Source organism: Oncorhynchus mykiss, chromosome 10 (assembly GCF_057628025.1).
Source record: "Oncorhynchus mykiss isolate SJ-2025 chromosome 10, ASM5762802v1, whole genome shotgun sequence".
In the NCBI taxonomy this organism is placed as follows: Eukaryota; Metazoa; Chordata; class Actinopteri; order Salmoniformes; family Salmonidae; genus Oncorhynchus; species Oncorhynchus mykiss.
The window spans coordinates 47237438-47309526 of record NC_143031.1 but is presented as its reverse complement, the minus strand read 5'-3'; the positions used below and the strand labels follow the sequence as shown (position 1 = coordinate 47309526).

Genomic DNA, 72089 nt, shown 5'->3' with positions numbered 1-72089 from the left:
CCTGGAGTGCGACCTCAATTACAGAGACAGGCAGATTAGGGGCCAGAATTAATACCACTGTTAATCTGTGCACACACTCGTCTCGCTCTCCAGCTCCCTCTATCTCCCCCTCCTCTATCGCAACTTCATTGTGAGCATGTCGATCCAGTCAGTAAACAGGAGATAGCTTGACCGCTCAATGCACTCTCCCCCCTCCTCCCCTCTATCTCGCCCCACTTCCTCTATCATGTATCTGTCTATCACACACACACACACACACACACACACACACACACACACACACACACACACACACATACACACACACACACACACACACACACACACACACACTCTCTCCACCCCCCTCCTCTCCTCTGCAGTTTTAGATTTTCCATCGAAACTGTCTCTCCTCCACGCCTGAGAAAACTGTCTCTCCTCCACACCTGAGGAAACTGTCTCTCCTCCACACCTGAGAAAGTGCCCAATCTTCCACATACAGTACACTTCTCCTCCAACCCCCTCACTCAGCACATCTCCCTCATGTTGCAGAATAGAGAATACACACTCAGATATTGATACACCCCCCCCCCCCCACACACACACACAGTCTAAGACATAGACATTATACAGTACAGTAATAATGTTCTCTTTCAATCTTCCTCAAACACTCTCACACTCATTTTCTCTCACACCTGTACAGACAAAGGTCTGTACATACCACACACACACACACACACACACACACACACACACACACACACACACACACACACACACACACACACACACACACACACACACACACACACACACACACACACACACACACACACACACACACACACACACACACACACACACACACAAACTCACACACAAACTCACACTCTTCCCTGGTGTTGCCTCTGAAACAGGCCAGTGTTGTGTGCCTTGGGCACCCAGGCAGCATGAGAATTTAGAGTAGAGGCAAGCTATTAAAAACATGACACCATACATCAGAGAGGAACTTTGTGTTCCCGACTTATCTCTCTGCTCTCTACGCAAACCGCATCATAATAAAACTACAACAGCACTGGCAACCATGAATGAAGAAGAGAAATGTCACTGCTATGGGGAATTTCAAAGCAGAAAAAAACTCGTCAGGCCCAAGCATTTATTGCATGAGGGCAGAAATCAGAGACAAGAGATGATGGAAAATGAAGAGACACAGAAAAATATATAGAGAAAGAGGGACGCCAAGGGATGTTCAGAGGAAAACAAAAACTGAGAAATAATTTTATGTGCCTCCATCTTCACAGGAGAGAAATTGCTTTTGATACCCCCCGCAATACACACACACAAAAGCACATGCTCACCCTGCAACTAGTCACTAGCCGTCTGCCCTCCCCCTACCCATCCCCTTGGGCGGTAATAAAATGTAAGAGCCAGGAGGAGAAGAGGAGGATGAGAGAAGTGGAGGAGAGGAGGATGAGAGAAGTGGAGGAGAGGAGGCGGGGGAGATGGAGAGTGGGAAGCAATGCTCTTAGTAAAATTGTTATTTCCGATTAATGTGCAGAATAGATCAACTGTTGCCTCCCCTTCCCCCCTTTTCCTCCTCAATTTCTTCCTCTCCCACTCACCCATTCTTTTTTTTACTCCCAGTCACCTCTCCCTTCCCCACTATTTCTTAACCCCACCCCCCGACTATCCCTCTTTCTTTTGAGATGAGCGGTATCAATCTGTCCTTTTGCTAATTCAATAACCTCTTGTAACCACTTATCATGTGTAGCTGCCGAGGCTCCCAGGGCCAACCCAAATATTATTACTGACAGAGACGTTCTATACAGATTCACAGGCGAGAGGGCAAGGGTGCAAGGGAGTGTGGGGTGCTTTGTGATGATGTCATGATATATCTGCCCAGAAGGGTGAGAATACACACATGCCGACCCCAGAGGCAGACACACTGGGGGGACGACAGGGTGGAGAGGGGGGTAATGTTGCTTAATGGCGTACAATAAACTGGTGCTGACCCCATCCTCAATGATTATTACCTCTCTTCAGTCTGGACAGGAGCTCGTAACTTAGTTGTTTTTATTCCTTAGCTCCTTTGTCAAACCCGCAGGCCTTCCTCCATCTACTGTGAAATGTACTGCAGCATAAAAATCAGGAAGAACGGAATTCAAATACTCTTTCAATGATATCTGTGGACACATTTGTATGCTGTAAAAAAAACTAATGTTCAATCATAGCATAACACTAGGTATAAAACAGACGAGGTTCTCTATGTCAACAGTGGCCTACTGTCACGGAGCTAATACGTACTCCTCTCAATCTTCATAATTACCTTCCATAGGGGAAATTGCTCATTGACATAACCAGTCCGTGTGAGTAGCTTGTAGATGTGGTACACACACACGCCTTGTTCTCCTCTGTTAGTAGGCTAGGACCAAGTCTTCCCTGCTCTCTGTCCCAAACACCACCGCCCACTCACCTACAGCACGTTCACCGGGATCCCATCTCAAACAACACACATGGATTGTTGTCAGAGGCATGGAGATGATCTCAGGTCTTCCCCTCTCTCCCCTCCTCTCTGTCAAATCAAATCAAATCAAATGTATTTATATAGCCCTTCGTACATCAGCTGATATCTCAAAGTGCTGTACAGAAACCCAGCCTAAAACCCCAAACAGCAAGCAATGCAGGTGTAGAAGCACGGTAGCTAGGAAAAACTCCCTAGAAAGGCCAAAACCTAGGAAGAAACCTAGAGAGGAACCAGGCTATGTGGGGTGGCCAGTCCTCTTCTGGCTTTGCCGGGTGGAAATTATAACAGAACATGGCCAAGATGTTCAAATGTTCATAAATTACCAGCATGGTCGAATAATAATAAGGCAGAACAGTTGAAACTGGAGCAGCAGCACGGTCAGGTGGACTGGGGACAGCAAGGAGTCATCATGTCAGGTAGTCCTGGGGCATGGTCCTAGGGCTCAGGTCCTCCGAGAGAGAGAAAGAAAGAGAGAAGGAGAGAATTAGAGAACGCACACTTAGATTCACACAGGACACCGAATAGGACAGGAGAAGTACTCCAGATATAACAAACTGACCCTAGCCCCCCGACACATAAACTACTGCAGCATAAATACTGGAGGCTGAGACAGGAGGGGTCAGGAGACACTGTGGCCCCATCCGAGGACACCCCAAGGGTCATTTCTTCCATGTTGTTTATGTCAGGGCTATAGGAGATGAAAGGTAATGAGCAACAGCTGTTTCTCGGTGTTATCACTGTTTAATGGTTACTTCATTCGTTTCACACAGAATTCAATTTAAAAAAGCCCTGGGGTGTGGTTTATATTTAATAAAGTTGCATTTGAGAGTGAGTGTCTGTGTGCGTATGCGTTTGTGTGTGTGTGTGTGTTCGAGTTTGTGTGTGTGTTTGAGTTTGTGTGTGTATGTGCTGTCTGGGTAATGGAGTGATCGAACAGGGCAAACCTGGGGCAGGGATTCAATTACTTCAGTCTGGTATCCCTCAAACAAAAGGCCTCCGAGCGCTACCCCGACAGGGACAGGAGAGGATCTCATCTCATCCTCATCTCAGGTGGTACAACCCTTTTGTCTCAATTCAGACAAATGAAACACAACTCATCATATCACTGACGTTGTCAAGTCCCCGATCTTCTCTTACACGGCAGAGTAGAGTGAGTCCGTGGTGCGTGCGTGCGTGCATGCATATAACACTCGACTTTATGGATGTGAGTTGAACAAGATTAAGCCATCAGCAGATGAATGAAAGTGATTCCATAAAGATAAGAGCATTAAATAGAGAGGGACTTAAGAGAGGGAGAAGGACGGTGGCAAGAATCAAAATTGAATGTGAGCTAAAAAGGAATAACAGATTTGAGAAATCCCCCCAGGAATCGATACCTCTCACGAGCGAGCCGGGGCAGAGAAAATAAGGTGTCCATTGAAGAGGCACCATTATTGGTATCATTTTCATTTGTATGGTTTTAACTTCCTTACCACAGGTCTTACAATAAAACGGCCATCGATTCCAGTAATATCCGCGGGAGGCACATTGTTTATGAACATCTTCCCACTCAGAGAAATTAGGCCCCGCAGTCTGTGTTTGGGCATTAGAGCGTCCTTTTACCTGAACTATTATGGTGATAGTGTTCTAGTAGCACCGCGCCGTCGTGTAACATGTCATAGCACATCTGTCTCTACCACAACATCATGAGTCTCCGCCACAACACTTCATGACAGCCGTTAGTCATTCAGCGTCTATGAATATGTATGAACTCTGTAACATTCTACTGTACGAGCATTATGAATGTATGGATTCAAGAAGGTAGAAAATTACCCAAAGCGGCATATTCCCAATCTAACGTGCCAGGTTTTTAAAACAATAATATTTTTCAATTTTTTTATCTTGGGGGCCTTAGTTTTCAGCTGTTTTCAGTGGTTTTATCTAAATGTTTGTCTATTTCTGGCACAAAGGCTATAGCTAATTGCTGGAGATGTACCCTTTTAGTCCAGGAGCACCTGGCCACATCTACAGAAGACCTGGAGACATGCTGGGAGGATCTCAATGAACTACATAATGGACATCAGCTCTCTGGCCAGAGGTCCAGTGTTCTAACCGCTGGTACTAATCGCAGGTCCACTGGGCTGTGTTGTAGCTGGGCACTTCAGATGGACGCTATAGAGTCATCGGACCTCAGATAATGACACCAGCGCCGAGCTCCTCTAACGATAATTGTCTCCACAGGAAAACTCTTTGTGTTCTTTTACCATCAACTCGAGAACATATTTTCTGCTTCTCCTAATCCTTTTTGTGCCCCTCCATGTGAACGTGACCGATGCTTATGGGCAGCGTAACAGTGTAATGTGTGCGTGTGTATGTGTGTATGTACTGTATGTATGTGAGAGAGATACACACACACACACACACACACACACACACACACACACACACACTTCTCGGCAGGAAAGAGGCAGGATTAACGCTCTAAAGCCCCTGGCTCCATCTTTACCGCTGAGATACCCCATCTCCCCTCCTCCTTTCTCTCTCTCTCGCTCTCTCGCTCTCTCTCTCTCTCTCTCTCTCTCTCTCTCTTTCTTGCATGCCTTTATCCCTCTGCGACCCTCTATAATCCCTAACAATGTGGTGCATTCTCTCCATCTCAACAGAGAAGCACTGAGAAGCATCCATTAGGTTGCATAATTTACCTACAAAGCAAAAAAAAAAAAAAAAAAAAAAAGGGCCACTTCCATGGAGTGCATTTCACTGCTGAAAATGTGCATTTGTGCCCCACTCACCCAGCCAGGACGCAGACTTAAAGGTACAGACCTCATACATGAGAGCCAAATCCCCACCCTCCTGCCTCGCCACTGACCCCATCTTCACAGAGCACTTAATGGTCACACACAGGTTAAATCACTTATGGTCCAAGTTTTACACACATTTTCACAGTAGGAAACCATGGAACAAAGTAGCAACATTTCCTCAGAGCAGTTGATGCAACGTGTGTGTGTATGATGGTACTTCTGTATAACAGCGTGCCATCTTTGGGGACAAGATGGAGCAGTCATGCTCGTGAAACGCATTCCAACAGAACCAAGTTCTCAGGCACACGCTGGCGTATTAACCGTACCATAACAGTCCCATCTGTTATCCGCGTGTGTGTGTGTGTGTGTGTGCATGTGTGTGTATATGCTTGTATGTGTGCACGTACAGTACAAGTCAAAGGTTTGGACACACCTACTCATTCCAGGGTTTTCCTTTATTTTGACTATTTTATATATTGTAGAATAATAGTGAAGACATCAAAACTATTAAATAACACATATGGAATCATGTAGTAACCAAAAAAGTGTCAAAATATATATTTTTATTTGAGATTCTTCAAAGTAGCCACCCTTTGCCTTGATGACAGCTTTGCACACTCTTGGCATTCTCTCAACCAGCTTCATGAGGTAGTCATCTGGAATTCATTTCAATTAACAGGTGTGCCTTGGAAGAAGTTAATTTGTGTAATTTCTTTCCTCCTTAATGCGTTTCAGCCAATTGTGACAAGGTAGGGGTGGTGTACAGAAGATAGCCCTATTTGGTAAAAGACCAAGTCCATATTATGGCAAGAACAGCTCAAATAAGCAAAGAGTAACGACAGTCCATCATTACTTTAAGACAAATATTTTTTTCAAGAACTTTGTACATTTCTTCAAGTGCAGTCGCAAAAGAAACTCAAGTTCATTAGAGTTACCAGCCTCAGTGAATCAGGCCTTCATGGTCAAATTGCCGCAAAGAAACCATTACTAAAGGAAACCAATAATAAGAAGAGACTTGCTTGGGCCAAGAAAGATGAGCAATGAACATTCGACCGGTGGAAATCTGTCCTTTGGTCTGATGAGTCCAAATTTGAGATTTTTGGTTCCAACCGCCGTGTCTTTGTGAAATGCAGAGTAGGTGAACAGATGATCTCCGCATGTGTGGTTCTGACCGTGAAGCATGGAGGAGGAGGTGTGATGGTGTGGGGGTGCTTTGATGGTGACGCTCTCAGTGATTTATTTACAATTCAAGGCACACTTAACCAGCATGGCTACAACAGCATTCTGCAGCAATACACCATCCATCCGGTTTGTGCTTAGGGGAACCATGCTGTGTAAGGGCTATTTGACCAAGAAGGACAGTGATGGAGTGCTGCATCAGATGACCTGGCGTCCACAATCACCCAACCTCAACCCAATTGAGATGGTTTGGGATGAATTGGACGGCAGCAAGGAAAAGCAGCCAACAAGTGCTCAGCATATGTGGGAACTCCTTCAAGACTGTTGGAAAATAATTCAAGGTGAAGCTGGTTGAGAGAATGCCAAGAGTTTGCAAAGCTGTCATCAAGGCAAAGGGTGGCTACTTTGAAGAATCTCAAATATAATATTTGTTTACCACTTTTTTGTTACTACATGATTCCAGATGTGTTATTTCATAGTTGTGATGTCTTCACTATTATTCTACAATGTAGAAAATAGTACAAATAAAGGAAAACCCTTGAATGAGTAGGTGTGTCCAAACTTTTGACTGGAACTGTACGTGTTCTGAAAGTTATAAAAGCTACAGAAAGTGCAGCGAATAAAAGAATCAGGAGATGAGGAGATGCGTATTGATTAGCCAGATAGCCAAGGTGGTAGTGAAAAACAAGACACTCCAACAACACTGCTGTCTGTGATAAAAGTAGAGGCCCTGACTCCAACAACACTACTGTCTGTAGTAGAAGGAAGGACAGGGTTGGGAGCCCTGGAAGCAGGGCAGGCACAGAGAAGCCTGCAGCCCAAACACAGCTGCCCACTGAATAAGTTAGGCCACCCAGAGGATGAGAGGAGCCAAAAAAGAAGAGAGGAAGAGAGGGAGTGAGAGAATTCCCACAGACTCTATCAAAGCAACAGCACGAGAGAGAGAGAGAGAGAGAGAGAGAGAGAGAGAGAGAGAGAGAGAGAACGAGTGGGAGGAAAACAAAGATCCTCCCCTCTTTGTTTCTCAGACATATCCTCATCATCAAATAAAGAGCGAGTGAGTGAGAAGAACATTGATGGAAGCAATAAATATTAATAGCAGATTTAAAAATTAGGAAAAATAAGAAAACAGTATATTTATGGTGCTTCTGTTGTTGCAGTACATTGTCACTATATACACAGGTTACCTGAAACCACAGATGTACCTAGTGAAGGACTGGCAGGAAGAGTTAGTGAGACGCGAGAGAGGGAGAGAAGAAGGTGATAGCGTGAGCGGAGTGAGAGACATGAGGTGACAGATGGAGAGAAAGGAACTATGGGGCTGACAGAGAGGTGACCCTCCAGAGAGAGAGAGAGAGAGAGAGAGATAGAGAGTAAAGGAGAGAATAGAAAAAGATGGATGTTGATTCTAAATGATTGAGAAATAGATGTAGACTTATAGAGAGGAGGCCAGGCAGTGAGACAGAGCAGGTGCTTGAGTACCCGGAGAAAAACAGACTCAATCATAAATGCAATTCATTGTTAGAGCAGCTTTGTTTCACCTTATTACAAACATCGGAGGAAGAGAGATTGCATTATTTAAAAAAAACAGAGCTGGAGGAAGGTGAGGAAGATGAAGTATGTTTGTTTTTGCGACAACAGGAGTTATAAACAAGCACATCAGAGATTAAAAGGGGTGAAGAATCCACAATCTCGATAAAATAAAATAAAAATACCTGCCTCGATAAGTGAGTTGTAAAGATGGGGAACAATCTTGCGTCTCCGCCAAAAGCATCTGCAAGTCGACAGCTTGATCAACTCCTGTTCCTCTACAGAGCGACTTGCCTCTACTGTCGTGCAGATAGATTTATGATTCATATATCTAGACACCTAGTGATACAGTTGGTCATGTCGATGTAAGTATTGCGATGATATTATTATAACAAATCTCTGATATACTAGCTGTCGTGGCAGCAAAGTAGTAGTACTGTAATGGATGTAATTGTATGGGTGGTAACCAGAGGAATATATTTATAATAAGGTAGGCTAGTCTTTAAACTAAGAAAGTGACAGGCAGCAATCCCATAGCTATACAGCACATGTAATCAGAAAATAGCTCAAAATGCCATTTGGTAAATGCTGCATGAGCAGAACCTGGCATAGCAGTGATGGGATCCTCTGAGCGGAGGGAACTCAGGTCTGGACACAGATGGGAGGTCATCACCCTCTAATGGAAAAAAATATTATATTCCAACCCAAGTATTCTTTTGGGGGATTTGTATCTTGTCCAGGCAAAGACAGCAATCTGAATGCGCAGAACGTTTCTCCACTTCACTGGGATTTAAAATGTTTAATCTCGCCAGGTTGAATTTACAACACTCCAAAATAGGAATCAATATTTATGGAAGTTGGAAAATAACTGAGTTAGAGGAATAGAGTCCATTCAGTAATACTTCATTTTAAGGGGTCCGTAATTACAGTGTAATTACATGTGTAGTAAATACATTAAAAGTATTTTAACTAATTGTAATAATTCATAGTTACACTGTTTTCACAAGTAAGAGGTGGTAATTGTGATCTGTAATTACAAAGGTGCAACAATGAACGCATGTTACCATGCTTGTTACAAAATGTTCAAGCTTCCGATAGCATCCAATTGCAAAAAATGTTCAGCCTGCACAAACCATGTAATAAGTGTTAGCCAACTGAAAACCAACCACTTCATTGACACAACTCTGCTATAAAAGCCTCTGGAGTCTGATGCCCAGGTCCAGATCAAGATTTCGTTTGAAATGCATGGACACAATTGCCTCAAAGTATGTTTGAAATATTTATTTATTGCACAGAAGAACAAGTTGACCAATAGAATAGGTCAACTTTTGTACTAAGGGGGATAGTAAATTGACATAGGCTAGTGCTTTTGCTGTTTGTTAGGCCTACTCATCTTGTTGGCTGACTAAAAGTAGGCTAAATGTGGACAGTTCTAGCATCTTCAATATGTGTCTGTCTTCATTCAGCTGTCTTGGTAAGCAACTCCAGTGTAGATTTGGCCTTGTGTTTAATGATGTTGTCCTGAAAGGTGTATGAGTCTCCCCGTGTCTGGTGGAAAGCAGAGAGAACAAGGTTTTCCTCTAGGATTTTGCCTGTGTTTAGCTCCATTCAGTTTATTTTTTATCCTGAAAAACTCACAGTCCTTAACGATTACTAGCACTGAAAACTGCTGTTCACAAATGCTCTCCATCCAACCTCACTGAGCTCGAGCTGTTTTGCAAGGAGGAATGGGAAAAAATGTCAGTCTCTCGATGTGCAAAACTGATAGAGACATACCCCAAGCGACTTACAGCTGTAATCGCAGCAAAAGGTGGCGCTACAAAGTATTAACTTAAGGGGGCTGAATAATTTTGCACGCCCAATTTTTCAGTTTTTGATTTGTTAAAAAAGTTTGAAATATCCAATAAATGTCGTTCCACTTCATGATGGTGTCCCACTTGTTGTTGATTCTTCACAAAAAAATACAGTTTTATATCTTTATGTTTGAAGCCTGAAATGTGGCAAAAGGTCGCAAAGTTCAAGGGGGCCGAATACTTTCGCAAGGCACTGTAGGTGGCATACATATGTTTTTATTTTATTTTACCTTTAACTAGGCAAGTCAGTTAAGAACACATTCTTATTATATGTCTTAAAATAAATAAATCAATAGAATTTTGAAAGACTAGCTGTCAAATCATTTTCATACAGGGAATCTGGTCATAATGTCACATTTTAATACCAAATGTAGCACAGGAGGTTGGTGGCACCTTAATTGGGGAGGACAGGCTCATGGTAATGGCTGGAGTGGAATAAATGTAATGGTATCAAATACATCAACACGTGGTTTATATGCATTTGATGCCAGCTCCCCTCAGTAGCCTAGACATATTTTAAAAAATGTGGGCACAATCAGAATGTGGGCAAGATCAGGGCAAAGGACGAATGTTAGCACCAGGTACAGTATAAACAAAGCTATGGTGACAGTGCGCAAAGAACCGGGATCAATAAGATGGTTGTGTGCAATATCCAGCTAGCTAGCCAACTACCTTAATTGTCCAGCAGAATGCCAAAAACTACCTAGCTAGCTAGCAAACGTTAGCTGCCGTTTTTATAGGCCACCAACTAGGATACCTAGCCTGCTAGCTTCGTTTTTGTATTTGAATATATTAGAGATCCCCATTAGCTGCTACCAAGGCAACAGCTTCTCTTCCTGGGCTCCAAACACATTAAAGCACTTACATTACATATAAAACAAAATATAAAACAGTATATCATATAACATTACTACAGCACTACATAGCTACAATACAAAATCTATAATACCAACATGCAACAATATTAAAATGTATGTGTGTGTAGAGTGCATGTGCTCGCGCTTGCATGTGTCTGTACCTTTGTGAGATTCTCCCCATTTTAGCTACTGTAGTATCAATATGTTTGGACAATGACAGTTTACAATCCAGGGTTACTCCAAGCAGTTTAGTCACCTCAACTTGCTCAATTTCCACATTATTAATTACAATATTTAGGTGAGGTTTAGGGTTTAATGAATTATTTGTCCAAAATACAATGCTTTTAGTTTTAGAAATATTTAGGACAAACTTATTCCTTGCCACCCATTCTGAAACTAATTGCAGCTCTTTGTTAAGTGTTGCAGTCATTTCAGTTGCTGTAATAGCTGACGTGTACAGTGTTGAGTCATCCGCATACATAGACACACAGGCTTTACTCAAAGCCAGCTGCATGTCGTTAGTAAAGATTGAAAAAGGTAAGGGGCCTAAACAGCTGCCCTGGGGAATTCCTGATTCTCCCTGGATTATGTTGGAGAGGCTTCCATTAAAGAACACCCTCTGTGTTCTGTTAGACAGGTGTCTCTTTATCCACAACATAGCAGGGGGTGTAATGACATAACACGTACGTTTTTCCAGCAGCAAACAATGATCGCAAATGTCAAAAGCCACAATGAAGTCTAACAAAACAGCCCCACAATCTTTTTATAATCAATGTCTCTAAGCTAAGGTGATTATCAGTCATTTGTGTAAGTGCTGTTATTTTTTGAATGTCCTTCCCTATAAGCATGCTAAAAGTCTGTTGTCAATTTGCTTACTGTAAAACACATTTTTTCCCAAACGTTTACTAAGGGTTGGTAACAGGCTGATTGGTTGGCTTTTTGAGCCAGTAAAGGGGGCTTAACTATTCTTGGGTAGCGGATTTACTTTTGCTTCCCTCCAGGCACACACTTTCTAGTAGGCTTAAATTGAAGATATGGCAAATAGGAGGGGCAATATCGTCTGCTATTATCCTCAGTAATTTTCCATCCAGGTTGTCAGACCCCGGTGGCTTGTCATTGTTGATAGACAACAATAATGTTTTCACCTCTTCCACACTAACTTTACAGAATTCAAAAGCACAACGCTTGTCTTTCATAATTCGGTCAGATATTCTTGGATGTGTATTGTCAGTGAAACGGCATTCAGAGGTGGAAGAAGGATCGGACCAAAGCGCAGCGTGGTAAGTGTTCATGATGTAATCTTTAATAAAACGAACTGAACACTGAAATACAAAACAATAAAGTGAACGAACGAAAACCGAAACAGTACCGTGTGGACCAAACACTCACACGGAAAACAAACACCCACAAACCAACAGTGAAACCCAGGCTACCTAAGTATGATTCTCAATCAGAGACAACTAACGACACTTGCCTCTGATTGAGAAACATACTAGGCCGAACACAAAAACCAACATAGAAAAACAAACATAGACTGCCCACCCCAACTCACACTCTGACCATACTAAAACAAAGAATAAAATAACAGAACTATGGTCAGAACGTGACAGTTATCATTTGTTTCTGGCAAGTCATGTCTAAGTTTGCTAATCTTGCTAATGAAAAAATAATTACAGTAGTTGGGAATATCAGTGGGTTTTGTGATAAATGAGCCATCTGATTCAATGAATGATGGAGCCGAGTTTGCCTTTTTGCCCAAAATTCCATTTAAGGTGTTCCAAAGCTTTTTACCATCATTCTTTATATCATCTATTTTTGTTTCATAGTATAGTTCATTTCATTTTTATAAAGTTTAGTCACATGATTTCTCAATTTGCAGTACGCTTGCCAATCGGTTGTGCTGCCAGACTTATTTGCCATACCTTTTGCCTCAACCCTCTCAACCGTACAATTTTTAAATTCCTCATCAATCCAAGGGGATTTAACAGTTTTTACAGTCATTTTGTTCATGTGTGCATGCTTATTAGTAACTGGAACACCAATTTCATAAATGTGTAAATGTGCAGTGTCTGGTAGTTCCGCATTACACACCAAATATTCTTTACATCATCAAGATAAGAATCACTACAAAAGTCATTGTAGGACCTCTTATACACTATATTAGGCCCAGCCTTTGGAACATTGGTTTTCCTAGATATGACTACTATGTTGTGATCACTACATCTTATGGATTTGGATGCCGCTTTAAAGCTAATTTTTGCAGCATTAGTAAAGATGTGATCAATACATGTTGATGATTTCATTTCTGTGCTGTTTGTAACTACCCTGGTAGGTTGACTGGCACTGGATTAATGTCTACAGGAGTGGTCACCGACGGTCGATCGTATTTATTTTTTTAACCATTTCATGTGTCTTAGGTTAGAACTCCGCTTACCCGGCAGTCCCAGAGAGCAAATCAAGTGCACTTATAAGTCTACAGCTGGCCAACCAGACAGCTCAAATCCCTGTATCTGTACAGTTTCCTCGTACCATAGTCTGTAAAAAAAAGAAGCCTCGAACGCACAGCAAAGTTGATCATGTGAGATTTTTTTAAAAACCATGGCTAGAGAGACAACGAACGCAGCAATGAACTGCTTGTCTTTATGAGTAAGTTCATTTTAAAGTTGTTATTCAGCACTGTCAACACTTTCTCCAACACTTTCATAAACCATAAAATGTGTTCTCCCTACTTCCGCTCATGCTACAACCAACAATGCAGCGGCAATGAATGAGTAGCAAAGTGTTTCGACAAGCTTGCGTTATTGTTAGCGGCTTGTGTCTTTTTTAATATCAAGGAATGTTTCACTTTCTCTGGTCATGGTCAACATGAATCGCATGAGGCAGAAATAATGCAGTGAGACTTAAGTTTCGCCATCAGCTGGAAGAATGTGTCCTCTTTTCTCAGGAGAGAGGACGGAGGAGGATTCGGGTGAGAGGCAACCGCACAGCTGCTCCCTCCCCTCAGACTGGCCATCAGATGCAGGCCATTAGTTCAGTAAAAAAATTCTCATGATTATGCTCTCTCAGCTGTGCCTCACAAGTAATACAACCAATTATCTATTACCAGTGTGATCATATACAGTACCTAACCTAAATATAATTTCAAAATGGTCTGAGAAGAACAGCATTGGCAGGGCAATTCAAGCATAGCCAATATGTAGTGGGAATGTATTGGGCCTATAGCCTACTGCACAAACCTCATTGCTACAGAACTGTTTTTAATTGGTTAATGTTGCATAGACTTACGTTTTTTAAGCTACTTGTGTCAACACACCTCATTTTCAATAGCGGATGTGCATAGCAGAGGTGCACTTACCAAAAATGTCGGTAAGTACGCCGTACCCCCTAAAAAATATAAAAATAAAGTTTGCGGGATTGTACATTGCACTTTATTACTCTTTTTTTGGCAATGATTATTAGCACAGTATACATGATCCTAAATTTGGCTTCAAGACACCCGTAAAATTGAAAAAATTAAAAACTAGATTGTGCTGATTTATTGGCACATATTGGCCATAGTTTATAAACTCAGTGGATAGTGCTAAAACAATGACGTCATACCTGAATCTTTATGCACGTTCGCCAATGAAACACTAGCTAGCTTCTTTGTGCTAGCAAGCAATATTTTTAGTATAATGCTAGCTGGATAACACATCAATTAGGTAGCTAGGCCTAACTATAGGCCTACACCCTAAATGATAGAAATCATGACAGCTAATGAAGATAGAAGAGCTATTGGAAGAAGGTCTCTATGTCGTCTCTGACAATAGCTAGCTAGGCTAATTGTAGCGTGTCTTTGCTAAATTGCCATACATTCTTCTTCTCTACCACAAAGTCCCACAAGATCTCAGACTCCAGGATGGGAAAATGCTTACAAGAAAGAAACAGGTGAAGACACAGATGTTGTCGATTTCCATTGTTACTTGTAATGTGGATTTCCTGTTTTCTCTGAATTGGCTAGCTAGTATTTTCACTTGCTAATGAGTAGTAAGTAAGTATATGTTAATTGCTATATATTTTTGTAACTTACTATGTAGGTACACAATAATCACAAGTACCACTCAATATACACTTCATTCTAAGTAGCTAAATCCTGTGTAACACCTAGTAATTACAGTACATTGTACTTAGGCAGATACTACATGTACTCTGTGTTGTACTAGTGTGTTTATCTTCCAACTTGGATGGCAAGAAGGTTTAAGTTGTCATAACTGGTAACGTACACATTCATTATATATATGCTTTTTAAAAATTATAATCAGGGATCACACCTGTATGACCCCCAGCGATATCGACCTATATTTGAGCTGTTTCTGTAAACACAACCAAGTTAATCAATACGGTACACTTTTTGGTGCCGAGTTGAGTGGAGATTTTGAATGGTGCATTCACGGGTAGGTAATTAGCCCATTGAGCCTCCGACCTTTGCAATCTCGGACACCCACAGCACATCTGTCCACGAGAGACTACCGTTGACCATTGCTGCTGAATTGGATGCAGCTGAGAGGAAACAAAACACTAAGTTCAAATCTCCTAAGCTTTATCACGTAACAGACAGAAGAACTGACCAAGTGACTAATAAACCCATCAAAAACAAAGCTGTGCTCCATTTGGCAGAACACATATAGTGTGTTATTCAGTGTTGTATAGCACAACATAGGAGCCACTCAGCTATCATCAACCAGCACCCAAAGGGTTACACCTCATCCTTCACAACTCCTTATCCAGGCCCGAGGGGGGGCCTTCTGTATTACCCTCAGTCCCCTTTCCCCAGGCTCCTCTCTGAAGTAAGCTGGCCTCTACCAAACTTTTAGATATTCATTCACTTATTTATCTTTTTCTGCTTGCTCCAGCAGGTATATTTAATTTATTTACATTTTACCGATTTTCTTTTCTTCTGAGAGTTTGTAAGGGTTTCGCTTCGGGACTGCGAGGAGAGATAACTCGCAAGCCCTTTTCCGTACACACATGCGAGGGTGCATACACACACACATGCCACACAAACACCCTCCATCGGTGGGAGTCAATCTCTCTCTACCATGTGCAGTTATAAAGACTGCATAAGCCACATTCACATGGTACTACTAAACTTCAGTTAAAGTGGAAGTAATCTTTCACACATTTGCCTCCCAAACAGTTTTGCCTGCTCTCATGAACAACAGTGTACAGAGTACAGAGTACCACACACCCCCGCAGTGAGGGGGGACCCACAAGCTCTGCCCCCCCACCCCCCCAGATAGAATATGAACACATCATAAGCCAATAGCTGTTAAGAGCGTTGGGTCAGTAACTGAAAGGTTGCTGGTTCGAATCCCTGAGCCGACTAGGCGAAAGATCTGTTAATGAGAAAGGCACTTAACCCGAATTGGTCCTCTACGTCACTCTGGATAAGAGTGTCTGCTAAAATGCAATATGTAAAACTGCAGGAAATTAGCTATGAAACGGCACATTTTTCTCTCTGTCCCATGGCAAAATCTGCAGAATTGCATGAAATTTGCTGTTTGTTTTGGGGGGGGGGCTTGTTCGGACATTGCAGGTGGGTCCTGCGAATCTGCGGAATGCCCGTGTGAAAAAGGGCTATGATCACACTGATTTCCTCCTTAAACCCTCTGTACAAATATTCTCATGATTCCAAAGTCTTTGAGTTTGCGGATCCTGAATTAGCTTCAAGAAAAAAATGACTCCTCCATCCACCCGTTTAATCAGGCCAACTTCAACTACAGATGTGCCGCAGGAAGCATGCGTGCCCAGTCCTCTTGTACACACCTGGCTGGCTAGCTGTGTGCCCATTTCCCACCAATCCTAGGACTTTCTTCGCCTCAGGCTGATAGTACAATGTCCCTCAGTCCAGACAGACATACTGTCACAATGTATTACTATGAAGGAGTTATTCACCCAGTCTCTCACAGACATCTTAAAATCCCTACTATTCCCTGCTTTCTGGTTTCTGTTTATGTGTCTGTGTCCTTAGATTGGCCTAGGTCTTTTTAGGCTGCTCTTTATGTGGTCCCTCCCCACACAGTGGCAAGTGGATTCTGATTAGGCTATAGGTTACATGCTGCATGCATTAGAACATTTGCAATATAGGCCCATTTAAAACCCAGAGAATTCAATGCTCTTATTAAGGATATACACTAAATATGCAAAAATATGTGGACACCCCTTCCAATGAGTGGATTTGGCTATTTCGGCTGACAGGTGTATAAAATTGAGCACACCGCCATGCAATCTCCATAGACAAACATTGGTAGTAGAATGGCCTTATTGAAGAGCTCAGTGACTTTCGATGTGGCACCGTCATAGGATGCCACCTTTCCTACAAATCAGTTCATCAAATCTCTGCTCTGCTAGAGCTGCCCCGATTCAACTGCAAGTGCTGTTATTGTGGAAAGTCTTGGAGCAACAACGGTTCAGCCGCGAAGTGATAGGCCACACAAGCTCACAGAACGGGACCGCCGAGTGCTGAAGCGTGTAGTGCGTAAAAATCATCTGTCCTCAATACCGAGTTCCAAACTGCCCCTGGAAGAAATGTCAGCACAAGAACTGTTCGCCGGGAGCTTCATGAAATGGGTTTCCATAGCCGAGTAGCCGCACACAAGCCTAAGATCACCATGTGCAATGCCAAGCGATGGCTGGAGTAGTGTAAAGCTCGCCCCATTCGGGCTAGGCCCCTTAGTTCAAGTGAAGAGAAATCTTAACGCATACAATGACATTGTAGACGATTCTGTGCTTCCAACTTTGTGTCAAAAGTTTGGGGTGGATTGGGAGGAATTGGAACCCTGACTACGAGCCAGGCCTAATCGCCCAACATCAGTGCCGACCTCACAAATGCTCTTGTGGCTGAATGGAAGCAAGTCCCCGCAGCAATGTTCCAACATCTAGTGAAAACCCTTCCCAGAAGAGTGGAGGCTGTTATAGCAGCAAAGGGGGGCCCAACTCCATATAAATGCCTATGATTTTGGAATGAGATGTTCGACGAGCAGGTGTCCACATACTTTTGGTGTGTAACCAAATATGGACCTATAGGCATGTGGCTTTTAGTCTAATAATTATTGCTATTATAATTCTGCTCACAGATGCAGGCAGCTCTGATAGAATGTCGCCCATTACACAAAGCCATTAACAGATTAAAAGCTTTCCGTGGTCGTCTGGTTGCTTCACCTACCTCATCCTTTAGAGCAGTCAAAAGACAAGATGGACTCCCCGGAGAGTTGAGCAAAAAGGGAATCATTAGATATTTCACTGTGCACGCGCCAAAGACTGGTGAGGGCGGAACTGAATCAGCTCAAATAGGACGGGAGACATCCCAGGTGTGGAGGCTCTCCTGTTTAGAAAATTACCATGATAAGTACTTATCAAGCACTTTCGCAGGGTAAATCATTGGGCCCCACCATGGCAGCGATATGGACGTGAGGAGATAAGAGTGCTGAGTAGTTGAATTAAAACAGTTTCTGTGCATTCTGTAGCTCAGGTTTGTGGTTCGGGGTAGACTAGCCTACTGGCAGTCACCGATATGGGACTTGTTTGTTTTCTATGTGGTTGCATTTTGCACAAATGGGCAAAGGTTTTCTAGGTTATTGCAAAGATGATCTATTATATTACCAAGACAGTCGTGTGACCGTTCTAACAATGGAAATGCCTGTCTTCAAACATTTCTAATAACCTTTTTTTTGCTTTGTATTTAAAAAATATATATATGTTATCCATTTTAGAACAAGGCTGTAAAATAACAAAATGTGGAAAAAGTAAAGTGGTCTGAATACTTTCCGAATGCACTGTATATCAGTGCATTTGCAACAGCCTAAACATTACGAAACTTCTATTCGATCAAATAAGCCTCGTGTACAGTAATTCAGCACTCTCATAGACTTTCATACAAAAAAAATCCACACTTAGTCGGACAGTTTTTTGGGGGGGTAATAAATCTGTCCTGATGTCCTTGAGATTTGTCCTCAAAGCTTTTCCAAACAATATCATGCCAACTCGTAGATTTTTGGGGGTTGGCAAGTCAGAAGGGTCCCCGTCTTCTGTCCTTCCTGATTAGTCTACTTTATGCACCTGCAATAACACTGCATCACACAGTCATCGAAAACCATCTATTCTTCTAACCTTTAATATGCTCAGATAAAACTGCGGAACAGTGTTGATCTATGCGCCAGAGAAAGGGGTCGTCGGCACGTTGGTGAAAAGTCAAATCATCCAGATCCCCATCCCGACATGCAAAAAGTTCCACACCGAAAACAATCATTTTTTACATTTTTATTATTGTATGTAGTCTTTTTCACACAGCATTGTAAATTCTCACATTTGATGGAGAACCACACAGTGCTCACACCTGATTGTAAACTCACACCATCAGGCATGAATAGGGCACGGCGGAACTCATGGCCATGAAGGTGGATGGTGTGACACAGGTAGGGATGAGGAGGGCACTGTGTGGCTTAAAGCAGCGGAGATGGCTGGGACATTTTGGCATTGCTGAACTCTGAAGTTCTAGATAACTCATTGTCAAAATAAGGATCGATAATCGCCCCGAATCCAGTGGCTGTTTCATGTTAAACTCAGCCCACTGTAGTGTCCTTCATTCCTTTCTCCAACTGAAGTCTACATAGGCACGTTCAGTGCAATGCGCTTACTATGTTACTTGGGTAGTTTCTAGTCTCTCACTGGCCTCATCCACAAATAACAAGGGTCCATTTTCTAAATGGCGACCATTTTGATACTAATGGACAGAGCCCAAGACTGTTTTAGAGGGCTGGCAGAGAGGCCGGCAACTCCTCAAGTTGAACGTGTTAACCAGCTTGCCAACTGAGGATCACTTTCAAGAAGTGGCCTTACACCATGTCCACAGAGTGTTCATTCAACAACTCTCAGAGGTGGTGTGATTCAGACAGCTAATCCAATTTTACACAACTGTACGGGGCTTGGTGGCATCGGCTTTGTAAATGAGCAGTGTGACTCTAACGCGGAACATGATGATCATCATATACCATACTAAAAATGACCATCAACATGTATATCAAGGTCAACGCAAGCAGGACACCGCAGAACAACAGTGTTTCACTGTTACAAACAGACAGAGAGACTGACAGATGCTTGACCATAACCTGTACATATACACTTACAAGAGGCATACATAAGATCCAACGGGGCAGATCCAGCCCTATATGGCACAGCTCACTCTCAATGATAATTACAACAAGAGAAAAGAAAACACAAAAATATATACACATTTTCTGTTTAAAGCATACCATTAAATAAAGCTTTGTACAAGTAGTTGATGGTACAGTGTTTGTTGATTCAACGTGAAAAAGAAAAGAGGAATGGGTAGAAGATGTAGAGGCATGTTGTCTGTGAGGGGCAGCAGATGATTGTAAAATACACACGGTGGCAGAGAGTGATGGGAATGCATGTACGGGAGAGTAGCGTTCTCGGTCTGTGAGGCCAAACTGAGGTGGAGGCACACAGTTCAGGACGTTAAAGCACAGGAGTAATAGAGTGGAACAGACACTCGCCTCTTAGCCACAGGCATGAAAATAAATCTGAGAGGGCCTGACTACAACAGCAATGCTACTGAAAGCTTTTAAGAGCCCTTGCTTTCTCTCTCTCTCTCTCTCTCTCTCTCTCTGCATCTACGCCTGTCACTCTCCCCATCTTTCCCAAATCCCCCACTGTCGCACCTTTTTCATTCGCTCCCTCTTACCTCTCCCTTTCTCTGTGGATTTATTTATATCAACTCTGCAACTCCAGTAATCGATCACAAGACATATTTTAGTTCTCAGTGATGAATTTCATTTAGTTCCTTTTTTTTCTGTGAGCACATTGCTAAGTTTCTGTAGAAATAGATCATATCAAGCGCAAACTGTGGGATTGTAGTAGGGAGTTGTAGTTTCCAACAGGATAATATTCTACATAGTTTAGCGCAGAAATATGTGGCAATTAACTACAATGACTATATTCCACACGGAGACCTCGATAATGGAGCCGGAGAGAAGAGAGGACGTACGAGATGGATAGAAAGCAGTTGCAGAAAGCAGAAAATACATGATTTAAGTGATTGATAGTTGGCAATCAGAAGTCATAAGTTTGCCTTATTTACTTTGAAGAATGACTAAAATAGTGATTTTGTCAGACAGCATAGGCGGCAGCTCTACAGAGATGAGATGATGACGTGGAATGAAATAATAAAACCATCGAATAAAACAAAATATTGTATTAAAGCAAAGTAATGTGAATAAATGATGGTTAATAAGTGATGAGCAGTAATGGACAGTCACTACCACCATGGGACTTTCACTTTTTTATTCTGTGTTACAGAATTCAACCCACATAGTGCGTGGTGCATTTAATGGGGTAAAAAAAAAGAAGAAGATTTGAAACCGAAATCGAAAACCCTGATTATTTTTTAAATAATCGAATCGAAACCGAACAGACCTCAAGAAGCGCCCTCATGGGTCAGCACTAAACGTCAGCACTAACGTCATTGGATATTATTAAAACCATTTTGGCCATGGGGGAAATATGTGTGAATACAGCTGTACAAACAAAACCAACGTGATACATTTAGAGTTGGCACGCTCGTTCCCTCTTGCTGTTCGCTCGTATGGCTTACGCTCATATTTATTTAGGCTGTTTCAGTGTGTAAATCAAGGCTCGTCGCTCTCACGTCATCTCTTGTGCGGTCACTCACTTTGATGATCACTAGCATAAGGATCCCTTGCCAGGCAGTGAGAGATGACAGTGCCTATTAAAAAAAGAACAGCGGTCGTCATGAACGCCACTGTCCAGATTGGAGATGGTGTTAGACCGTACGGATGCCATCGTGCCTGCTTAATTAATACTCCGAATGAAGTCCCAGCGACTCCCCTCACTGGTGGCCGATGATGTAAAGAGCTGCAGCACAAATATATGCCCTGTAAATATTTCTCTCTTTTTAGCATCATGTATTATCGGTGAGAGCACGAGTCAGGTCTAACATCTCCCTCTAGAACGGAAAGAAGTCGATGAATACAAGTCACGTACACAATTCCACAGTAGAGTGGTTCCCCCCTTTAACCACCACCCACACCCCTTTACCTACTTCCCCTCAGGTGGGAGTTCATTTTGCAAGTTCACAAGAAAATGAGGGATGCAAAGAAAAAAAACGAGAAAAAAAAAAAACATTAACATCAGCAAAAGATTTAGAGGCTCAATTGTGATGCTCAATGATCAGAGCTGCCAGAGGCTCTATAGTGCCCCCTCTCCGCCCTCCCTATCTCCTCCTACTCAAACACAGGCAGGAAAGGTATAGCTAAGTGTGATATTGTCTCTCCAAAACTATAACAACACCTAGGGATAGAAAGCACTTGTGAACTACAGACAGCAGCAAATTGGTTCCTCTCTCCCCTGAGCTCAAATCCAGACGGCCCCAGCACCTGCCCGTAGAGCCATCTGATTTCATGTTTTATTGCTTATGTTGTTTTCCTCTGCCGTTGTCATCATTCAAATTTGGTATAATTATTGTGCCTGTGGTGGGTTTCTCAGATCTCCTCCACAAGGCTGAGAATAAGTGGTGTACAAACTGGAGAGGTCAGTGGCATCTAGTCTGAGGTGGTGAAGAGGGTGCAAACAAGGAGAGCAACATAAGAGACAGGAAGGAAGTGCAACAGAGGTCTCTATGGTTTAGCACAGAGTGGCTTGCCCAACAACCCTCGTATCCAAGGGGATGATGAAAGAAAGGAAGTTAACGAAGGAGAAAGAAAAAAAGCGAGGTGAGGCATGGCACAAAAATCAAAGGAATGAACTGTCATGGTTCCACCAATCACTGGTCATGTTTTCTTGGAGATAGGTGCTGTTACTGGCCTTGGGCGATGAGCTCCTCATGAAGAGGGAGAGTGGAGCTGGATAGCCAATCTTGAGACAGGCACCGGACAGACAGCCATATCGATTCATCCAGACAGACCTTATTAATTCAGCCATCGACTTATTTATCAGCCCAGGTTGTTCAACTACGTCTACTTACGTGAGAGAGGAGCAAAGAGATGGGCAGCTATGACTACTTAAACAGATCGCAAGTAGACAGAGCAGGAGAGGAAAGATAGAGAATACAGAAAAGGACCAGTCGTTGGAAAGTAAGAAAGGAAAACAGAAATACAGCAAGTAATGTATAACAGAAGAAATGTCAATTTCCTCCTTGTGGTCGTTCTTCCCTCAGCCTTAAGTCTCCCCATCAGTCCATTCTATCTCATTGCCATGGTGGAGGTGACCCAGTGAATGTGATACCGTAGCTGAGCGTAAGGGAGGTAGTAGGGGGGGGCTCGTTAACCCTGACACCCCCAGCCCAGCATGGCAGCGGGCAGCAGCAGCAGCAGCAGAGGCAGCATGGGTACTGTTTGGCCTGCCGCTCCTCTATGGCCCCCTCGGGCCCCGGAGCCCACACTAGACTTCTCCTTCTCAGAATATTGAGGGATAACGTTGAATTCCTGACTTTCCTCCTCTTCTTCCTCTTCAGTGTCTTCCACCTGAGAGAGAGAGAGGGAATGTGATCATTCAGAATTCAAACAGAGCCAGGGGCTCACCTTTGGTTTTAGAAGTGGGGGACACACATTTTTTATCTGGTCGGATAAACACTCCAAACAGCCTACCCGACTGCTTGGTAGGCGTCCGCATGGTCCTAATGCACACAATTGCCTCGTTTTGTATCACATTCCAATGATAAAACTGGTGGGGGACAAAAATGCAATTTCAGAATGTGGGGGAGGGGACATGTCCCGCCCGTCGCCTGTGAAAGTTGCACCCCTGAATAGAGAGAATGGAATTTGCAGGTAATTAACCATCACATACAGTCAGTCCATAGTGTATCTGCTTGCTGTAAATATGAAACATCTTGGCAGTAAACAGGGTCGTTAAAACGATCCATTATTTGTGTGGAATAGGTAGGGTATCATGAGCCTCCTGACAGAGAAAAAAGCAACTCAGCGTTAAAAGTTGCTTTTCAATGTAGGGTGTTGAATCCCGATTCGAAAGGTGTCAGCATCTTTGTTATTAGAAAGAAAGGTGAGAGTAGTGGTCACAGAATAAGATCACCAGAGTGAGGGGAAGAAAGTGGAAGAAAATAAGTGTATTACAGAGGAACATCTACAACCTGCACTCAGAGGGAGGGAGGTTTAGAGGTTAGGGGGAAAGAAGAGAGGGAGGGATTGGAACGGTGTAAAGGATTGTAGCGGAGGAGAGGAGGAAGCGAGTGAGAGGGATTAGGATGACAAGAGAAAGGGGGAGAGGAGACAGATGGGTGTGAATACATTAATATCAACACAAGAGGATTGATGCTCCCTCCTGCAAACACCTCTGGCTAATCCTCACACACAGTGAGTGAGAGAGAGATAGGGAAATGGGACAGAAAGATAGGGAGAAATAAAGGGAAGTGAAGGTAAAAAGGGAGGTGCTGGGTCTTGTTCAACGCCACAGTAATGTGTTGACTGTGACCGTGAGCCCTGTGTTGAGTCAGATGTGTTGGGAGTATATATATCAGGTCAGTTCTGTGTGTGAACTTTGACACTCAGGCAGCTCTGTTGGCACTCACGTCACACCGTAGGTCAGCATGCAATTCACAGAACATCCTAGTGAGAACCTACTCTAGAAAAACCCAAGGAACAAGCTTTTTGGCCACCATTGTTTTTAAAGTTACTGTACAGTATTTAAGCAGTCTGGGTTTGGTGAGGCAACGAAGAGTACTTATACTCACACTGTTGCGTTCTGATAAAACGTTGACATTGATCTTGTCCTGAAAGATGCGGGGGGAGGGGGTGGCAGATGCGTGGCGACGAGGTGGCAGAGTAGTGCTCTCCACAGGGCGAGGGGAAGAGCCACCCAAATAACTGATAGCATTACCTGAGACACAACAGCAGACATCATCATTACCACCACCACCCACATTATCATCATCCCCATTATACCCACTGCCGATGAGGCCAAATGTCCTCAGAACATTCCATTATTCATAGCAGCCATGAATGCGTTAATCAACTGGGCATTGCACCCTTAAGGCATGGCAATCGTTCAGTTATTCACCTCAGTTGCAATATGGGAATCAGATACGAATGAAACAGTTTCAATTAACACTGCTGTCCATCAATATTGTAATTAAGTGCTGGGCTACAGTATACCATACAGAACAAGTAGGCAGCTCTCTAGGGCTACCGGGCTACAGAGCGCCTGCTAATCTATTTGTGTGATCTGCTGATTTCAAGTGGGCTCACAGGACCAGGGATATTGCTGGAGCAGCCTCTAGGGGATAGCATTGTAGGCGGTTGAGGGAGTGTTACTCACGCAGACAGACGTTGCTGTCAAACATGTGCAGGACGCGCAGACAGTCCTGCCACTGGTTCCCACTTCCCTCACAGCTGCACCACTGGGACACGTCCATACTGATATTGTTCACGTAGTTGGGGGTCATGATGGTGCCTGGAGGAGGTTGTTGATTAGAGACGTGTCAGCAGGCTTGACTTCTATACGAACTTTGGAACGTTTGATCCAAAGCCAAACAAGGCAATTGGCTATGAAATGAGTGCCTACCTATACCCTGTGGTTAGCAAGAGCTAACAATGATCTGATTATAAGGCCATTGGGGTCAACGCAGAACTCCTTCTCTACCATTGTTTCTTCCTTGTGTTGTTAATCCCTCTTGCAATTCTTTCCCTCTATCTAATTTCTTCCACCCCCTCGATCCTGTTCTCTCTCCAGCTCACCTATGAGTCCTGCGTAGGCCTTAAGGCAGACGGCTCCACTCTCTCTCATGCAGCCAGAGGGAGAATGGGACGAGGGCTGGCAGTTGTGCTGGAAATCAGCCAGCCGAGATCTGACAGACACACACACCAACACACACATTCACACAAACCCGCCCAAACACACACAAAGGGAGACAAACATAATTGTAAACAGGTGCCAATACTGGGTTGGCAACTTGGCGATGTAATTTTCTGAGGGCACCTTTGCAATTATGTTTTTTGGGATTTAGTACCTAGCGAAAGGCAGCACATGAAAGCCGACAGAAAGATAACCTTCCACCTAGGAATCTTAGTGTTAGCACACGCAATGTTTATTTTATAGACATTTTAAAATCATTATCTGAAGCATGATGAGAGGTGCTGCGCCATTATTATGAACCAGTGTTCATTTTGGCACTCTTTTACATTTAGTCTAGTCTTAGTCATTTTGACTAAAGCATAATTTAGTCTTAGTCACATTTGTGTCTGTTGAATAATGATTAGGTCTAGTTATTGTCAAAATGATGAAAACGGTGGGCCATCTTAGTAAACTAAATGTCCTTTCATTTTAGTCACGTTTTAGTCACATCCCATTTGTATTCCCTCAGTAACCTACAATAAACATAAATCACTGACATCCAACATACATATCATTGTCTTACCAACATACAGTATTTTTTTCTGCATAACATCCTATTCTCTTCCCAACAGAATAAATATATCTAAGAATTATTTTGCCATGTAAATTCCTAATTCAGCCTACGTAGATATTACATACAAAACAAACAAGACACACAGGAGTGCAGAGGGAGAAAGAGAGCGAAAAAGAGAGAGAACGAGAGAGAGAGAGTAGCGCAATCACCAGATGGTGATGCAAAGTGGAATGGGTTGCACCTCCATCACTTGGTTGTGTCCTTGCCATTGTTATCGGCATTCCACAGACGCCACAGCCACACTGATGTCCAAAAGTAGAACGGGGGCTAATGACTTTGAACTGGAGTTAATGACTGTTTCACCCAATGATGTAGTTGAGACACTAAACCTCGAGTCCAAATCGAGTCCCAAGTCCCCTGTGCTCGAGTCACGAGTCCCTATGGCTGAAGTCAGAGAGCCAGTGCTCAAGTCGTGATACAAGTGCTCAAGTCTGAGTCACTGGGTCAACATGAACTTAAAATAAAGTTACTCACCCAGTGTGATATAGTGTAGTACCAAGAAGAGTTTATTCAATAAACAATTTGCTCTCCCTTTTCCATTCTTTCTGTGCCACCAAATATTTGCATTGAGGCTACTGGGAATGGTACCAGGGCCAAGTTCAGTTGCAAAGCATTCTCGTACGATGCATATGGAAATTCCATGAATAAGGCCAACGTTATTCCTTATTCAACATGTCAGAGAGACATGTTTGTTCTACATAGCACATTTCTATCTGAAAGTTCCAAAATGTTGAAAAACTAGATGATTACTTCTAGAATTTTTTGGGGCCCCTTTCTGCTTTCTCTATGACATTCAAATCAGCATTGAAAAAAGGCAAAAGTTTAAGTTTGTTCCACCTAAGCGAGTCTGACCACAAGTCAGAGACAACTATAATACCATATGCGTTTGATGGATTGCAGGAAAAGAGCAGAAATAGCCATTTAATGTAGGCTATAGAGGTTGACCTATTGTGATTTTTCAACGCCGATAACAATACCGATTATTAGAGGACCAAAAAAAGCTGCTACCGAATTAATCGGGACGATTTTTGATGACAATGATTTTTAATGACAATTACAACAATACTGAATGAAAACTTTTATTTTAATAAAAATCTATTTAGTCTCAAATAAATAATGAAACATTTGGTTTAAATAATGCAAAAACACAGTGTTGGAGAAGAAAGTAAAAGTGCAATATGTGCCATGTAAAAAAGCTAACGTTTAAGTTCCTTGCTCAGAACAGGTGAAAGCTGGTGGTTCCTTTTAACACGAGTCTTCAATATTCCCAGTTAAGAAGATTTAGGTTGTAGTTATTATAGGAATTATAAAACAATTTCTCTCTATACGATTTGTATTTCATATACCTTTGACTATTGGATGTTCTTATAGGCACGTTAGTATTGCCAGTGTAACAGTATAGCTTCCATCCCTCTCCTCGCCGCTACCTGGGCTCGACCCAGGAACACATCGACAACAGCCACCCTCGAAGCAGCGTTACCCATGCAGAGCAAGGGGAACAACTACTCCAAGTCTCAGAGCAAGTGACGTTTGAAACACTATTAGCGCTCACCCCGCTAACTATCTAGCCATTTCATATCGGTTACACCAGCCTAATCTCGGGAGTTGATAGGCTTCAAGTCATAAACAGCGCAATGCTTGAAGCACAGCGACGAGCTGCTGGCAAAACGCACGAAACTGCTGTTTGAATGAATGCTTACGAGCCTGCTGGTGCCTACCATCGCTCAGTCAGACTGCTCTATCAAATCATATAATTAATTATAACATAATAACACACAGAAATACGAGCCTTAGGTCATTAATATGGTAGAATCCGAAAACTATCATTTCGAAAATAAAACGTTTATTCTTTCAGTGAAATACGGAACAGTTCTGCATTTTATCTAATGTATGGCAACCCTGGGTCTAAATATTCCTGTTACATTGCACAACCTTCAATGTTATGTCATAATTACATAAAATTCTGGCAAATTAGTTCGCAATGAGCCAGGCGGCCCAAACTGTTGCATATACCCTGACTCTGTGTGCAATGAACGCAAGACAAGTGACACAATTTCACAATTTCCTTTTCGCAAATGCGTACCGCATTGATTATATGCAACACAGGACACGCTAGATGAACTAGTAATATCATCAACCATGTGTAGTTAACTAGTGATTATGATTGATTGATTGTTTTTTATAAGATACGTTTAATGCTAGCTAGCAACTTACCTTGGCTTCTTACTGCAATCGCGTAACAGGCAGGCTCCTCGTGAGGCAGGTGGTTAGAGCGTTGGACTAGTTAACCGTAAGGTTGCAAGATTGAATCCCTGAGCTGACAAGGTAAAAATCTGTTATTCAGCTAACTCACTGTTCCTAGGCCGTCATTGAAAATAAGAATGTGTTCTTACCTGACTTGCCTAGTTAAATAAAGGTGTAAAAAAAAAATGGCAAAATCGTTGTCCAAAAATACCGATTTCCGATTGTTATGAAAACTTGAAATCGGCCCCAATTAATCGGCCATTCCGATTAAATCGGTCGACCTCTAGTGAGTATGGCCTAGTACATCACCACGGCCAAGCTTCCTGCCACCCAGGACCTATATAATAGGCAGTGTCAGAGGAAAGCCCATAAATTTGTCAGATTTGATTTGTGTGCAATAATAGTTATTTTCTTCTGGGTTTTTTCTCCCCAATTTCGTGGTATCCAATTGGTAGTTACAGTCTTGTCTCATCGCTTCAACTCCAGTACGGACTCGGGAGAGGCGAAGGTCGAGAGCCGTGCATCCTCCGAAACACAATCCAACCTAGCCGCACTGCTTCTTGACACAATGCCCACTTAACCCGGAAGCCAGCCGCACCAATGTGTCAGAGGAAAAACCGTGCAACTGGCGACCGTGTCAGCGTGCACTGCACCTGGCCCGCCACAGGAGTCTCTAGTGCGCGATGGGACAAAGACAGCCCTGACGGCCAAACCCTCCCCTAACCCGGACGACGATGGGCCAATTGTTCGCCGCCCTATGGGTCTGAATGACTGCCTCATCTAGGAGAGGAAGAAAACCATGAAGCCAATGGTGATTTAAAACAGTTACAGAGCTTAATGGCTGTGATAGGAGAAAACTGATGATGGATCAACAACATTGTAGTTACTCCACAATACTAACCTAAATTACAGAGTGAAAAAAAAGGATGCCTCTACAGAATACAAATACTACAAAACATGCATCCTGTTTGCAACTAGACACTACAGTAAAATTGAAAAAAGAATGTGGCAAAGAAATTATATTTTTGTCCTGAATACAAAGTGTGATGTTTGGAGCAAATCCAATACAACACATTACTGAGTACTTACTACTCTCTAAAACATTCACTGTTTTGCCAACATGAATGAGAGGAGGATGGCATTGGTGTTCAACTAGTCAACAAGTATGGTGAGTCAAACATTTTATTTTTTTTACTTGCGCACACACACACACACACACACACACAGCCTTGTACAGCTAACCTTGTGGGGACACACAATTCAGTCCCATTCAAAAACCTTTGTTCCCTAACCCTAAACCTAACCCTAACCTGTACTCTTACCCTAACCTTAACCCAAAAACGTAACCTTAACCCTAAACCTAACCCTAGCTCCTAACCCTAACCCTAAATTGAACCCTAGCTCCTAACACTAACCCTTAACATAATTGTAACCCTAACAGTAATTCTAACCTTAACCCTAAACCCCCTAGAAATAGCATTTCACCTTGTGGGGACAAACAAAATGTCCCCAGTTGGTCACATTTTTGCTTGTTTACTATTCTTGGGGTGGGGGGGGACTTCTAGTCCCCACAAGAATAGTTAAACATGTCCACTCGCACACATACACACACAGACAGACATAAATCAGTACCATGCACAGCCACATGATCTTTAGCAACATTGATTGGACTAAATCGTTTTTAGTTGTCTGGATGTCCTTCGGATGGTGGACCATTCTTGATACACACGGGAAACTGTTGGCCGGGGAGAAACCCAGCAGCGTTACAGTTTCTCGACACAAACCGGTACACCTGGCACCTACTACCATAACCTGTTCAAAGGCACTGAAACATTTTGCCCCGCCCATTCACCCTTTGAACGGCACACGTACACAATCCATGTCTCAATTTTCTCAAGGCTTAAAAATCCTTCTTTAGTCTGTCTCAGTATACAGCCTTGTTGATTTGACAACGTTTAAATGTTTAAGTTGAAATGGGGCTGGAATAGCGGAGGCAGTGCTCCTGTCGTCTTTGTGCTGCCTTGCCTGCAACTCCATGGTTCTAAATCAGTCGTTATGCATTTAGTAAACTGTCAAAAACATGAACTTGCTTGACCATGCTGCAGGTGATATAACTGTTGGTTTGCAATATTTGCTTTGTGGACTTCACCGGACAGATGTTGCCCTCTGGTTTTGTGATGAAACAAACGTACGTGTAGTTGAATTTATTCCGCCAGTGTGACAGTTGTCTTTTTGTTGTCATGGCCTTATTGTATATCACGGTGGCATATGAACGAAGAGTTTATAGAGCAAACAACGCAATTATCCCCTACAGCTTTAAATGTTGCTCCCCTACAGCTCACGAAGCTGGTGTAGGCTGTGTGTGGCGGGTTTTAAATGTTGCTCCCCTTACAGCTCACGAAGCTGGTGTAGGCTGTGTGTGGCGGGTGTGGTGTGTCCTTCCCACTGCTGAACACAACTGCCCTGCGCATCTGTGCTGCTAATATTAATTGTGCTTACCAAAAACTCTTGTCCAGTCCACTTAGTAGTCAGATTTTAGTCAGAGATAATTTCATCTTGTCTCGTTTTAGTCAACTGAAATGATTTCTTTTTTTTTAGTTATAGTTTTTTTAGTCTATTTAGTCAGTTATAGTCTCCTCAATTGCAACTGAAAAATGTGTGTGTTTATTTATTTTAATCACTATTTCTGTTGACCAAATTTACACTGTTATAAACATATCGAATATTAGCTTTGGATGTTACCTGTGGCATGAATATTGACTTTATAGGGACACTGGGAAATAGACTCTGCTAGTCAAACCCAGTGGTGCATTCATAATTCACAGACTAACACCTCTAAACCTGCTCCCCAAGCATACTCATCCATACAAAACACCTCTGAGCAGCCGGTGGAATAAAAACACTGCAGCCTGGGACAGAGCCAGACCCAGAGACGTATCGACATATCTTTAGTCTTTATTATTATGAATGTCATCAATGTTATGAGTAACCATGTTTCCATCCAGTCATTTATGTGAATAAATTACCTGGCGCACAAAAAAAAAGTCATGACCGGGCTGATGGAAACATTAACAATTTGTTTGTTCGATATGGTAGGTGTCACATTCTGGTCAGGGTGTGAGTTGGGTGGGTTGTCTATGTTCCTTTTTCTATGTTTTGGGATTTCTGTGATTGGCCTGGTATGGTTCTCAATCAGAGGCAGCTGTCTATCGTTGTCCCTGATTGAGAACCATACTTAGGTAGCCTGGTTTCACTTTTGAGTTGTGGGTGATTGTTTCCTGTAATGTTTGTTTCACAGTTCAGGACTGTTTGGGTTTTCGTTTGTATCAGTCGCTTTGTTATTTTGTATTCTTTAGTGTTCAGTTTAATAATCTAAAATGGACACTTACCACGCTGCACGTTGGTCCGATCTCTCCTACTCCTCCTCGTCAGAAGAAGAGGAGAACCGTTACAGTAGGATCTTCTTGAGGGTCTTATTCTGGTAAGACAATGCTCGATGCTTGGCTGTCATTTGACAAATACAAATAATATCGCTCTTATCCATAATAATCTCATAATGTAGGTACTCTTACCCCCCCCCCCCCGCCCTTCTATATAATGCAATAGTTTTTGTGGCAAAACCATCAGTAGAGATGCAAGTGCGACGGAGACCCATTTAACTTGTATTTTCATTCGTTATATGGTATTTTAACGGAAAAAGTTATTTTTATGTTAACTACGTCACCACGCATAGCCATTTCTGCAGATTTTAGAATGTTTGCATGAAAATCTGTCGCAAATTGGATGGAAACCTAGCTACGCAGTGCACTAGCTGTGCCACTAGAGATTCTGGGTTTGAGTCCAGGCTCTGTCGCAGCCGGCCGCGACCGGGAGACCCATGGGGCGGCACACAATTGGCCCAGCGTCGTCCGGGTTAGGGGAGGGTTTGACCGTGAGGGATGTCCTTGTCCCATCGCGCACTAGAGACTCATGTGGCGGGCCGGGTGCAGTGCACGCTGACACGGTCGCCAGGTGCTTGGTGTTTCCTCTGGCACAATGGTGCGGCTGGCTTCTGGGTTAAGTGGGCATTGTGTCAAGAAGCAGTGCGGCTTGGTTGGGTTGTGTTTTGGAGGACGCACAGCTCTCGAGTCCGTACTGGAGTTGCAGCAGTGAGACAAGACTGTAACTACCAATTGGATACCATGAAATTGGGGAGAAAAATAAAAAAAGATTATTGAACAACCTTTTCTCTGTAGGGAACTCAAACCTCTGAACTCGTTGTACTGTAACTATTGTACTGTGTATATAAGGATCTGAAGTTGAAGATTCAGGTGGTAGTTCATGAAATACTTACTGTATGTAGATCCAGTCCTCTCCACCTTTGTCTACCCTCACATTCGCTACAAAACCTCCCTTCACACCCATGCGCTATAATGAAATCAGTTAAGCCCTCTGCAAATACTACGCTAGTTATGAATCTTTGTATTGTGATTATAACTGTTAATACGCCTCAATACAGTACTTAGAGTTGAGTGGAAAAGTTTAGTCTGATGTCACACCTCCCAGTAACCGTGTTTCCCCAGCCAGCTCAGCTCACCTACACAGCTTGTCCCTGGCACAGTAGCCCTGCAGGCTGAGGCAGTTGGGCTTGCCGTCTCTCTCCTCATAGGAACACGAGGGTACGATGGTCTTCCGCCGGCGCTCCCCACAGAGGGCATCGGAGCAGGGGCAGAAGAGCAGGGCAAAGCTGTACTCCTCTGGTACCCGCTCCAGGAAGCGTCGCAGCGCTCGGTGGCACTTCTGTCTGTTACAGCTGCCGTCGGAGCCCGGTGGCCGCTTGGTGCAGGACACAACATACTCCGACCTCAGAGAACCACACTTCTCATACAGACCACAGTCCTGGGCTGCCTTCAAACACTGGTTCTGCCCATCCAGAGGCAGAGAGGAAGCTGGGAGGAGAGGGAGAAAACACAGAAGAATGGAAGAAGGTGGTTGTGTTTTGGGAAAAGGGGCAATGAATAACAGAGAAAGGAAGACAAAACCATAAAATATATGATTCTGGAACGCAAAAACGTCCCGGACTGACATGGGGTGCGTTCGTAAATTCACTCTGGGGTGCCAGAGTGTGCTCAGAGTGCGCCCTGGGCGTACGTAAATTCAGAGCGTTGTCAGATTGTCCGTTCGCGTTCAGAGCCCACACTGGACGATTGGACCGAGGAGTAGGGTTGATCCAAGCGTTCTGACCACACATTGACAGTCAAGTTCCCAAGCTAACTGGTTAACGTTGGCGAGCTTGCTAGCTGCTTCCAGACACAAATGAGAGAACACCTCACTCTGACCATTTTACTCGCCCTAGCAGAGCAGTGGTGACTGTAACTGCTACTGGCAACAATTTAAATTCACTCTTTTGCCGACGTTTACTGACACCGGCCATATCCCATGGGTGTTGAGCGTTCGTAAATTGATCAGTTATTCTGCGCTCTGGCATATTCAGATGAGAGTGCTCTGAAATTGGAGTAGATAGCCAGAGCCAATTATTCAGAGATGTTTCAATAAGAGAGAGCTGTGTATCGACGGAGCAGTGAGCAGCATTTACCTGCCATGATCGAGGCCATGCGTGTCATCTCTATGTGCCTCACAAACTCCAACTCCAGATCCTCATACGGAGACACCTCGTTCTCATCGTACACTGTGAAAACACAGAGGCCGTAAGGACAGAAACAACCTCACACGCACCAATACAATCGAACAGATAAAATACAAAACATAAACACAGTCAAACCCACCAGCGAATCTGACGGTCCAGTAGACCCTGAGGCAGAGCTCCTCCCGGCGGGAGCCGCGCTGACACTTGCAGGCCTGGAGGGGGTGGTAGTGCTGCAGGGCGCTCTGGGCCTCCAGGCACTCACGTCGGGCGTCTGGGCCCAGGGGCGACACAGCCTCCTCAGCAGCACAGTACTCTAGCACCCTGTACACCCCCATACAGCCCTCATCCTGCACACAGCCCCGCTCCGCCTCCAGACAGTCTATGGAGCCAGCCAGCACACTACCTGGAAGAGGTGGAAGATGGGGAACATGATTGTCTACTGGTCACCTGTGTTCCTGAACAGTTTATTTTTACAGATGAGAATTGTTCTGTCGGTTAGCACCTGTGTCGTTCCACGAAAAGAGTGCCTTTTGCGTCCCTTTGATATTTTAAGTAGAAATTGTGCACCAATATTGAATGTTAAATGCCGGTTATATTAAATGAAGTTCCCTTTAATACAGACCACGTGGAGAATTCAATGATTCTATCATTTTTTATATGAATGAAGACTTGCTAAAGTCTAAGATTTTAACCCACTTAACCCCAAACTTTCTCCAAGTTTTCACTATCATTGTAAAGCTGTAGTTATTTTTGTTTCCTTGATCAAGTCATTCATTCATTCATTCATTCATTCATTCATATATACACAGTCGTGGCCAAAAGTTGAGAATGACACAAATATACATTTTCACAAAGTCTGCTGCCTCAGTGTCTTTAGATATTTTTGTCAGCTGTTACTATGGAATACAGAAGTATAATTACAATTATTTCAGAAGTGTCAAAGGCTTTTATTGACAATTACATGAAGTTGATGCAAAGAGTCAATATTTGCAGTGTTGACCCTTCTTTTTCAAGACCTCTGCAATCCGCACTGGCATGCTGTCAATTAACTTCTGGGCCACATCCTGACTGATGGCAGCCCATTCTTGCATAATAAATGCTTGGAGTTTGTCAGAATTTGTGGGGTTTTGTTTGTCCACCCGCCTCTTGAGGATTGACCACAAGTTCTCAATGGGTTTAAGGTCTGGGGAGTTTCCTGGCCATGCCCCAAAATATCAATGTTTTGCTCCCAGAGCCACTTAGTTATCACCTCAACATTGTTCGTCACCAAACTGTTCCTGGATGGTTGGGAGAAGTTGCTCTCGGAGGATGTGTTGGTACCATTCTTTATTCATGGCTGTGTTCTTAGGCAAAATTGTGAGTGAGCCCACTCCCTTGAATGAGAAACAACCCCACACATGAATGGCCTCAGGATGCTTTACTGTTGGCATGACACAGGACTGACGGTAGCGCTCACCTTGTCTTTTCCGGACAAGATTTTTTACGTATGCCCCAAACTATCGGAAAGGGGATTCATCAGAGAAAATGACTTTACCCCAGTCCTCAGCAGTCCAATCCCTGTACCTTTTGCAGAATATCAATCTGTCCCTGATGTTTTTCCTGGAGAGAAGTGGCTTCTTTGCTGCCCTTCTTGACACCAGGCCATCCTCAAAGTCTTTGTCTCACTGTGCATGCAGATGCACTCACATCTGCCTGCTGCCATTCCTGAGCAAGCTCTGTACTGGTGGTGCCCCGATCCCACAGCTGAATCAACTTTAGGAGATGGTCCTGGCGCTTGCTGGACGTTCTTGGGCGCCCTGAAGCCTTCTTCACAACAATTGAACCGCTCTCCTTGAAGTTCTTGTTGAACCGATAAATGGTTGATTTAGGTGCAATCTTACTGGCAACAATATCCTTGCCTGTGAAGCCCTTTTTGTGCAAAGCAATGATGATGGCACGTGTTTCCTTGCAGGTAACCATATTTGACAGAGGAAGAACAATGATTCCAAGCACCACCCTCCTTTTGAAGCTTCTAGTCTGTTATTCGAACTCCATCAGCATGACAGAGTGATCTCCAGCCTTGTCCTCGTCAATACTCACGCCTGTGTTAACGAGAGAATCACTGACATGATGTCAGCTGGTCCTTTTGTGGCAGGGCTGAAATGCAGTGGAAATGTTTTGGGGGGATTCAGTTCATTTGCATGGCAAAGAGGGACTTTGCAACTAATTGCAATTCATCTGATCACTCTTCATAACATTCTGGAGTATATGCAAATTGTCATCAAACAAAACTGAGGCAGCAGACTTTGAACTTTTGACTATATATATATATATATATATATTTTACCAGGTTACACTTTGCAAAAGTCACCGAATTGGTGGAAGGACCCACTTGTTTGACAATGAGCATCAGTGCTTATTTGTTGAAAAGCAAGACCCTAACATCAGAGGTGGACAGACAGACAATCTACAAAACACTTCACTTCAGAGTATGTTCTATGAATAACTGGTAGTTGTCAAGGATAAAGGCCAGGCAGAAGCACAGACCGAAGAGGTTGAGTAAAGCAGTGGCTAGCAATGTTGTTTAATTCACAACTGTCCTTTTTCTGTTCTCAGGGGGGACTTCAAATTCAGTTAATTTGTGGTAGCATTGAAATAGTTCCTGGCAAGTGGCAAATGCAGCTTTTTCCCTGAGGGTTTTAAGGATCAGACTACAAATGGAATCCGGATTTGCAGTTATATCCTCATTCAACATGTTTGTTGTGCAGACTCTCTCTCTTGCTCACACCCACACATACCTGCACACAAATAAATCTACTGTATAATACAGTACGACTATAAACCCACATTCAACCACGCTCCTATATATACAAACACAAACGCGCGCACACACACACAGAGGGGAATAGTGATTATGGTTACGCACTTCAATTAAGCCCATGCTGACTAGGAGCGCACAGCACAGCTGAAATCAAACTCCAGTGGCGCATGGTTACAATCACAGACGCCCCATGAGTTCCACATCTCACTCTGGCAGGAAACAAATCAAAAACAGATGGACACGCTCCGTCACCATAGGCAGGGGACCCTAGCAGACGAGGCCAGCAAGGCAAGCACATAAACTCTGGAGTTCCCACCAAGCTACAGGGTGCTGAGGCATATAAAGTCAAGTTCACAATTGTTGGCACCATCGATAAAGATCAGCAAAAAAGACAGTATATAATAAAAATACTGAGCAATATTGTATGCTCAATTGAAATATATATATATATATATATATATTTTATACTAATACAATTGACAATTTTAGTTTTACCAAGTAATAGTTATTTTTTCTTAAAAAGAGGCGTTAAAATTATTGGCACCCCTGTTTTCAATACCTAAGCTTGCGAGGATAATGGCACTAAGCCTTTTTCTAAAGTGTTTTATGAGATTGGAGAAACACTTTGGGAGGGATCTAAGACCGTTCCTCCATACAGAATATTTCCAGATTCTTGATATCCTTTGGACTGCCCTCTTTGATTCAAACCATAGGTTTTCAACCCCATTGAACAATTTGGATTTTGTGGTCAATGAACCATTTCTTTGTGGATTTTGATGTGTGCTTGGGGTTATTGTCTTGCTGGAAGATCTATTTGTGGCCAACCCACTGGGCACAACCGGATTGCATTAAAGTTGTTTCAACGTAATTTTTCAAAGACGTGGGATCTACATGGAAAATACATTGGATTTGAAAAAAAAGTTATCAATGTCAGTTGTTGTTTTGAGGGTGACCTTTTTTTTTAAAGAATTATATTATATTATTTATTTATTTTCTGTTTTACAGACAGATAATTACAGCAAACAGTACATCAAGAATACCCCCCAACCACTCAACAGGACATAGAAAGAAAGAAAACAGAACACAACAGAACACAAAATTGGCACCTTGCTTCATTGATTTGGGGACCCTAGTGAAGATATGACAGCCCTCAGTATAAGGATTATGCTTGTCATTAAAAATAATTACTATGGATCAGGGCTGGTTGCAGGTTGTATGTTGTGTTGCCCATCATCACGCGAAAGATACGCTATAAAAGGGTCATATATGATATATATGACATGATATATGTCATATATCTTCACGAATGCATTAGATCTGCCAGAGATATCATGGCGAATTCGAGGGTGGCACTTCAACCACAGGATTATGTCATCATGGTAACCAAATTTCAACATTGACAAACCTTGTATTAAAGATGTGGAATTTTGTACCTGTAAAAATAAAGTTTGATCTTCAACCTTGTTTCCACTGGGCTGAGCCTCCTACTGGAGAATGTATCTATTTACAACTTCCCTTTGGTCTCCCATCCAGGGTTTTAACCAAGCCCAGCTGAGCTATGATATTTGACACCGACTATCACCAATGTGCTATTGTGAGAATGATAGTTCAAAAAACCAAAATAGATTCCCTGTTGCTACCGAAGTCCTTCCAAAAGGGTAGGTTCAACAGAGTAAATGAAATGTGACCATACTTTATCCCTCATACTGTCTACTGAGTGCACAAACCATTGGTGTATGTCATCACTTATGTTAATTAGGTCTACGTAGCATTTGCAAACTTTTTTAAAATTTAAATTCTACCCAGAATTCAACTAAAAATAGACAATACAATAGGCTTAGGGTTTCAAGCTCTGGTTGATTTCAAATGTAATGATATTTAGTGATATTGAATTGTGTTTGGTTGTCAACGCATCCAAATACAACATTTTGAGATCTTCTGTTTGGCACAGATGGACACATAATCAAGTTGGATTTGATTTAGTCCTATTCTTTAACTTAGATTTTTTTGGCTGAAATTGAGATGTGAATCCATCATATGAATTATTAATGGGCAGTCAGTTGCACAGATGGAACCTTCCCAGCAGAAGATGCATATCCTTCACATGTTGATATTTGGTTGCATTGACAACCAAACGCAATTCTAAACCACTTTTGAAGTACAATACATAGCCTATTAACTTGCAGACAAGTTAACAAATGATATGTTGGATTCACGCCTCCATGTGAACTCTATGAATATAAAGCTCTTTGGCCATGCACACCAGCGGAGGGTTTGTTGTTGAAAATAGGAATCACATGTAGAAAAGAACCCCATATCAACTGTAAAATTGTATTACTTGTGAGGCCCAGCTAAGGGCCTCCTGGGTGGCGCAGTGGTTAAGGGCGCTGTACTGCAGCGCCAGCTGTGCCACCAGAGACTCTGGGTTCGCACCAAGGCTCTGTCGCAACCAGCTGCGACCGGGAGGTCCGTGGGGCGACGCACAATTGGCCCAGCGTCATCCAGGTTAGGGAGGGCTTGGCCGGGAGGGATATCCTTGACTCATCGCGCACCAGCGACTCCTGTGGCGGGCCGGGCGCAGTGCTAACCAAGGTTCAAATCAAATGTATTTGTCACATACACATGGTTAGCAGATGTTAATGCGAGTGTAGCGAAATGCTTGTGCTTCTAGTTCTGACAATGCAGTAATAACCAACGAGTAACCTAACAATTCCAAAACTACTACCTTATACACACAAGTGTAAAGGGATAAAGAATATGTACATAAAGATATGAATGAGTGATGGTACAGAACGGCATAGGCAAGATGCAGTAGATGGTATTGAGTACAGTATATACTTATGTTAAGGGATTTTTTTGATCAATAATGACTATGTATACATTTCAATCAGGACTGACTAATCAGAATACTATTATGTTACTGTATATGTATCAATTTTCTTTTTATTATAGTACTGAATATAATGTGTTTAATTATAATCAAGAAGTAGAACAATGACTGTCTGTTCCTTGGTAGAAATGAATGAACTTATTGCCAGACTAGCTAGAATGCTTATCTACACAGGCAGACCTTTGCTCGGGTCATAAATTATCTAAGTCTTGAACTATACAGCCATTGTACTGGAGCGGAGATGAGACGGGGTAGTACGAAAACTAATGACGTCATTTTCAGTTTATAGCCTGTGGTAAACTGTATCATGTTCAGTACTCGAGAATAAACGCTGCTGATTGATTTTGAGACTGGTTTCTGTCCATTTTATGCAAATAAGAGTCTTACAAATTCTTAGGAATTGACAGTGTTTAATTTTAATTGGGTATTAAAACATATAGGAATTAAATTCCTATAACAACATGAGATGAGTAATGTAGGGTATGTAAACAAAGTGGCATAGTTTAAAGTGGCTAGTGATACATGTATTACATAAAGATGCAGTAGATGTTATAGAATACAGTATATACATATGAGATGAATAATGTAGGGTATGTAAACATTATATTAAGTAGCATTGTTTAAAGTGTCTAGTGATATATTTGACATCAATTCCCATTATTAAAGTGGCTGGAGTTGAGTCAGTGTGTTGGCAGCAGCCACTCGGTGTTAGTGATGTCTGTTTAACAGTCTGATGGCCTTGAGATAGAAGCTATTTTTCAGTCTCTCGATCCCAGCTTTGATGCACCTGTATTGACCTCGCCTTCTGGATGATAGCGGGGTGAACAGGCAGTGGCTCGGGTGGTTGTTGTCCTTGATGATCTTTATGGCCTTCCTGTGACATCGGGTGGTGTAGGTGTCCTGGAGGGCAGGTAGTTTGCCCCCGGTGATGCGTTGTGCAGACCTCACCACCCTCTGGAGAGCCTTACGGTTGTGGGCGGATCAGTTGCCGTACCAGGCGGTGATACAGCCCGACAGGATGCTCTCGATTGTGCATCTATAGAAGTTTGTGTGCTTTTGGTGACAAGCCAAATTTCTTCAGCCTCCCGAGGTTGAAGAGGCGCTGCTGCGCCTTCTTCACGATGCTGTCTGTGTGGGTGGACCAATTCAGTTTGTCTGTGATGTGTACGCCGAGGAACTTAACTTACTACCCTCTCCACTACTGTCCCATCGATGTGGATAGGGTGCCAGGTGCACTGTGTTTCCTCCGACACATTGGTGCGGCTGGCTTCCGGGTTGGATGCGCGCTGTGTTAAGAAGCAGTGCGGCTTGGTTGTGTTTCGGAGGACGCATGACTTTCAACCTTCTCTCCCGAGCCCGTACGGGAGTTGTAGCGATGAGACAAGATAGTAGCTACTAAAACAATTGTATACCACGAAATTGGGGAGAAAAGGGGGTAAAATTCAAACAAACAAAAATCTTTAATGTTATGGCCATTTTGCTTCCACTGGTCCTGGGGCCTTTTAAGGTCAACGGCATCATTAACTTTACCCAGTACCAGGACATTTTAGCCAATAAACCTGGTTGCCTCTGCCAGGAGCCAGAAACTTGGCCGCAAGTGGAAATCATGAAAATCCACATTTTGCAAATGGCCATCTCAGTCTCCAGGCTTGAACCCGTGATTTGAATAGAAGAAGGCAGTCCGTAAAACAGACAAAGGACATCAAGGATCTGGAAAGATTCTGTATGGAGGAATGGTCTAAGATCCCTCCCAATGTGTTCTCTAATCTCATAAAACATTTTAGAAAACGGCTCAGTATCATTATCCTCGCAAGGTGAGGTATTGAAAGATATTGAAAACAGGGGTGCCAATAATTTTGACCCCTATTGTTTTTTAGAATTGTTTCTATTACTTGTTGAACAAAATTTATTTTTTTTAGAGCAATTCTATTTGTATAAAATATAATTTTGTTTAGCATACAATACAGCTCAGTATTTGTATTATTTATTTCAGACTTTTTTGCTCATCTTTATCAAGGGTGCCAATAAATTTGACCAAGCATGTAAGTGTAACTGATAATATTAATGACACCAAGTACTTAAATACATTCATATTAAACTAAATGCAAGATGTGCATCTTTATGAAATCCAGAATGCCATACACATCCTAATTTTAGATTTTTTTTTACCTTTATTTAACTAAGCAAGTCAGTTAAGAACAAATTCTTATTTTCAATGACAGCCTAGGAACAGTGGGTTAACTACCTGTTCAGGGGCAGAACAACAGATTTGTACCTTGTCAGCTCGGGGGTTTGAACTTGCAACCTTCCAGTTACTAGACCAACGCTCTAACCACTAGGCTACCCTGCTAAGCTACCCTGCCGCCCCAATGAAACATGTACAAATGAATAATCACATTCTAAGCTCATTTGATAGTTTGGGGAATATTGAGACCTTGGGGACTATGGAGACCTTGGGGACTATGGAGACCTTGGGGACTATGGAGACCTTGGGGACTATGGAGACCTTGGGGACTATGGAGACCTTGGGGACTATGGAGACCTTGGGGAATATGGAGACCTTGGGGACTATGGAGACCTTGGGGACTATGGAGACCTTGGGGACTATGGAGACCTTGGGGACTATGGAGACCTTGGGGACTATGGAGACCTTGGGGAATATGGAGACCTTGGGGAATATGGAGACCTTGGGGAATATGGAGACCTTGGGGAATATGGAGACCTTGGGGAATATGAGACGAGCCAGCATGTTCATACAGATGAGAGCGCTGCCCTTTTCAAAGTCATCTGGTAACAGAGAGAAGTTATTGGATTGATTGAAATGTGAACAACATTAATTCCCAAAGAGTTCAACTCGTCAGTTTGCATTGCAATTGTTGTCCTTCAGCTATCGCCATGTCATGTCCCTAGCAAAGTGTGGTGGTTGAGGCACAAGTGATAGGAGATGTGACACACACACACACACACCATTGTGAGTTCTTGACACATAATAAAGTAATATCACAGAAAAGCAGGCGGGGCCCGAGGCTTAGGTTGTGCAATTAAACAGCCTGCCAGTAATCTCCATTATGGGCAGTGGTTTGTTCATTTACTCTCCACTCCAGCATGTACGCTCCCTAAGGCTGACCAGGCCCAAGATAGACACCATCAGCAACATTTGTTTCAGAAGGCCTATCTTAATACACAGGCACATAATTAGAACCCATGTCAGGTACAGACCAGCTCGGTTAAATCTTGTCAGGCAGAGAAGTTCTAATTATGGTAATAACTTGAGCGTTCTTTATTGGCACGATGATGAAGAGTCGCCACGCTACATTGGGCAGTTTCACTTACGACAAAATGGGTGGGGTGGAGGAGGGAAGGGGTGTGATGAGTGAAAAGTAAGGGGTAAAAACAAAAATCTTAAGAGTGAGGAGGAGGGATGAACACCTGTGATATGTGAGGCTTCATGTGCACTATTGATTTCTCAGTGGGGCGATTTATAGAATTTGTAAGGCAAAGCTGATGGCTTGCCAGCTCAGTGACCCGCCTTAGGTTAATGTCAGAAGAGCAGCACCACACCGCATATCAACACACACAGGCCCACACACTGAACCACATCATTTAAAGTAAACACACATTTACTTATCCATCCGTTCTCACCGCGAAATAGTTAGTTAAACACACAACCACTACATTGCCTAGCAACATAAGAGGACAAGCAGGGAGCAGTTCCGCAACCAATGAATTCCACCATCTAGCCTCTCTTGTCTACAACAGTTCCTTAGAGGCGTCTTGGTAACCATTTTGTAAACATGGAAACGCTGGAGGAGTTTCAGGATCTAATATGCTCAGCGCTCACCCAGGGCACACCAGCCTTGTTTTACTGGGGTAATTGAGGGTAGAATATTGGATAATAACTCTGTTACAAACATAGGGGCTAAAAAGGAACTAAATGAAATAAATGAGCTCAACCTCAGTGAACTCTGTAAATTGGTGATGATGACAGACATGTCGGGAGGGCTGGGGTCCACTTCAGAGCTTCTCACTCCCGGGGTTTACATATCACAGGGCTACAAGGTCGGCCCAGTATACGGTTTCAAAAACAACTCCGTACCATGGGGGAAAGACATGGAAATACACTTTACTTAAAAAATAATGAGAAGAGCACACAGTAGGCGAGACAGGGGGATATTGTAACACCTTGAATTTCTTCAAACAGAAACAAGGTAGAGTGATAAAATTCTCGTAGTACATGCCCATTTAGGTTCTCTCCCGAAGCCACATATCTCACTCTTTGCAAGTTTTATGGGCAAATGTTTGTTTTTGGGGGTGAAAGCAGTTTTTTTTCACCTGCAGTAATTTTCTTATACTGTGCTGAGTATTAATGTCCAAAAATCCGAACTAGCATAATTGTCAGCACTATCTGCAAAAAAAGGGTATTTTTTTTTTCTCTCTTCTTTTTTCACATAACATAAGTGTTTGGGGTGAAAAAACAACATTTTACCAAGAAAAATACATAAATATGAAAACATGTCCATTACAGTCAATGGGTACAGTAGTTGTGGCATCTGGGTGTCCACAACAGAGGACATTTTGTGATAAGCTCTTATTTAGCTCATTTAATGTGAAAAGATTCTTACACAGTCCTGACAACTCACTTAACTATTCCTGAGATATTCACTTACTAAAAGAAAATCTGAATAACAAACTTCACAGAAATGATAATTCCTAATTACACATACTTATTTTCAAATTTCCATAAAATGTACACATTTTGATGGCGGCCATTTTTTAAGAACCAGGAAGATAAAGTTGTCAAGGTCACACCCCCACACGTGTGGAATCATTGAAAAGACAAGAATATCCTCTCAAAGGGACAACAGTACTTAATACAGTGGCTTGTATGGCAGAGATACGGACAAAGAACTGACGTCCACTAGAGAGGACAAAAATGAATTGATGGGTCTAAGGAGGCTGGATATATGTTGGCTAAACATTGACATGATTGTCATCTCACTGTTGTTGTCACTGTGATTTTAACTTACAAAAATGAACTTTAAATAACAATGGGGACCTGTAGAGTACCAAATAAGTTGTATATAATATAGTTAGGTTATCGTCATACTATTCAGATGTTTTGAGAGAAACAGAATGGCCATCCACAAACATTGGTGTCACTGTAAATAATGTTACGTACTTAGAAATACTTATATTTCTTGCGAAATCATCACATATGTCTATGATAATATGATCATTCATAAACATGAATGATTTTGAAGTCAACATTTTACTGCAGTGAGCTAAATCAGGATCAGGGTGATTCTTGGTGGTCTTAAACAAATCTACTTTGAAATAGAAGTATACACCTCATACACATGGTTATGGGCTTTAAAAAAAGAAGACACCTGTACCATGTCAGATATAGAGTTGAAATGTATTCAATTTTGAGTTTGCATCCCTATGGTACACTTTATATACATCTGTGAAGACTGAAATATAACAAAACTGTTGGACATAGAAACACCAGATTTTCATCGTAAAAAAAAAAAAAAAAAAGTCGTCTTTATTAATAAATTCTGAAAAATATTAATAACATTCCACCCATGAGGCCAAAAAGGGCACTTTTGCTCATTAACTGCAGGAAAGAGACTCTACTTTTCAAATTAATATCAATATATTGATCCAACTAGTGTGGTCACGATAACAGAATTTTGACGTGGATACAGAGACAAGGTTAAGTATCACGATACTCGATACCATCACAATACTCAATACCAAAACGATACCATGCAAAAAAAAAGAAAACATATTAGCCAAAGTCACAGAATGGCACTTGATCCTGACAGAAACTCAGCTGCTCCTCTGATCAATCGTTTAAGTTCAATATCATTATTTTTTACGTCAACATTTTCCAGAGACAGCCATGTATGCATTAATGAATCAATTACACAATCCATTTGACTTTGGTAAAAACAATCTAACTTCATAACAACATAATGGTAATCATGTATTTCAATAGTAAATCTCTATTGATAAACTGTGTAATCAAGATGTAGTCTAGGCCAATTCACAATATAGGTGAATGAGTATTCAATAGGAGTGTGTGCATGCATTGAGTGATTGAGCTTATTTTGGCTGATTTCATGGGGCTACAGACAGATGACAAACAATCTGTTTCCCTTCTATTTGGGACTTATTTTACTGTACTGATCAACAACATTAGCATACATCTCTTTAACCAGCAATGACGTCATTCACGGGGCAAGAGAGAAGCGGCCCATCGGAGCCCTATGCACATACACAGTCAGTTCACTGAGGCAATAGATCATCTTAGGGAGAGACGTGAGACAGGGACCGATTAAGTGAATGAATAAAGTTTTGGTGGCTTTGAAATCAGCATATTTTCCATTATGGTTTGCATATTATCACAAACAAAGTACCTCGATATAGGGAAGTGGCGGTCATGACATTTTGTCAGCCGGTGACTGCCAAGCAAATAACTGCCGGTCTCACGGTAATTGACCGTTTAATTAACATAAACACATTTAGCATCTCATGGCTTGCATGCTCAGCCTACAAGCCACAGATGCAGACCAGATCTACATGTTAAAAAGTCTAATAAATCCATGTAATATAACCTACACCATCACAATACATCCATTATACATTTCAGACAGGTCTAAAGAAACATGATATGAAGAAAATGTTGTCTATTTCAGAAGAGCAGAATAGCATCCTCTGAGGTTTCCTTATGTTGGGCTCCCGAGTGGCGTAGCGTTCTAAGTTGCTGCATCTCAGTGCAAGAGACGTCACTGCAGTCCCTGGTTTGAATCCAGGCCGTATCACATCCAGCCGTGATTGGGAGTCCCATAGGGAAGGCGCACTATCGGCCCAGTGTCGTCCGGGTTTGGCCGGGGTAGGCCGTCCATTGTAAATGAGAATTTGTTCTTAACTGACTTGCCTAGTTAAATAACATTTTATAAAATGTTAGGCTGATGGCTGTGCCATATGCCATATGGCTGTGGGCTACACTAGTTTATTTAGCGGACAAGATTTGCTTAGAATTCTGTCATTATTATTTTATATTATATATTTTATATTTTCTAGTATGAGGAATACAATTGAACATAGCGGAATAAAGGTTTAGGGAGTGCGCACGTGTTGAGCGGTTAGCAAAGAAACAGGTACTCCTATATGCTTAATTTAGAGTTATTTATGTAACTTTAGTTGTGATACAAACGTTGGGCTATATGTTTAGATTTTTAATACATTCTAAGGCTGCATCATGCGACTCTAAAGATGACTTGAAACAAGTTGCATGGAAGGCATGGAAGGTTTTTTGCTCAGGCTGTACACACTTCGTCAGTCTCTCATTTACAATTTGACAAGCATTTGATAATGCCTCAAATTTCCCGGCGGCATCTCCTTTGTGTGGCCGTAATGCCCCTTAAAAAATCCATGCCTTTTGCGGCCAGTTGTCTTTATGTCCTTGGGCTGAAAATAATAATAATAATAATTCCCTTGTCCCGGCTGCACGCTCTGAAGAACCTCTCACTCACAAGGCTCTCTGTCACATGATCGGGTCTTTCTCACGGGCTACAAGTGAAGACGCAACTGCGCGCATCCTTATCCAATTCCGAGGTGCATGTTGAAGAACTGTACACATTTACTTTTCGTCAGCCAACAAGATGAGTAGACCTAACTAACAGCAAAAGCACTAGCCTATGTCAATCTACTATCCCCCACAGTACAAAAGTTGCCCTATTCTGTGCGAGAAATAAATATTACAAACATAGCCTGGGAGAGTTGTGGGATGCGATAGATCCCAAGTGAATACAACCACTAGCATCAAAAAAATGTTTTTAAGTACTGAGTACTGAGTACTGAGGTTGTGATACAAACCTTATCAAAACATATAGTACTCTTTGCTAGGCTACATGAGGTGTGAGACTATGATTTGAAAAAAGTGATAGGCTAATATTGTCACCCATCAGACTATTCTTGATTTAATCCTGTCTTTACATATACTAAACAATATATGTGTAAGGTTCTGCTTTTCTTTTCTAAGTCAACCTTTTGATCCTTTTCTTTGTGTTCTTGAACATAGCCCTGTTTATTTGTCTTCTGGAACGTAGCCCTGTCTTTTATTTTTGTTAATTGATTTCACCTGTGTTTGTTTCTCACCTGATCTCATCAGCTCCCTATTTAGTTCAGTTCTTTCTGTTTGTATGGTTGTGAGGTATCGTTTGTTTTTAACTACCTACCTGTGTTTGACCATTGCCTCCCTGTGACCATGATTCCTGCCTTCTGCAAAGGCTTAATTAACATCTGCCACGCTCTGTGCGTGAATCTACACCTTTTTCTCCCTGAGTATTCATTACAATATGTGTGAAATTTGTCTTGATTTAGAACGGATGATTATCATGCACCTGTCTCGAAACGGGCAGGGGGAAAAAATACATGTCATCAATGCACTTACATTGCGAATGGAGGACTCTATCCCGTGGTTCATTTTCATGCCAGCCAGGTAAGCTATACACCTGTTGTAAAGCGAACCAATGTTCTTAATATTAGGAAAGTTGGAAAATAAATATAGTAGGTCTAACCTAAAGAACTGATGGGATCCTCCTCTTTCTAATAGAGTCCATCACCCTGTTTTCTCACGCAATTGTATAACTTATAGAAATGTTGCGCAACATAAGCTCATGTTTGATTAGATTTTTGATTACATTTGCATTGATGTCAAAGTGATTAGAGGGACAACATAGTGCTGAGTATTATGCAGTTATCAAGTTTGGTAGGCTACTAATAACCATAAGGAGCATTAGAGCTCGGAGAAGCCTAATGACCATGACTAAATGGTCACATGGAATTTGACTGCCATCATGACTCGTGACCGCCGGTGTGGCGGTAATATGGTCACCGGTCATCATAACAGGCCTACCTGGGTAGTGAATTTATGTTCGCTTCAGCTGTGAACTTCCAAGGAAAGTTATCATACAAAGCTGGAAGCTACTGGTATCTTCTTGCATTGTAAAGTGTTTTGCAAAACAGCAATTAACAGTTTCTACATGCCGTGTTGCATTATTCAAGTGTGTTAACTTCTGTGCAGCGGGGATTAGCTCATGTGGGGATTAACTCATGATGCAGCCCAGACACCCAGTGCAGGCTAAATGGAGCAGGCACGGTGCACTATAACTGGGTCATCGGCTGGGCTAATAGACAGACGTGATCCATGAGACACATTTGACAGAAGTACAGAAAGTAACAGAAATTGTTGTACCGAACCGTTTTTTGTCATGTTCTAGTATGGCAGTCTTGGGTAAGACGAAGGTAGGAGGGGTGTGTCTCTGTTAAAAACAGCTGGTAAACAATCTCTAATATAAAGGAAGTCTCAAGTTTTTGCTCGCCTGAGTAAGAAAACCTCATGATAAGCTGCAGACTATACTATTTACCAAGAGAGTTTATCAATATTTTTCATAACTGTCTGTCTATTTACCACCACAAACTGATGCTGGCACTAAGACCGCACTCTACGAGATGTACAGGACCATAAGCAAACAAGAAAATGCACATTCAGAGGCTGCGTTTTTCGTGGCCTGTGATTTTCATGCAGGGAAACTGAAATCTGTTTTACCTAATTTTTACCACATTTTTACCAGCATGTTAACTGTGCAACTACAGTTGACAACTCTAGATCACCTTTACTCTACACACAGAACCACATACAAGGCCCTCCATTTGGCAAAATAACTATATCTTCCCGTTTCCTGCTTACAAGCAAAAACTCAAACAGGAAGTACCAGTGACTCGCTCAATACAGAAGTGGTCCGATGAAGCGGATGCTAAGCTACAGGACTGTTTCACTAACACAGACTGGAATATGTTCCAGGATTAATCCGATAACATTGAGGAGTTTACCACATCAGTCACTGGCTTCATTACTAAGTGCATCAATGACATTGTCCCCAAAGTAACCGTACGTACATACCCCAACCAGAAGCCATTGATTACAGGCAACATCCGCACTGAGCTGAAGGCTAGAGCTGCCGCTTTCAAGGAGCGACTTCCGCTCAAAGCCTGCTACACCGGCTTTGACGCTCAATGGATATGTCAGGTCTTGCAAACTATCACAGCTTACAAAGGGAAACAGCCCTGGGATGCCAAGCAACGCAAGCCTACAAGATTAACAAAATGCCTTCTATGCTCACTTTGAGGCAAGCAACCCTGAACCATGCTTGAGATCACCAGCTGATTCAGAAAGACTGATCTTGCTCACCATAGCCAATGTGAATAAGACCTTTAAACGGGTTAACATTCACAAGTCCATGGGGACAGATGGAATACCAGAACGCATACCTTAGAAGTAACTGGCAAGTGTCTTCACTGACATTTTCAACCTATCCTTCACCTGGTCTATTAAACCAACTTGTTTCAAGCAGACTACGTGAGTCCCTGTGCCCAAGAATGCCAAGGTAACCTGGCTAAATGACTATGGCCCCATAGCACTTTTGGTCATGGCTCACATCAACACCATCATCTCAGAAACCCTGGACCCACTCCAATTCACATACAGCCCCAACAGATCCACAGTGTGGAGTACAAATCTACATTGTACCCCACACTGCCCTCACCCACCTGGACAAAATGAATACCTATTTAAGAATGCTGTTCATTGACCCTAACTCAACATTTAACCTGTTAGATCTCTAGGGGCGCTATTTCATTTTTGGATAAAAAACGTTCCCGTTTTAAGCACAATATTTTGTCACGAAAAGATGCTCGACTATGCATATTCTTGACAGTTTTGGAAAGAAAACACTCTGAAGTTTCAGAATCTGCAAAGATTTTGTCTGTAAGTGCCCCAGAACTCATTCTACAGGCGAAACCAAGATGATGCATCAACCAGGAATTAGCAGAATTTCTGAAGCTCTGTTTTCCATTGTCTCCTTATATGGCTGTGATTGCGCAAGGAATGAGCCTACACTTTCTGTCGTTCGCCCAAGGTCTTAGCAGCATTGTGACGTATTTGTAGGCATATCATTGGAAGATTGACCATAAGAGACTACATTTTCCAAGTGTCCGCCTGGTGTCCTGCGTGGAATTCGGTGCGCAATTGCCAGCTGCTTGTACTTTACCATTTGATTCAGGGGAGAAACCATGTGTCGAAGAACGATGTATCAATGAAGAGATATGTGAAAAACACCTTGATGATTGATTCTAAACAACGTTTGCCATGTTTTCAGTCGATATTATGGAGTTAATTTGGAAAAAAGTTTGCGTTTTGAGGACTGAATTTTCGGGGTTTTTTTGGTAGCCAAATGTGATGTATAAAATGGAGCTATTTCTAATACACAAATAATCTTTTTGGAAAAACTGAGCATCTGCTATCTAACTGAGAGTATCCTCATTGAACACATCAGAAGTTCTTCAAAGGTAAATGATTTTATTTGAAGGCTTTTATGTTTTTGTTGAAATGTTGCGTGCTGGATGCTAACGCTAATGCTAACGCTAAATGCTTTGCTAGCTAGCTACTTTTACACAAATTGTTTTCCTATGGTTGAGAAGCATATTTTGAAAATCTGAGATGACAGTGTTGTTTACAAAAGGCTAAGCTTGCGAGATGGCATATTTATTTCATTTCATTTGCGATTTTCATGAATAGTTAACGTTGCGTTATGGTAATGAGCTTGAGGCTGTAGTCACGATACCGGATCCGGGTTTGGGAGATCAGAGAGGTTAACACCATAGTCCCCTCCAAGCTCATCACCAAGCTCAGGAGCCTGGGACTGAAAACCTTCCTGTCTAGCCATGTTATTTTTACTTGTCATTGTTGTTCTTTATTCACTGTGTATTTATTCCTCCTGTCACTATTTCATTTTTTGGTTTTCTTTAACTCTGCATTGTTGAAAAAGGACCCGTAAGTAAGCATTTCACTGTTAGTCTACACCTGTTGTTTTACGAAGCATGTAACAAATAACGTTTGATTTGATCCCGGACGCGTAGAAAGCTGTTCCCCGTTCCCACTTCGGCCAATTGGATCACGCCTCTCGGTTCCTACTCCCTGCTTACGAGCAGCAACTCAAGAGGAAGCCACCAACACAGAGAATAGTGAGGCGCTGGACAGAAGCAGACTCAAATCTGCAGGACTGTTATGAGAACATTGACTGGAATTGTTTTCAAAGATTCATTCGCCCAGGATTCATTGATCAACATTGAGGAATATACATAGTCAATAACTGGCTTCATTAGAAAATGCATTGATTATGTTGTACCCACAATAACAATCCGGACCAAACAAAACCAAATACCCTGGATGAATGGAGAAATCAGTGCTGCGAGCCCATAGTACAGCATTCAAAGTCAGCAGAAAGAACCTGGATGACTCGGTGGCGTGTGACGCTCCGCAAATCCATTGGGGACGCAAAAAGACAATACAAAAATCAAACTTCTTCAACAACTCAGACACCTGAAGGGACACATGTGGCAAGGACTACAGATTATCATGGACTACAAAGGCAAATCCAGCAGTGTTGTGCCCACTTAAGAACATTCTATGCTCTCCTTTGAGGCAGACAATACCAAGCCATCCAGGAAGGCTCTCGCTGCTCCGGACGACCAGGTGTTTTTGCTCTCTGAGGTTGACGTGAGGAAAACTCTAAAAATAGTTAATACCCAAAATGCTGCCAGCCCAGATGGCATCCCTGGCCGCGTGCTGACCAGCTGGCAAGCGTCTTCTCGGACATCATCAACCTGTCCCTGTCCCAGGCTGTAGTCCTCACTTGCTTCAAGGAGACCACCATTGTCCCAGTGCCCAAGAAAACCAAGGTGGCATGCCCAAATGACTATCGCCCCGTTGCATTCCCCCCGGTCATCATGAAGTGCTTTGAGGCACATTGGACCCACTCCAATTTGGCTACCACTCCAACAGATCCACGGAAGATGCCATTTCCATCGCTATTCATACCGTTGTAACACATCTGGACAAGAGGGACACCTACAGTATGTGAGAATGCTGTTCATTGACTACACTTCAGCATTCAACACTATTGATCCCTCCAAGCTCGACACCAAGCTCAGTGCCCTGGGTCTGGACACCACCCTCTGGAACAGGATCCTGGACTTCCTGATGGGAAGACCACAGGCTGTGAGGATTTGCAACAACACCCCTCTACATTGAATCATAACACAGGGGCCCCCCAGGGGTGTGTCCTCACTCCCTGTTCACCCACAACTGCATGGCTTTGCATGACACCAACTCCATTATCAAGTTTGCTGACAACACCATGGTTGTAGGCCTGATTACCAACAATGACGAGTCAGCCTATAGAGAGGAGGTAAGTGAATTGGCATTGTGGTGCCAGGACAACAACCTCACCCTCAACGTTAGCAAAACAAAGTTGATTGTTTACTCCAGGAAGCAGAGAAGGAAACACATCAACGGGACTGCAGGAGAGAGTCAGCAGTTTTAAGTCCCTTGGAGTCCACATCACCAAGGACTTGACATGGACCAACAACACCACCACACTTGTCAAGAGGGTGCAAAAGTGCCTCTACTTCCTAAAGTGGTTGAAGAAATTTGGCATGCCACCCTGGCACTGTTAATTCATCAACAAAAATAGAGGATTCATCAAACACCTATTTTTCAGTGGAAATTGACGAGACTATAACCCAGCTAGCACATGATGTTCTGAGAACCATATGTTGGTGAGAGCGTAGTTGTCCTATGGCTATTTTGCATACATCCTTCCCACAACTTTCTGGGAATGGTGCAGGATAGCTGCTTAGCTTTGGACTATTCTCATTACATTCAAGGAACTTGACAAAAAAAATGTTGTATTGGTATTTCAATACTTCAACAGAATGTTTCCTAAAAGTTCAAACCTTCAAATAACCATCGTTTTTGTTTTTCATTTGACCTTTCAGGAAACTTAAGGCTTTGTTCCCAGAACCAATGGGAAACCCAAAACCTAAAAAAAAAAAAACACAACTTCCAAGGAACCTAATGTGCTAGCTGGGAACTAACTGAATAGACCCAGAAAGGTCAGTTACCTGAAATGAGACAAAATGATCTGTGACTAAATTCTGACGAAGTGTGCTGGACAGTAGTGATAAGCAGAATTAATATTAGCAGGACGTGCGCAGCACAGTTTTGTTCAGGAGTGGGAAGGACGCGCCACATACCACACACAGCCTACATCAGCTGGTGAGCTGCGGGGGAACAAACGATGAGTGTAGGCAGACGGGCACACAGGCTTCGCTCCGGCTCCGGCTCCACCTCCTAGCTATAGCTAATAAGTTGGGGGGCGGGGCATTCACAAGGATGCAAAGTTTTGGAATGTTCAGATAGAAATATGCTATGTAGAACCAACATGCCTCTCTGACATGTTGAACAAGGAATAACAATGGTTCTATTCATAGTATTTCCATCTGCAATGTGGAAGATTATATTGCAACTGAACGTGGCCCTGGTACCATTAACAGTAGCCTATATTTGATGGCACATGAAGAAAGGAAAAGGGATCGCAAAAAACATTTATTGACTAAATTCCTCTTGCCATTACAGTATCTGACTGGGTAAATAACTTTATTTAGAGTTAATGTGGACCCAGTGACTCAGACTTGAGCACTTGGACAAGGACTCGAACACTGGGACTTGGGACTTCAGCCACAGGGTTGGTCGACTCATGACTAGACCATTGGTGACTCGGACTTGAACTCGAGCAAAGGTGACTTGGGACTCGATTCGGAACCAAGGTTTAGTGACTTGACTACATCATTTGGCGAACCAATCATTAACTCCAGTTCAAAGTCATCAGCTCCCAGTCTACTTTTGGACATCAATGTGGCTACGGCATCTGTGGAATGTTGACAACAATGGCAAGGACATAACCAAGTGATAGACATGCAACCCATTCTAATTTGCCAATACTTTGCAGCACCATCTGGTGTTTGTGCTACTCTCTCTCTCTGTGTGAATACAGTTGAAGTTGGAAGTTTACATACACTTAGGTTGGAGTCATTCAAACTCGTTTTTCAACCACTCCACAAATTGAAGGTTGTGCAATGTAACAGCAATATTTAGACTTATGGATACCACCCATTTGATAAAATACATAACGGTTCCATATTTCACTGAAAGAATAAACATTTAGTTTTTGAAATGACAGTTTCCGGATTTTACCATATTAATGACTTAAGGCTCGTATTTCTGTGTGTTTATGATATTATAATTAAGCCTATGATTTGATATGATAGAGCAGTCTGACTGAGCGGTGGTAGGGAGCAGCAGGATTGTAAGCATTCATTCAAACTGCACTTTCCTGCGTTTGCCAGCAGCTCTTCGCAATGCTTGAAGCACAGCGCTGTTTATGACTTCAAGCCTATCAACTCCCGAGATTAGGCTGGCAATACTGTAGTGCCTATAAGAACATCCAATAGTCAAAGGCATATGAAATACAATTAGTATAGAGAGAAATAGTCCTATAATTCCAATATTAACTACAACCTAAAACTTCTTAACTGGGAGTATTGAAGACTCATGTTAAAAGGAACCACCAGCATTCATATGTTATGGGTTATATCCTTCCTGTTATACCCATATATCCCATATGGGTTATATCCTTCCTGTTTGGCCCTGTCCGGGGGTGTCCTCGGAGTGGGCCACAGTGTCTCCTGACCCCTCCTGTCTCAGCCTCCAGTATTTATGCTGCAGTAGTTTATGTGTCGGGGGGCTAGGGTCAGTTTGTTATATCTGGAGTACTTCTCCTGTCCTATTCGGTGTCCTGTGTGAATCTAAGTGTGCGTTCTCTAATTCTCTCCTTCTCTCTTTCTCTCTCTCGGAGGACCTGAGCCCTAGGACCATGCCCCAGGACTACCTGACATGATGACTCCTTGCTGTCCCCAGTCCACCTGGCTGTGCTGCTGCTCCAGTTTCAACTGTTCTGCCTTATTATTATTCGACCATGCTGATCATTTATGAACATTTGAACATCTTGGCCATGTTCTGTTATAATCTCCACCCGGCACAGCCAGAAGAGGACTGGCCATCCCACATATGCTCTCTCTAATTCTCTCTTTCTTTCTCTCTCTCGGAGGACCTGAGCCCTAGGACCATGCCCCAGGAATACCTGACATGATGACTCCTTGCTGTCCCCAGTCCACCTGACTGTGCTGCTGCTCCAGTTTCAACTATTCTGCCTTATTATTATTCGACCATGCTGGTCATTTATGAACATTTGAACATCTTGACCATGTTTTGTTATAATCTCCACCCGGCACAGCCAGAAGAGGACTGGCCACCCCACATAGCCTGGTTCCTCTCTAGGTTTCTTCCTAGGTTTTGGCCTTTCTAGGGAGTTTTTCCTAGCCACCGTGCTTCTTCACCTGCATTGCTTGCTGTTTGGGGTTTTAGGCTGGGTTTCTGTACAGCACTTTGAGATATCAGCTGATGTACGAAGGGCTATATAAAATAAATTTGATTGATTGATTCATACAGTGGGGCAAAAAAGTATTTAGTCAGCCACCAATTGTGCAAGTTCTCCCACTTAAAAAGATGAGGCCTGTAATTTTCATCATAGGTACACTTCAACTATGACAGACAAAATGAGAAGAAAAAATGCAGAAAATCACATTGTAGGATTTTTAATGAATTTATTTGCAAATTATGGTGACATATTGATCGATCGATAGTCCGATTAATCGGTATCTACTTTTTTTGGTCCTCCAATAATTGGTATCGGTGTTGAAAAATCATAATCGATCGGCCTCTAGTCTGATGAGTCAAAAATGTAACTCTTTGGCCTGAACGCAAAGCGCTATGTCTAGAGAACCAAGCACAGCTCATCACCCATCTAACACCATCCCTACTGTGAAGCATGGTGGAAAGACTTGAGGACTTCTGTTCCCACCTAACTTTACAGAGTTTGAGAAAATCTTGCAGGGAAGAATTGGAGAAAATCCCAAAATATAGATGTACAAGGCTTATTACAGACATACCCAAGATGACTCAAAGCTGTAATCACCACCAAAGGTATTGACTCAAAGTATTGAGTCAGGGGTGTGAATACTTATATATTCCATGTGTATCCTGTACATACGACTAATAACACTTGAAACTGAAACTTGGGATTTTAATTTCCACTTTGAAATTTCAGGCTTGATTATCCCTTACGAAAAATTTATCAACCCCTACCAAAATGTCCATGAATTATAATCCACATAATAATTCATATTTCCTGTTGCTTGCAGGATTATTTTTCCTGCTGTAGCAAACTGCCTGTAACAAAATTAAGATCCTGCGTCTGTAGCAAGCCCCAAATATCTAAGGTGTGAGTTGAGTAATTTTGTTTCAAATAGAATATCCAAGTCAAGTAATTAAATCTGAAGGGTGCCACATACACAAAGGTAGATCATTTGTTTTGTTATTTTGACCTGAATCATAAGTATGATGAATATGAGTGAATCTTGAAATCACTGATCATCAATTCCCTTTTACAGGCAAAAGTCAAGACGGCAAGGGATGACCTCATTCACTTATTCATACTGACAAACAAAGATGGGAGGACGAAGATAAAGGGACGGGGATAAGAGGAAGGGTAACAGGATGATAGCAGAAATAATCTCTATTTTTCCTTGTGTTCTTTGGAACAGTCTTAAAAAGAGAAGGAGATATGCATTGATTAGTCAGATGGAAGGAAACATGGAAATAAATGTAATCTACTGGGATGTGTGGAAGTTTGTCTTGTGCTCTTGTAAGTGTTTTAATAAGACCGGTCAAGACATACCCTTGATAGTGCCGGGGACGAGGGATGCATCTTGTGGGGAACAAATTTGACGAACACAGCCAAATACTGGTCCAAAGTCACAAGAACACACACATGCTCACCTAGGCCAAAGATGTGATGTGCACAATTATATACATGCAATGAGGGCAAAATGTATCTAAGAAAACACCTGACAGACACACAAACACATACAAATGCAAGACACACACACACAGCTTACACACAATGGCACACAGACAGACACACCCACTCTGGGCTACCCTCCCAACCATGGATAGAGCTCTGTGCCATCTGCTCCTGGAGACCAACAGTGTGTTCCAAATCAAGGTTATCAACAAAACACACACATGCAAATGTTCCCTCTACCGACTGACTCCCTGACTGTACTGTATGTCTTTGCCTCTCCACTGGTAAGTCACTTTCAAACATCTGCGTTTACATCATGTCAACATTACTGCCAGCTGCGGCCCAGTTTGTGACTTAGTGGTCTCCCAGAAGTTGTTGATGACACTTTTTAAAGGTGACATCATTTCTTGTATCAGTCTCCGGAGATAAGTGCATATTGTACACGGCTCCTGGTAGCAGTGAAGTAATCGTATCGGTGTGTATGTGTGCCACACAAAACCAAGATTTGACATGCCCTGTTTGCGATAGACAAAGGGGTTTATGTATTCGATTTTACAGTTACAAAGAAGCTCATAGATTACTGTTTAACAAAAAAATGAAAACAAAGTCGTCATTGGATTCAATGGACTAGTATAAGCAGCAACAGCAGCATCAGTGTGTGTTCCTGATTTATTCTGTAACAGGTTTGACTTGTAGGTACATTGACAAGGCACACTTAGAGTATGTTGTTGTGGCGTTATTCTGACCGTGTACTGTCTGAGGTGGTAGAGCGGTGTGGCCGAGTACTGATAGTACTACTAGATTATGCATGTCCCTTGCCATATAATTTGTAGGTACCCGACAGGGATAGAAATGGGCATCACAGGGAAACTGACAGGATTAACTCTACATTGCAGATGACAGGTCTGGACCATTCTGAAAAATGGTCAGCCTCAGGAGCAAAATGGCTGTCTGTCAATCTCTGATCCATTAAAAAAATTGTAAAGGCGATTGAGTGCTCCAGTGTCATTACACTGAGTCCAAGTCTTCAAAGTGACTTAAGGTTCTTTCTACTAATTGTAGTCCTTGCTATGGGGACACCTTCTTGACGCTTTAGTTGCTGGGCAGAGGCACACAGTTATTCCTTTTTTGTTTGGTCTGGTGACTCACATTTTGTTTTGGAGGGATTCTAAGTTGGATTCAAGCATACCTCTAACTTTATTATATTGATGTCAGAAGCAGGAGGGTGACTGATGAACAATGACAGCTACATTGTTCATCGTTCAAGACAATCATTCAAAGAGAAACGTCCTGAACAAACACAGCAATTGAAATAGACTGATTTAAATATGTGAATGGTGAGGAATATTTGTTTAAATGTAATTGTCACCTTTATTTAACTAAGCAAGTCAGTTAAGAACAAATTCTTATTTTCAATGACGGCCTAGGAACAGTGGGTTAACTGTCTGTCCAGGGGCAGAACAACAGATTTGTACTTTGTCAGCTCGGGGGTTTGAACTTGCAACCTTCCGGTTACTAGTCCAACGCTCTAACCACTAGGCTACCCTGCGCCGAATACAACAGTGAAATGTTTACTTACAAGCCCTTAACCAACCACACAGTTAAGAAAATACTTTAAACAAGTAAGAAATGAGAATGACAAATAATTCATGGGCAGCAGTAAATAACAATAGCGGGGCTGTATACAAGGGGTACTGGTACAAAGTCAATGTGCGGGGGCACCGGTGTCGAGGTATTTGAGGTAATATGTACCTTTAGGTAGAGTTATTAAAGTGACTATGCATAGATAATAACAGAGAGTAGTAGCAGCAGCGTAGGGGGGGGGGGGGGGGGCAATGCAAATAGTCTGGGTAGCCATTTGATTAGATGTTCAGGAGTCTTATGGCTTGGGGGTAGAAACTGTTTGAAGCCTCTTGGACCTAGGCTTGGCGCTCCGGTACCGCTTGCCGTGCAGTAGCAGAGAGAACAGTCTATGACTTTTGGCCTTCCTCTGACACCACCTGGTATAGAGTTCCTGGGTGGCAGGACCAGCGATGTACTGGGCCGTTCGCACTACCCTCTGTAGTGCCTTGCGATCGGAGGCCGAGGAGTTGCCATGCCAAAACTGTTCAGTCTCATGAGGGGGAATAGGTTTTGCCGTACCCTCTTCACAACTGTCTTGGTGTGCTTGGACCATGTTAGTTTGTTGGTGATGTGGACGCCAAGGAACTTGAAGCTCTCAACCTGCTCCACTACAGCCCCGTCGATGAGAATGGGGGCGTGCTCGGTCCTCCTTTTCCTGTAGTCCACAATCATCTCCTTTGTCTTGATCACGTTGAGGGAGAGGTTGTTGTCCTTGCACCACACTGCCAGGTCTCTGACCTCCACCCTATAGGCTGTCTCATCGTTGTCGGTGATCAAGCCTACCACTGTTGTGTCATCGGCAAACTTAATGATGGTGTTGGAGTCATGCCTGGCCGCGCAGTCATGAGTGAACAGGGAGTACAGGAGGGGACTGAGCACGGACCCCCGAGGGATTTATGATGATCGATTGGGTCATTATAATACATTCTTCACAGGACTATATTAATAGCCACAATCAAAACGATTAGTTTGGCAAAAGCCTGAACAATATTTTCAACTTCTGCTGTATTTGTGGTTGGTGTGTTGGGCTACAAATATAAAGATGGCGCCATACTGGATGGCCGCCGTTTTGAATGCACTGACCTAACTTTGGTATTTTGTGACTATTTTTTTGTTTATTTTTACTTTATTTTCTCTAAATGTATTCGCTATCATTTCTTATAACTTTTGAACATCAGATCGGCAGTTACTTACCTCAATTCCAGCTTCAATTTCGACTTCAAGTTCAACTTTCTGTTATTCCGACCCAATTTTCAGGCTACCCAAGAGGAAACGCCGAAGTTACAGAGGAAAGAGAGGGGGGATCCTGGTGGGATTAAGGCTAAGGGAGAACCGGCCACCTCCTCCCTCCATTCTACTGGCCAATGCACAGACACTTGATAATAAGATGGATGACCTCCGATCGCAGATTTGCTACCAACGGGACTCTCGTAACTGCAATATTCTATGCTTTTCTAAAACATGGCTCTCGGACAAGATACCCCTCTTGGCTCTCCAACTCGATGGATTCTACATTCACTGTGCCGACAAGGCAGTGGAGTCTAGGGAAATCGAGGGGGGAGGGGTTTAGCTCTTCATCAACAACTGGTGTGCCGACTCGAGCGCGGTGGAAGTGCGACCAATTGTTCATTGGTCAAATGTCGACCCTTTTACCTCCCAACAGAGTATTCAGCTGTTATCGTGACAATTGTATACATTCCACCTCAGGACAAAAAAAATAACAAGCTGGCACTTAACAAATTGTACAAGGCTATAACCAAGCAGAAACACTTACATACAGAAGCTGCTTTTCTGGTTGCCGGCAATTAGAATTCTGTGTCATTAAGCCCATCTTCCATCAACACGTCTCTCTGGACACTAGGAGAAATAAAGTCCTAGACCACAGTTATTCTACCCACAAGCAAGCATACATGGCCCTCCCTCGTCCGCCATTCAGCAAATCAGATCATGACTACTTACTCCTGCTTCCTGTTTACAAGCAGAAACTGAAATTAACCGTGACTCGGGCCGTTGAGAAATGGTCACCAGAATCAGAGACTATGCTACAAGACCGCTTTGCTAGCGCTGATTGGAATATGTTTCCAATCATGGGGAGGACTCTGCCGAACATTTTGACAAGCTAACCAGCCAGCTTCATTAGGAAACGCATCGGTGACTTTGTCCCCACAGTTAGGGTTTGCTGCTTCCCCAATCAAAAGCCCTGGATTAACACGGAGCTAAACTAAAGGATGGGTCTAACGCACACAGGGCTATCGCAGACAACCCTGAGGCTACGGCTGAGGACAGAAACAAGAACAAGAGGTCACGTTATGACCTCTGCAGAGTCATCAAACGAGCAAAAGGACAATATAGGAATAAGGAGGAATCATATTACACAGGCTCCGACACCCGCCAAATGTGACAAGGGCTACAGTCCATTACGGATTACAAAGGAAGACCCAGCCGTGATCTGCCCAACCATGCCTCCCTACCAGATAAATGCAATGCATTTTATGCACACTTTGACAATAGCAACATCATGCGGGGTGTGAGGGCCGCCACCGACCCAGAAGATTGGGTGATCTCGCTCTCCGAGGCCGATGTGAGTAATGTCTTTAATAAAATAAATACCACGGGGCCCGATTTGGTATTCCAGGGCGTTTTCCCAGAGCATACACAGAACAGCTGGAAGGTATATTCACAGTCATCTTCAACCTTTCCTTGTATCAGTCTGTAATCCCCACATGATTTAAGATGACCACCATCATTCCTGTTCCCAAGAACTCTAAGGCTTCATGCAACAATGGCTACCCCCCTGTAGCACTCACATCTGTAATCATGAAGGTCTTTGAGAGGCTGGTTATAGCACACATCAACTCCATCATCCCAGACACCCTAGACCCACCCCAATTTGCATACCATCCCTACAGATCCATAGACACAATCTAATTTCACAGCCCTCACCGTTCCAGATAAAAGGAATACCTATGTTAGAATGCTGTTCATTGACTACAGCTCAGCATTATCCCCTCCAAGCTCGTCAACAAGCTGAGGACCCTGGGACTGAACACCTCCCTCTGCCGTCAACAAGCTGAGGACCCTGGGACTGAACACCTCCCTCTGCAAATAGATCCTGGACTTCCTGACGGGCCGTCTCCAGGTGGTGAAGGTAGGCAACATCACCTCCGCCACGTTGACCCTGAACACGGCGGCGCCACAGGGGTGTATGCTTAGTCCCCTCCTGTACTCCCTTTTCACCCACGACTCCAACACCATCATCAAGTTTGCAGAAGTCACGACGGTGGTGAGCCTGATCACTGGCGACGATGAGACAGCTTAAAGGGAGGAGGTCAGTGTCCTGGCAGTGTAGGGCCAGAACAACAACTTCTCCCTCAACGTCAGTAAGACCAAGGAGCTGATCGTGGACTACCAAAAACAGGGCGGAAAGCACGCCCCCCTCCACATCGACGGGGCTGCAGTGGAGCGGGTCGACAGCTTCAAATCAATAAGAACTTATAATGGTCCACCCACACGCACTCACATGGTGATACAGAGGGTGGTGCGGACAGCCCAGTACATCACTGGGGCCGAGCTCCCTGCCATCCAAGATCTCTATATCAGCCTGTGTGAAAGGAAGGCCTGGAAAATTGTTAGACTCCAACCACCCAAGCCATAGACTGTGTTCTCTTCTTCTGCATGGCAAGCGGTACCGGTGAATCAAGTCTGACACCAAAAGGCTCCAACAGCATGCCTCATGGCAGAATGCATTACATTTGATAGCAGCCTTCTGGTTCACACCTTTGTGATAATTTGTCTTGGACGAGCAGTCAGTGGTTTTTCCAATGACATCACAATTAACTAGGGTAAGAGCATGTTGAGCTCTATCTGTATCAGTAAAAAAAGAATGGCCAGGAAAACAAGTCTTAAAAGCAGAGTAAAGCTGTAAAAGGACCCGGCAGAACACTTTTTCCACTCTAGTCGTGTAAGTATAAGAGCAGGACAAGACCTTCAAAATGATGTCATCGAGCTATGGTCTTAACTGTGTCGATAACCATAGATCATACTGTCTCATGTTCTCGCATGCCTTTGGGAGTTGATTTAAGTGCTTCAATTTTAGTCACAAAATCTTGGTATGAAAGATTGCAACACCTTTTTATAGAGCCAGCAATTAAATATATAGCTCCTTTGTCAGCTATAGCAAGAGAGGGCACATACATGAGTTTCCTATGCTAAATGAATATGCTAAATGAAAATGACCACAGTAGAGAATTCATTTTGGATAGGCATCATGAATCCAATTCTACATTCAACACTGCATGCAATTCTTAACTTTGTGAATTGAAATTTCATGAAAACAAATGAAATACTATCCATATTGATCCTAATGAGTACTTTGATTAAAAACATTTTTTTAAATGGGAGTTGTCTGCCTAAAATAGAGAATTGAGCTGAAGTGAGAGTTTTGGAGTCTCTTTAAAACTAATAATAGGCCTAGCCTACTGTAAATTATTAATACTGTCTAATTATAAAGGATTGTCAATATTCTATTTGTCATAGAATTGCTATAAAAGTCAACTAAAACCATTGTTAGCTGTTTAACTTTGTCTCATCCAGTGAGTGCTTTCTGAACCAATGACCTGCTATATTTAGAAATAGAAGCACGCTATTATGATCCCTGGAGATGCCTTAGAAAAAAGCAACTCCCCAGACCGACTGTCCATCGGTTGAACCCTATTTTGGAAAGTGACAGACAACTAGAAAATTTGATAACGGCTTTTACAGCATTACAGTTTGGAGAGACTGGATTTTCTAAACAAGGGGGAACATTTAGTGCACAATGCGCCGGGTAATATTTCATCACTTTAGAATTGACGACATGATAAATAAACAATATTATAGTGACTGACGAATTTCGCTTACCATGACTGAGGACATTCAGAAGTATTCCAAGGACAATCATCATGCACGGCATCAGGTAAGAGAGGTCGGGGAGTTGGGGACTTCGGAGGCACTTTGTCCTCGCGCTCATTGACCCGCATGCAACATCCAGCCACACCGCGTATGTCCCAGGATCGACTGAGTGAATAAGCCAAGCCGATTCTCGCAAATGTGTGACAATTCCCAAACCTGGACTCGCAGGGATGCAACGTTTGCAGCTGTCGCGTTTTTTTTCAAAGAGAGGACAGTAAAATTGCAGTAAAATAAATTACAGTTATATTATAATTAGACGAGTGGTCAAGAATAGGTTAGCCCAAATACTGTGCATCACACACTGCAAGCGTTCCGCGGTCTTTTCAGAAAAATGTCCCTCCAAAGTTTCCGAAAGCTTAAGCGACCCAGAGGCTGAATTTGTTTAGAATCATTCTCAATTGCACTTATGTCGCCTTGCGTCGTCGGTCCTCAATTGCGCTTGCAAGACTTGAAAATAGAATAGTCAGACTGTATGGTGCAGCTCAAACACAGAGCTGTGTTGTGATTGGCCCCCGAGTAGCCTAATACACATACAGAAAAAGTCGGTGAATAAAATACCATACTCCACAGTGATACTGCGCGCCTCTGTGTGTGTGTGCGTTTACTTTGTGTATGTGTGTGTGTGTGTGTGTGTGTTTTTTACTTAAAAGAACGCGACATATTTTGTTTACAACTGTAATTACACTAGAGGCAAACAGATGTACACATATCTACAATAACATCTGCTAAATATGTGTATGCGACCAATCCAATTCTATTTGATGTACCTCAATCTTTGAGAGGATAGAGTAGGCTACATATGTGCTTCAGCATGATGAGCTGGAGTGACTACATGTTTTATTTCATCCTAACGTAAGTCTCAGTTGTGCATGCATATTCTGTACAGTACGTTTGGGGAAAATAAATATGAAAATATAATAAATATGATTGAAGTCAGAAACCAGCGTCTGAAAATCAAATTGGCAGAAAATACACGATTACCACATTAAATGTAGGCCTATACACACACATCACCTCTACATAGAGTGATAAACTTACTGAAGAACTTGATTCTAATACACCTCAAATACTTCCAGCCTGAGCAACAGCAGCATTATGCCACCACTGCCACCAGCAACTAAAACCTGAGGGGGTGAGGATGGCTGGGGGGGTCATCCAACCTGGTCTCAGAGCAGTTTGTATTATTCTGTCAGTAAATCTGAGAATCTCAAATTAGTATGATGTGTTATGATATGGTATTTATTTATCGCACACCAGCGACTCCAGTGGCGGGCCGGGCGCAGTGCACGCTAACCAAGGTTGCCAGGTGCACGGTGTTTCCTCCGACACATTGGTGCGGCTGGCTTCTGGGTTGGATGCGCGCTGTGTTAAGAAGCAGTGTGGCTTGGTTGGGTTGTGTATCGGAGGACGCATGACTTACAACCTTCGTCTCTCCCGAGCCCGTACGGGAGTTGTAGCGATGAGACAAGATAGTAGCTACTAACAATTGGATACCACGAAATTGGGGAGAAAAAGGGGTAAACATTCAGTTATTAAGTTATTAAGGTTATGAGGTACCTTAAAATTAAGGAGTTAGGGTTAGGGAAAGGGTTAGCTAATATGTTAAGTAGTTGCAAAGTAGATAAAAAGTTATAATAAAGTTGTCCTTGATGAGATTCGAACATGCAACCTTTGGGTAGCTAGACATTCATATTATACACCCTACCACCCTCATTTAGTTTTTGACTTAAGTAACCTTCTGCCTTATGTAACCATAGCAAACGTAGCAATCAACCTAATTTGAGTGCCCCTGATGTACATTTACTATGTTACGTCTAGTCTATGAGACCAGGCCGAGTGGTCAGGAGGGGGCCTAGGCATTTCAAACACCTGAAATAGCTTTTTCCCTGCAATCTAGAGCCATAATCATGACGCTTCATTCTCTGTAAAAACAATATTTCTGCATATCTAAACATACCTCTTTAGCTGTCTCTATCCTCCTTGCTGCTTCTTTTAAAGAAACAAACTGTGAGTCTCTGCTACAATCTGTGTAAAAGATTGAAAGGAATGTGAGTCTGCTAAAATCTGTGTAAAAGATTGAAAGGAATGTGAGTCTTATTCCGTGTGTTTCTAAAGTCTACCAACCTTGCCAGCACGTATGCCAGTTAAGATAGACAAGTTACAGCTGAAGTCGGAAGTCGGTTTTTCACAATTCCTGACATTTAATCCTAGTAAAAAGTCCATGTCTTAGGTCAGTTAGGATCACCACTTTATTTTAAGAATGTGAAATGTCAGAATAATAGTAGAGAATGATTTATTTCAGCTTTTATTTCTTTCATCAGATTCCCACTGGCTCAGAAGTGTACGTACACTCAATTAGTATTTGGTAGCATTGACTTTAAATTGTTTAACTTGGGTCAAACGTTTCGGGTAGCCTCCCACAAGCGTCCCACAATAAGTTGGGTGAATTTTGGCCCATTCCTCCTGACAGAGCTGGTGTAACTGAGTCAGGTTTGTAGGCTTCCTTGCTCGCACACAATTTTTCAGTTCTGCCCACGCCTTTTCTATGGGATTGAGGTCAGGGCTTTGTGATGGCAACTCCAATACCTTGACCTTGTTGTCCTTAAGCCATTTTGCCACAACTTTGGAAGTATGCTTGGGGTCATTGTCCATTTGTAAGACCCATTTGCGACCAAGCTTTAACTTCCTGACTGATGTCTTGAGATGTTGCTTCAATATATTCACATAATTTTGCGTCCTCATGATGCCATCTATTTTGTGAAGTGCACCAGTCTCTCCTACAGCAAAGCACCCCCACAACATGATGCTGCCACCTTCGTGCTTCATGGTTGGGATGGTGTTCTTTGACTTCAACTGTGTGTGTGTGTGTGTGTGTGTGTGTGTGTGTGTGTGTGTGTATATATATATACTCTAAGAGCGTTGCACACCTGGATTGCACATTATTCTTTAAAAAAATTATTCAAGCTTTGTCAAGTTGGTTATTGATCACTGCTAGACATCCATTTTCAAGTCTTTCCATAGATTTTCAAGCAGATTTCAGTCAACTGTAATTAGGCCACTCAGGAACATTTAATGTCCTCTTGGTAAGCAACTCCAGTATATATCTGTCCCTTGTGTTTTTGGTTAGTGTCCAGCTGAAAGGTGAAGTTGTCTCCAAGTGTCTGTTAGAAAGCAGACTGAATGAACCAGGTTTTGCTGTAGGATTTTTCCTGTGCTCAGCTCTATTCCATTTCTTTTTTATGCCCCCCCCCAACAAAAACCCTAGTCCTTGCTGATGACAAGCATACCCATAACATAATGCAGCCACTGCCATGCTTGAAAATGTGAAGACTGGTACTCAGTGATGTGTTGGATTTTCCCCAAACATAATGCTTTGTGTTGGCACATTTTATGCAGTTTTACTTTAGTGCTTTATTGCAAACATGATGCATGTTTTGGAATATTTTTATTCTGTACAAGCTTCCTTCTTTTCACTCTGTCATTTAGGTTAGTATTGGGGAGTAACTACAATGTTGTTAATCCATCCTCAGTTTTCTCCAATCCCAGACAATAAACTCTGTAACTGTTTTAAAATCCCCATTGCCCTCAGTGTGATATCCCTGAGCCGTTTCCTTCCTTTCTGGCAACTGAGTTAGGAAGGACGCCTGGTTTTTGTGGTTGAATCTGTGTTTGAAATTCACTGCTCGGCTGAGGGACCTTACAGATACTTGTATGTGTGTGGTACAGAGATGAGGAAGTCATTTAAAAAATCATATTAAACACTATTATTGCACACAGAGGGAGTCCATGCAACTTCGTATGTGACTTGTTGAGCACATTTCTACTCCTGAATTTATTTAGGCTTGCCATAACAATGGGGTTGAATACTTATTGACTCAAGACATTTCAGCTTTTCATTTTTAATTCATTTGTAAAAATGTCTAAAAGCATCATTCCACTTTGGCTTTATGGAGTATTGTGTGTCCAGTGACACAAAATCTCAATTTAATACATTTTAAATTCTGTCTGAAACACTTTTTTTTTTGTCAAAAGTCAATGGGTGTGAATACTTTCTGAAGGCCAACATGATGGCCTTCTCTATTGAAATGTCATTTGACCCTGCAGAAAATAACTGGACTCCAAAAATGAGCAAATTGTAGTCAGCTATTAGGTTGGATTTCCTCTCACTGTTAGCAGTTGGGCTTTTGCACCTGGGCTTCCTGCATATTGCGCTGACAGACAATAACTAATCTCTCCATCATCGACACTCTAATAATGCCACTTATAAATAAGATGGAATTGATAATTTCACTTTCCCTCCCGTTACCTCTCCACTCTGGACTGCATGACTTGAGGAGCAGGGATTAAGGAACTCCAAATCCATTGGCTCAGTTGAAACCAGCCTGTATATTCCAAACATTACACCGCACCAGAAAGCATTATTAGACATGGTAGTCGACAGGCTGATTTTTGTTGAGCAAGTGACTTTTGAAAACTGCAATTTGAGACCTCCACTTGGACATAGCTGTTGATAACATGTGATTTCTTAATTCACCATTTTCTCCAACAATGTCCTTATCTCCCCACTCAACATCCCCAGTCCTCTCATGGCCTTGTCTGGGACTCTGGGTTGTTGCTGCCAGAGATATGAGTATGTAGGCCCATGCGTGGTATTAAAAACCCATAAAAACTGACTGCCAAAAGGTCCTCCACTGCAACAGCCAGCCAGTACCAGTCTTCCTTCCTCCTGGGAAAGGTCTGAAGTCTGAGCCGTGGCCATTCCCACCCTATCTGCTTTCAGTATAGCCGGATACCACTTTTTGGGGCCTGTGAAATCCCACAGTTGTTCCGCAATTACAGCTGCTGTGCATAGAAGAGGGAGGCTTTTTTAACAGCGAGGGGGGATAGAGTTAACCCAGCTGTGTTGGGGGAGGAACCACAGCTGCAAACAAGACACACCTGTGGCACCGGCAGGGATAAGGACTAAGGATATTCACAAGGACAAGCCTAATAAAAAAATACTTCTAAAGGTTTCTCCTTTATGTTTTGGTTTTACTGTCCATGGACCATATGATACCCATTGAAATGATATAATTAAAATCAAAGTTGTGTTTTTTTGTGTGTTTTTTAATTATACATGTCATAGTTAATGCATTAATTAATGTGCAGGTCCCTGATATAATCAAAACATTAAAAACTATTCAACCTAAACTCCAAGGTCATTCACTCTGGTTAAAAAAAATGTTATTCAGAAGAGCTCACATTAAGTCATGATTCCCATTAATAATAAAAACATACATCCATGATTGACACTGGAAATAATGCCACCCCTTTCTGCTCTGCAATGTGGAAATTACATTAAAGCAATTTGAAAAGGCGACCTGCGGTCTCTACTGTAATTAAAATATACTACAAAATGGACAAAGGCATCAGTGAACATTGACATAGTGCATAGTTTACATGACAGCATGTGAAAAAGGGTTCCATTTGGAAAGCTAGCAAGCCCAACAAAAGGGCAATTTGTTATCACATAGTCAAGTAGGTTCCTGTAGGATAATTAAACGGACAATCTCTAGGTCACTGTTTGGACTCAGCTGTCCCTCTGAGTGTCTGTTCTTCTCCTGGACTCCATCCCCGACACGACTGGCTCAGAGTTTGACAAAAGTTTGGATGTGGTGGCGTCTGCGGCGCTCCTAGGCGGAGGCTGTGTGTGCAGCCCAGAGTCTATTTGAGTATTGGAGCCAAGCTGATCCTCAACACTGGGGCCCTTCGGGTGTGCGTGCTTAGTCCCCTCCTGTTACTCCCTGTTCACCCACGACTGCACCATCATTAAGTTTGCTGACGACACAACAGTGGTAGGCCTGATCACTGACAACAATGAGACAGCCTATACGGAGGAGGTCAGAGACCTGGCAGTGTGGTGCCAGGACAACAACCTCTCCCTCAATGTGTGTAAGACAAAAAAAGCTGATCGTGGACTATGGGAAAAGGAGACCTGGTATAACAACTGCTCAGCAACTGACCGTAAGGCGCTGCAGAGGGTAGTGTATACAGCCCAGCACATCACATCACTGAGGCCAAGCTTCCTGACATCCAGGACCTATATACTAGGCGGTGTCAGAGGAAGGCCCCACACGACAAGGGGTACCGGAGCACCAAGTCTAGGACCAAAAGACTCCTCTAACAGCTTCTACCAACAAGCCATTAGACTGCTGAACAATTAATCAAATGGCCACCCTGACTATTTACGTGTACATTTTTTGTTGTTGTAAATATTTTCTTAACTCTATTTCTTGAACTGCAGTGTTGGTTAAGGGCTTATAAGTAAGCATTTCACAGTAAGGTCTACAACTGTTGTATGCGGCGCATGCAACAAATAAAATTTGATTTGATTTATTGTCAGGTCCATACCTGATGAGAGAAGTCTCTGTAGCCACCCTTGAGGATAGTGCAGGGCTGGGTATTCGTTCACTCTGTGGTCCACACTGCGCAAGAGGCGACACCTACAGAATGAGAAAAGCACTCTCTCATGAGGAGAGACTTAATCTCAAATGGAATACATGCAGAAAAAAAAACAAATTTCTGGTCAGGAGTCAAAAGCAGACAATAGGTAATCTGCAGATTTGATACACACACACGAACATGACAACACGCACAGGAGGACGTGACAAAAAGGTATGTATGTTACGTTCTGGGTGCTCTTTCGGAGGAGAATTCACAGTGCAGCTCCAACACAAGCCTCTCATCAAATGTGTGGGCTTTTAGCCTCTGGGACAGTATGCCATCCACTGCCTCCTCTGTGTTAGGCGAGCTCAGAGCCCCCTGCAGGTGATGAGAGGGATAACACTAACTCAGACGAACACACTCGGTTCACACTCCACATTGATATAAACAAAGATTGCACTGCCCAGGGAATTATTCTCACCATACTGTGTCCTCCCTGATACTCATATGGGTAACAGCAGTCCACCACGGCAAAAGACTAAACCAAGCAGCTGAACTTCCCTTTCAGAAGAACACTCATCTGGGACAATGAGAGAATGAAGTATTTTGAGATGTAATGTATCTTCCTGCAAAGGTAACATGCAACTATGCTAGGAGGAGAACTACATCTCATTACACTTACTGTGCCAACCATGATGTACGTCAAGCCATGGACACATGAGAAAAGGAAAGGGCAGGGGAGAGATTCAAAATTGGGGTATGTTGGAAGACAGAAAAATGCAGGGTAGATGGGACTTCCTAAGGCACAGGGCTCACTGTCACCTTGGAGCTGTGAGTCTGGAATAGGCATAAAACACTTTGGCTTGACCTGAGAACTCTTCCTGGGGCAATCTAAACACAGGGGAAACCACAGCAATGCAGTCATTGTAATTCAGGTGAGATAAAGAGAATGCGTAACTCCTCAAAAACACATCCACAACAGAGGTGGAGAAACTTGAGCAATCCCATTCTGTCATCTAGTGGCCATAGTTGAATAAGCCACACAGGGCACTGAGCTGTTACTGAAATGTAATAATTTATGCTGCTACACAGCAACCTGAGCTGAGTGAGAAGAGAATGTGTTAAACACAATGAGAATCATGAAAAACACATTCATAGGTAGAGAGCGTCCACAGAGTGTTTTTTTTTACCAGGAAGGACCGTATAACTTCCTAGTGCGACTGCTCCCGGAACAAAAGAGAACATCATTACGTTAGATGATGCAAGAAGCAACACAATGCCACTGGGATCCACAGGGCCAATGGGGACCAGGTACTCATCCCCCCACAAATGATAACAGCATTCATACGTGTTCATTCATTCATTCAGAATGTTTATAAACACAGTGTTCAAGTTAATGGTGTTCTTGAAGGTGAGAGGAATAAGTCTGGCACCTACAGTA

The 72089-nt window shown here is 42.7% G+C and overlaps 1 protein-coding gene across 1 annotated transcript; it reads right to left on the bottom strand.

Moving 5' to 3' along the window:
- Positions 1-20337: 20337 nt before the first annotated feature.
- Positions 20338-64818, bottom strand: LOC110534111 (GDNF family receptor alpha-4). Its single transcript, XM_021618784.3, has 8 exons — positions 64175-64818; positions 34208-34471; positions 34018-34110; positions 33019-33370; positions 25468-25577; positions 25049-25183; positions 24465-24610; positions 20338-23241 (listed from the first exon to the last, which is right to left on the bottom strand). The coding sequence occupies exons 1-8, from the start codon at positions 64281-64283 to the stop codon at positions 23041-23043; spliced, it is 1410 nt and encodes a 469-aa protein (XP_021474459.2). The 5' UTR covers positions 64284-64818; the 3' UTR covers positions 20338-23040.
- Between the last annotated feature and the right edge of the window lie 7271 nt (positions 64819-72089).

Excerpts from the sequence above, each read along its gene's own strand:
- LOC110534111 (XM_021618784.3), bottom strand. The coding sequence starts at position 64,283 with ATGAGCGCGAGGACAAAGTGCCTCCGAAGTCCCCAACTCCCCGACCTC. Across the intron at positions 25,184-25,467 it reads GGCCTACGCAGGACTCATAG|GCACCATCATGACCCCCAAC; the intron begins GTGAGCTGGAGA and ends AACCTCCTCCAG. Across the intron at positions 23,242-24,464 it reads TTTTATCAGAACGCAACAGT|GTGGAAGACACTGAAGAGGA; the intron begins GTGAGTATAAGT and ends TCTCTCTCTCAG.